The sequence below is a fragment of the Nicotiana tabacum genome, chromosome 8, assembly GCF_000715075.1.
Source record: "Nicotiana tabacum cultivar K326 chromosome 8, ASM71507v2, whole genome shotgun sequence".
Classification (NCBI taxonomy): Eukaryota; Viridiplantae; Streptophyta; class Magnoliopsida; order Solanales; family Solanaceae; genus Nicotiana; species Nicotiana tabacum.
Window position 1 is genome coordinate 95,565,005 of NC_134087.1, and position 72,089 is coordinate 95,637,093.

A 72,089-nucleotide genomic window follows, 5' to 3' on the forward strand; every position below is an offset into this window, starting at 1 on the left:
TCTTTGATGATTACCATAACACAATATATAATTTTTGATGGAATAATTAGAAATCACAATAGGGACTGGATTATACGGTTTCAGGAAACATACCTCGTCAATCTATTATTACAACATAATTATATGCTTTACTACAGGTCCTTATACTGGCTAAACTTCATAACCTACTACCGATCCAAGTGGAAATTGACGCCAAAGAGGTAATTACATTACTGCACGTCAATAATTTAAACTTTCCTAATCTATTAACATATTGCAGGCACCTGCTCTGGATGCTCCATGATCTAATAATTAGCCATGCGTACAAAAAACAAAATAGAATAGCAGATCAGCTAGCGAAATCGGAATGTTTTTTGGAAGGGACCTATACAATGCATGTTTTGGATCAGCCATTACTTTTTGTTGAGAAAATTTGCGAAGATGATAAGCAGGTTCTGTCAGCCACACGTTCCATACCACTACCAGTAGCTGACTTGCGTAATGAAGAACTCGCAATGAATGAAGTGACCAACTACAACATCATCCCAAATTTTGATTGCTTTTGTACTAATAGATCCACTAGGGATGCTACAACCAATATAGCTACTACTAGTAATATGTTAGTTTGTAATATGGTAACTACTACTACTAATGCTTTAGCATGTAATATGGTGCAACTCGGGCACCAACATATCTGTATGCATAAGTTTAATTAATAATATTTATCTTTCGTACCAAAAAAAATTACTTTATTCAGAGTGGTCTAGTAATAATTAACCTCTAGACTTTGAATTTTTTTTATTCCTTTTCTTAGTATTATGTACAAGTGAATTATATATACTTGTGTGCTAATTCTATTTTGTATATGGCATTGATCAAGAAACTTACTCCTTAGTAGGTGTTTCGACTTGATTATGTAATATGATATTTAGACTTGATTGCTTCGACTTGGTTCATTTTAGACTTGGATTATGTGTTTTAGACTTGAATATCATTTGGTTGAAATTTTTAGATTTTAATATGGTTTAATAGATGCGTACATTTGTTTGAAGGTGTTTTAATGTTTAATAGTTTGATATTTGATATTTTGTATTTAATTGCTCAATTTTAATTTGGCAGGTGGTGTAGCTTAAAATACAATAGAATTTTACTGAAAGTTTTTAGATTTTACAATTGATTTCTGACCTTTTTGGCCGGAAAATATAACTAGGTAATTCCCAAATTTCCAATCGAAGTGGTCGGCAAATTTAATTATTTATCAATTTAATATTAATTTTTCTGACCGATTTGGTCTGAAATGATGAATTGTGTAACGACCCGACCGATCTTTTTGAGTAATTGCACTTTGCTCGCCAGTTCTCAAGAATGATTAACCCCGTATGAAGTATTATGACTTATGTAAAGCATCGGTTTGGTTTTCAGGATAACTGGAATAGATTTGGAAGAACAATTCTCAGCTTGAAGCTTTAATGTGAAAGGTTTGACCAAGTTTTGACTTTTTAGTATATGATCTCGGATTTGGATTTTATGACTTAGTTAGCTCCGTTAGGTGATTTGGGACTTAGGAGCGTGATCAGAATATATTTTGGAGGTCCGTGAAAGATTTAGGCTTGAATTGGCGAAATTAGAAATTTGGCATTTTTCGGTCGGCACTGGAAATTTTGATATCGGGGTCGGAATGGAATTCCGGAAGTTAAAGAAGGTCCATTATATCATTTGGGACGTGTGTGCAAAATTTCAGGTCATTCGGACGAAGTTGGCTAGACTTTTTGATCGAATTCGGAATTTAGATGTTTTGAAATTCTTAGGCTTGAATCCGGGGGTGATTTGATGGTTTGATGTTGTTTTGAGCATTCTGAAGATTGGAACAAGTTTGAATGATGTTATGGGATATGATGACATGTTTGGTTGAGGTCTCGAGGGCCTCGGGTGAGTTTCGGGTGGTTAACGGATCAATTATTGGTTTTGAAAGGGTTGTTGAGTGAGGCTGTAGGTTTTTTCTTTGCGTTCGCGATGAAGGTCCCGTATTCACGAAGGTTCAGGAGATCAAGCTACACGTTCGCGACCAGGAGATCATGTTCGTGTAGGGTTGAGCTGTGTGGTCTTCGCGTTCGCGGGTGGGCCCTCGCATTCGCGAAGAAGAGAATTTTGGTCAGAGAAGCTTTGTGCTTCGTGAACGAGAGGGTACTGTCGTGTTCGCGAAGAAGAAAAATATCTGGGTAGAATATTATGTTCTAAAAACGAGGTTTTTGTTCCATAATTTCAAATTTCATTAGAGAGTTGTATGCGGCAAAATCAGAAGACTTGGTTTCTCGCTGTCGGGACATTTCAGAAGCATGCCTCAGGACCCCGAGTGCGGGAGGCCGCGACCAAGTTCCCGACCTCGGGGCTCGTCGGATCCCAACTCGAAGGAAACAGAGACCGAAGCCAGGATGGAGAGGGAAGCCTCCAGGGCACATGGCTACGTCTAACAGGCCCAGCCTACCAGTGCCTATGCTGAGGCATCGCGTCAAACCATCCCATCTCTGTACTTTGTGTTTAATCTCCACATATTTGCGCCATACCGTGTTCCCTCGCCTATATAAGGAGAACCCATACCACTTTGTAAAAGGCTGAGGTTGCTCCATTTCTCCACAAGTGCAATAATATCTCTCTCTTTTCTTCTAAGTGGTTCATTCTCATTGGTCCGAGATCGCTTTGGAATTTATCATTCTCTTATCTGTTCTTCATTCTATAGCTTAATATTGGCTGAAAGAGCCCTATCTAATTATACCTTTAACTGTTATCCCATTCCCGGCTGTCCCTAATAGTTCGAGATCGATACTAACGCCGACCCCAAGGACTCGTCGACCATCTCTGCTATTACACCCCATATTTTTGTACATGAAAATATGCCATAAATTAATAAATTAATGAGATCCCGGAAGTGAGATGTCACGTCCCGCAGTATTACATTATGGTGATGTCACATTTTGCAATATTAAGTTACAACGATGTTGCACCGTGAAGTATTGTACGTTAAAATTTCGTTTTCAGTTAACCAATGTAAGACTCGAGGATGAGATCATCTTGACGTTATCATACTTACGCTATTTATAGCAAGCAATAAATAAGTGTTATGAAGAATAAGAGGGTACACAGATTAAAGAAAACGAATTTCGTTGAAAGTAGTCAATTTGGAATAAAATACGGGTCGAGCGATAATACCCGATATTTATGGACTAGTGTCATACAAGGTACTATATGGACATGATAGTAAGGTGTATAAGGTATGTGAAAAGTGAGTAATATTTCAAGTAAGTGGGAATAATTCTTAATTTTTCGGATAATTGATTAATTACCGGGTAATGGGACATTACCTAATTAATTAGGGATATATTTGGATAATATCAACCTCCCCACGTGGCAGCCCCTCCATTTAAAATGGGTGACTAAGGATCTTACTTGATTAGGTGGCTTGTAGACTAAGGATCTAAATGTCTTTCAATATCAAAGACTTGGAAAATGTATAATGAAGGTGAAAAACGTTAGTACCATTTCAAACTTTCAGTAAACTTTTCATTTCAAATTCATTTTAAACCTTTCAAGTAAACCTTTCTTTTCAAAACCTTTCAAGCAAATCCATTTTAAACCTTTCAGTAGGTTTAATTCAAATGCTACAATCAGAAATAAAACGTAGCAGTATTCATCTTGCGAGAAGTTCCTACAGAAGAAAATCCAACAAGAATTTTTAGGATCGTAGCAACGTAAAAATTTTGCAGTTTTAAAGGAGTACTATGCAATCTCTTCCAAGAATATCATACGAATTTCTTTTCCTACCCCAGGTATGTTAACGCTAAGCTCTTCTTTCATTTGTCATGATCTCGTCATTACATTCATATCCCGGAATTTATGTATATTTTGCTAGTTTTGCAAATTGCGTATATCTTTCTAGCATTGTAAGTTATAATATTCTCCTTATCGGGACTTCATATTCAGTTGAATATTTCCTTCTTCCAGTCAAGAGAGCAGAGAGTTTATATATACAGTATTAAAAGTATTTTCATTACCATCGAGCTATAATTGATGGGCAGGCCCCTATTGGGCAACCTCTGATCAGATGGTAAGTTATATGATGATCCTAATGTGGCCAAGCGCATATGAGCGAGCCCAGTTGGTCGAGATACAGAGCCTAGTATGGCCGAGCACTTATGAGCGAGCCTACTACGGCAGAGCAGATATATATGTATACCAAGCCTTATAGGGCCAAACAACAATTTTACTTACTATATTGAGAGAATTGAGTCAGTATCAGCAGGTAAGCATATCTTCAGATTATCTTTGACTTCCAGCTACTTGCAGTTATTATATTATCAGTTCAGTTTCAGCTTTTAGTATATTGCCTTACATACTCAGTACATTATTTCGTACTGACGTCCCTTTTCTGGGGGCGCTGCATTTCATGCGTGCAGGTCGGACAGGCAGACGAGTAGGCCTCTTCAATAAGTGTTGCCCGAGTTCAGCTTGATCGGTAAGCTCCATGCCTTTAGGAGTTTTCGGGTCTAGAACCTTATGTATATCTTGTATATATATGTATATATGTCATGAATAGGTCGGAGAGCCATTCCAATCACAATATATCCATTAGTAGAGGCTTGTAGACATATCTTGTCAGTTAATGCAGTATGTTGGGCTTTCAGGCCTTGTATATATATTTGGTTGGTTTGTCAGTTGTAATAAATATGACGACCTTGTCGACCAAGCTTTATATTGATATTTAGTCAGCATTCGTTGTAGGCTACGATGATCGGCCCATGGCCAAAAGTATGACATCATATGTTCAGAGTCCCTTATTTGCAAGTTGGTACGCAAGGATAGGTGAGGCACTGGGTGCCGGTCTCGCCCCCAAGTTCGGGGCATGACAAAAGTGGTATCAGAGCAGTTCTATCCTAGGGAGTCTACAAGCCGTGTCTAGTAGAGTCTTGTTTATGAGTGTGTCGTGCACCACACTTATAAGCAGGAGGCTACAGAGCATTTAGGACTGTCACTCTTTCTTCTTACTCTAGATCGTGTGCTAGAACTCACTTATATGAATTCAATTTCTGAACTTCTATTCATAATAATACGATACCCATATCCAGAAAGAAGGTTGCAAAGAGAGATTGTTGTGTAAGTGTTGAATTAGAGGAACTTGACTTTGTATCATGCTTTTGATAAGTAAATATGAGATCTTTAGCAGATCATGGGTATATTGAATGGTGTAAGCTTCCTGATAAGAAGCCATAAGACAAGAATACCTATCCATCTTTATGGTGAAAGACAACGATAGATTAAGAAGATAAATACAAGTTTTAACAAGTAAAAGAAGCAAGATGAAGAAGGGTACGAGGCGCCCAGTTAATGAAGGTTAACAACGTTTATAATGAGGCAGAGGAACATAAGATTTTCTAATTATATTCAACAGTAACAAAGGTATATATAATTGGTCGCACCCATTCCCGATATGCCCTATGGGGATTAACAGAAGTACTATAAGAAGATGTGATGGATGAATTGTCTGTGTTAGTTGACATTTCCGAAGGATATTGCAAATATGCTAATAGATCTCCTTATGAGACACCAGATGGTGCACTCTAAAATAGTGCATCCAGATATGAGTACTTCAAAGACATGCACTATAAGCCTTGAGGGGATAAATATTACCTTAGTGTGCCTCGCATCTCTAGTAAAGCGAGAACGTTAAGCAACTTGAAGAGCCATTGTATAGAGCAAAGGGAAGCTAAGAGCAAAAGAATGTCTTGTTCAAGTTTTCAGAATAAAGTGATAAGCATAAATGTTAGCGGGAAATAAGAAAAGAGTTAATGAAACATTATGAGTAAGATGTGATACATGGATGATGACGGTAGATCAAAAGATGGCAGTATTACAAAATCTATAGTCAAGTGAAGGATGAAACGAGAAGTGACAGGCCTTAGGACAACAAAAAAATAGGCCATACAATCATGTCCTCATTTGAGAAATAAGTTCGCAACTCTAGCGTGGTTACCAAGAGGAAAAGTTAGACCCCAGAGTAATAGAACCAGTATGGATTGGTGAACAAGATAAACTAAGCATGAATTAGGGACTGAGTGACTGATGATAGTCGTCATCACAAGAATTTCAAATTTTGTTCAGCCAATAATAGAATGGATGACAAAAGAAGATTCATGAGAGATTCAGAGAATGGTCATTCAGAAAGATACTTCCTTAAAGCAAGCAAGGGGAGCAAAGTTAAGCTTAAGGGAATGTATGTGCCAGTTACAGTAAGTGTCACCATTGTGAGCAGGGAATTTTGTTATCCTTGGTACATAAGGATTACCGTAAGGCGATTAAGGGTCATCGATGATGTGGAAGGATGCCAAAAATGAAGAGTTAAAATATCTATAGGTAGATCCTTGTGGCTTCAGCTCTTAGTACACCCCTAAAGGGGGGAATACAGAGTAATATGACATTGAGTCAGAATTAAATGGTTCTAGTGACTATGGAATAGTAAAGGAAGAATGCGATAAATGAAAGAGGAATGAGATGGCACTTATTCAAATCTTATATATACGCTACGATTCAAGAATATTGTGCAAGCACGACGTCAAGGAGAAGGAGTAAAGGTTCCTGCCCGAGCTATTATTAATAAATAAGGAGCCAGTGCGAGATGTAAGTTAAGACAAAGTAAATAACCCAAGAAAGATTACGAGGAATATTGATGTGAGAATGGGCCAATGAGTAGTTAGTAATTGGTCAGGAAGATCCCAGTTATGGCTGAACAGGAGGTTACAGACGAGTCATTAGATCGTGTAAGATAAACATAGTAAAACCCAACATGGAGAATTCAACCTCGGAGAATATCATTATAATATTTGAGATATATTCAAACAAGAGCCGGGGTAGTTAAAGGTAGCGTATGAGTGTTACGGGGATAAGAAAAAGTAACACTGGGAAGGCAGTCAAAATATCAGTTCAGAAGCAACCATACAAGCACAAGGACATGGAAGTAAGCAACTACAGATGATTATAGGCAAGTAAGGACATCAAAAAGGTCCGTAATAAGCTTAGAGCTTACGAGAGTCAAGGGTTCTCCCTAAGTACTACAACAAAAGACTAGCTGAGGAGATAAGAAAGAAGGCTTCAACCTAAGCATAACGACCTAAAGAGGAAATGGTCGTGTAACAACAGTCTCACAACAACATTGTAAGTACTCCGAAGGAAGGTGGCACCTACCGTGGCTAATGAACGGGAAATAAAATTAAAAGTAGTATTCAAAATCATATGAGTTGCATGAAACCTATAGCATGCGTGGGAACTAAGACAAGATAAGTATGAACGCAACAAAGGGGGTAGAAAGACCAGGAAAAGTAATAGCTTACGTTAAAGAAAGCTGAGAAGGAACGAAAGGAATTATTCAATCAATGATCTTGAGTTGGTGACATTATGAACACAATTAAGAGTTTGGAGTTTTATATCTGTGGCATATACAGTCGTAGAAGATTCTAGTATATGTTAAAAGAAAGAATTGAGCCCAGGTCATAGATGAATGATTGAATTATTAAAGGATTATATCACGAATATTCCCCAGCGCCTAGGAAAGGCTAAAGTAATAACTAATACCAGGAGCTACAAATCGGAAGATAGCTTAAGCATAAAGGCCGATCAAAAGGAGAAGGAAAATAAAGAGTTACATCAATAAAGTAAATCAGGAATTTGATTATTGAACCCAGAAAATTATGGCCATAGTGATCGAGAACATTGTAGGATCACTCTAGTATCAAAGGTACAATTCAGATAGTACAACAACCACATTCTATAATGGATCCATGATAAAGCCAGTTAGAAGAGTACCGACCTTATAGAAAGTCAGTATGAAGCTCCCACCAGATTGTGTATGCACCAAAGGTGCAAGCGTTATAATAAGAGCTTCAAGTTGTGGATGTAAATTGTACCTATGTGGAAGGAAGGTCATGAAAGAAATAGAATATATGATGCGAGATTTTAAGGCAAAGGCAAACAATGTACAATATACTCAAATGCAGAAGGCTGTGAGTAGTCCATACTTCGGATAGAAGGCTATCAGCACGGGGATCCAGTAACCGGGAATGATAATGGCATTGTTAGCGGCATGTCTTCCAACCAATGGTTTCTAAGTACTGAGAGATCTAGTTAAGAGAATAAAGAAGAGTTGGAGACGGTGTGATGTATCGCTTGACATTCCAGAATAATATAAGGAAATATATGGTGTAAGCAAGTTGAAGGAAAGTTGCGAGTATTATAAATGGATATTTATAGCTCGCAAGCTAAAGTATGGTAGAGCGACAAAGTTTTGAGAAAACATGAGTAAGAATGAGGAAAGGCAAGTGAAAAAGTGACGAGAATGGATAAGTCCTCAAGATTAAGTCCATGAAAACAAGAGAGCTAATGGTTTCTCTAAATTATAGAAAGTTCAGTATAGCCTGAATAAGCTTAAAGGAGTCTAAGACTCGTGGCAATTAGAAGAGATGGAATGTTGCCCTGGTAATAGAATGAAGGTATAATTTGGGCCATCGATTGAGTAATGATCTGACGAAGAAAAGAAAAGGATCTCATGAATTGGACAAGATTAAAATACCCATGCAAGGTGAATCACATTGGGATGTTGTGAGATACAGTTATGAAAGCATGGTATCCCCCAGGGGGATCAATTTAATCATTTCAGATATTCCCCGATGAAACGTGAATCCTAGCACAGTATTACATAAAAGGTTATGTTATTAGGGGTAGATTATAGATCAATATTGAGGTGAATCAACAATGGATGGATAAAAGTTATAAAGCTTGAGATGATAAGTAGGCCGTCATTCTTAAGATGAACAGTAATGTAGAAGCATTAAAGGACATAAATTTATACGTATTGGATAAGTAATGAAAGTAACATGGAATTTGATAGCAGACCTCAGTAACGAGAAATCAAGGTAAGAGTTATTGTATAATATGACCTATGTTGATGTAGTAAAGTCATACGGATGGATAAATGGATTTATGAAAAAAAGGTATAGCAATATTCGTAAGTTCAACAAAGTACCGAGTGAAAGACTTCAACACACCTATAGATGCTCAGAGGGGCATCCTTTTAAGCCTTATATATATTTACAAAGTAACGCCTAGAGATTGGCTAAAAGACGGAGGAAAAATGAGAGAAGAGTCGCATAGGACACTTACAAGGTCAGTATCATAGAAGCTTCATGATGAAAGGTAGCAAGAATTTTGAGATTGGAAGGATTCCGACTACAAGTTGGGGTGTGAGAAGGAGGCCTAAGGGAGGAATGCCCCGGTCTTTGGAATTATTCACAGAACAGTTGCCTAGATGGCAAGAGGACTACTAAAGTATTCGCAAGATCTATGGGATATGATAACGATAATCGCATCAGTCAACATTCGAGGACGAATGTTCCAAAGGGGGGAATGATGTTACACCCCATATTTTCGTACATGAAAATACGCCATAAATGGATAAATTAATGAGAGCCCGGAAGTGAGATGTCACGTCTCATAGTATTACATTATGGTGATGTCATGTTTCGCAATATTAAGTTACAACGATGTTGCACCGTGAAGTATTGTACGTTAAAATTTCGTTTTCAGTTAACCGATGTAACACTCGAGGATGAGATCATCTTGACGTTATCATACTTACGCTACTTATAGCAAGCAATAAATAAGTGTTATGAAGAATAAGAGGGTACACAGATTAAACAAAACGAGTTTCTTTGAAAGTAGTCAATTTGGAATAAAATACGGGTCGAGCGATAATACCCGATATTTATGGACTAGTGCGATACAAGGTACTACATGGCAATGATAGTAAGGTGTATAAGGTATGTGAAAAGTGAGTAATATTTCAAGTAAGTGGGAATAATTCTTAATTTTTCGGGTAATTAATTAATTATCGTTTAACAGGACATTACCTAATTAATTAGGGATATATTTGGATAATATCAACCTCCCCACGTGGCAGCCCCTCCATTTAAAATGGGTGACTAAGGATCTTACTTGATTAGGTGGCTTGTAGACTAAGGATCTAAATGTCTTTCAATATCAAAGACTTGGCAAATGTATAATGAAGGTGAAAAACGTTAGTACCATTTAAAACTTTCAGCAAACCTTTCATTTCAAATTCATTTCAAACCTTTCAAGTAAACCTTTCATTTCAAAACCTTTCAAGCAAATCCATTTTAAACCTTTCAGCATGTTCAATTCAAACGCTACAATCAGAAATAAAACATAGCATTATTCATCTTGCGAGAAGTTCCTACAGAAGAAAATCCAACAAGAATTTTTAGGATCGTAGCAACATAAAATTTTTGCAGTTTTAAAGGAGTACTATGAAATCTCTTCCAAGAATATCATACGAATTTTTTTTCTTACCCCAGGTATGTTAATGCTAAGCTCTTCTTTCATTTGGCATGATCTCGTCATTACATTCATATCCCGAAATTTACGTATATTTTGCTAGTTTCGCAAATACGTATATCTTTCTAGCATTGTAAGTTATAATATTCTCCTTATCGGGACTTCATATTCAATTGAATATTTCCTTCTTCCGGTCAAGAGAGCAGAGAGTTTATATATACAGTATTAAAAGTATTTTCATTACCATCTAGCTATAATCGATGGGCAGGCCCCTATTGGGCAACCTCTGATCAGATGGTAAGTTATATGACGATCCTACTGTGGCCGAGCGCATATGAGCGAGCCTAGTATGGCCGAGCGCTTATGAGCGAGCCTACTATAGCAGAGCAGATATATATGTATACCGAGACTTATAGGGCCAGACAACTATTTTACTTACTATATTGAGAGAATTGAGTCAGTATCAGCAGGTAAGCATATCTTTAGATTATCTTTGACTTCCATCTACTTGCAGTTATTATATTGTCAGTTCAGTTTCAGCTTTCAGTATATTGCCTTACATACTCAGTACATTATTTTGTACTAACGTGCCTTTTCTGGGGGTACTACATTTCATGCGTCCAGGTCGGACAAACAGACGAGTAGGCCTCTTCAATAAGTGTTGCCCGAGTTCAGCTTGATCGGTAAGCTCCATGCCTTTCGGAGTTTTCGGGTCTAGAGCCTTATGTATATCTTGTATATATGTCATAAGTAGGTCGGAGAGTCGTTCCGATCACAGTATATCCTTTAGTAGAGGCTTGTAGACATATCTTGCTAGTTAGTGCAGTATGTTGGGCTTTCAGGCCTTGTATATATATTTGGTTGGTTTGTCAGCTGTAACAAATATGACGACCTTATCAGCCAAGCTTTATATTGATATTTAGTCAACATTCGTTATCATCTTGCAATGTGGCACATGGCCAAAAGTATGACATCATATGTTCAGAGTCCCTTATTTGCAAGTTGGTACGCAAGGATAGGTGAGGCACTGGGTGCCGGTCTCGCCCCCAAGTTCGGGGCATGACAAAAGTGGTACCAAAGCAGTTCTATCTGATTACTGCCCTGTCTGAGCTTGAATTTTATCATTATACCTCAGGTTCTTAGCATTAACTGCTTTAACAACTAGCTCGGGAATAGATCACGTACTTTTAGAATTCCATTTACAAATTTAATTATTTTTACCATTTTCACAGTAAACAGTTTGGCACCTACCGTGAGGCTAAAAATAATTGTGATTATTTTCTTGCTGGTTTCGTCACACAAACGCACATTATCTTTTACATTTTTTCTTGTCCAAGATCCTTTGATTTCAGGCCAGAATGTCCAGCTCGGTAAACTGAGTTGAGAACAACAACCTCGAAAATCACGGGGAAAATGGCGTGGCTATCCCGGCTGCTGGAGCACCTCTGTGGAGTCCTGATATCGCTCCCGGACCGATCCTAAAAGACGCAGATTCACAGGATGCACAACAAGTCGACGAAACTTCTCATACCGATAGGAGCGTACGACATAGTGACCAACAACAAGCACAAAAAACCCTGGCCCAAGTAGAACAAGAAGTTAGTCTTCATGTTATTTTTGAAATGTTGCAGCATTACAGTTGGCTATCGCTCGGCTGCCAATCTGCCCGGGGACCCCCAACGCAGTAGCGCCAGAGACGTCTCCTTATGATGAGCTAATACCCAAGGGATCAAGTAACAACGTGTCGGTAACCGATCTCGCCGCACTGAGGATGCTTGGGAATCTCTTCGAAAGGATCGAATCGGGTTCGTGGAAGCTCCTACAACAACTGTCTCCTAAGGAAATAGTCCTGGAACTTGCTTCGCAGAAACTCGAAATGCCGAAACTCCCTAGGTGCGACAGGACCTCGGATCCCTACGGGCTCACCACCGCTTGCGCGTGCTCATTCAGAGGCAGCGACCCGAGATGATGAGTTCGAGCCTGTCTCGTTGAGGAAGTTCGAAGAAACTCTTTCGAGAGAAACTGTGATGCAGTGCCATTGCCTGGCACCTGACCTCACAGGCTCGCTTACCGTACCAGCGTGGTCCTCCATGGAAGCACGTGCCAGTGCCATCAAAGCAGTACCAAGAGGGACCAATACACCTGAGTCCGAACGAAGAAGAAATGAAATACCACGGGAAGCCGCACCCCATTTCCTGATAGGACAAATGAGATCGCTCCCGGTTTCGGATGATCGGCCAACACAGGCCTTCGCCCGAAGCCTAAGCGAAGCATGCCCAACGACTCCAGGGCATTTCGAGCGAAGCCTGATCAGGTACCCAGCTGAGGTCCGGTTGGATGCCCACACCCGGCACCAGCCCCGAATCGAGGCCAAGGACAACCCTCTAGGAACCTCCTCGGGTCGATATATCCAAGCAGACTCTCGACAAAGAAGATGATACAAAGCAGATGGAGGTATCATCCTTGCACGGCAAATGGAAGGAACGACTTGAGATGCAACCTACCTCGCAACAATAGGGATATGGTCCGTGGAAAGCACCCTCGAGGAACCTCCAATGGAACAAGATTCAACAAGGAATAGCTGGTAAGGAAACCCCGCCCAGCCGAGTGCGATTTCAGCATTGCCATACTGAACATCGTGATCATCATAAGCGAAGCCGGGAATGCCCGACGCAGAAACCATTGGGCGCTCGGGGTCACCGGCTCAAAAGAACGACAACTATGTTATTCAATAGAGGTCGCCACCAAGTATCATCGAGCGGTCAGGCTCGAATCCAGCTCCAAGGGAGGAAGGATATCGGGAAAAACAAAGCTGATAAGCCACAATGTATTGCCACGATAGTAAAAGGGCGGCGAAACCCTTCAAAGATCCATAAAATGCAGAGAGAAAGTGCTCATCGCTGGGAAAAAATAGGTCCGGGGAATATACCCAAAGGACACCCTTGCATCCAAGGAAGGGGACACCGAGACTTTGCCTCGGCCTCATATTCACGCGTTGGTAACCCCCTCCCTCATTTAACCTATTTCAAATAAAGCATGTGCTCATGAGTGCAGGTGGTTCGACCAACAATACCGACGGCGTCAGGCCAAAGCCAATAGGGCAGTTCGGACTAACGAACCAAATCACTCCCATACCTCGAATCTTTGGTGGATTCCAGATGTTGATTGCCACAACAATCAGGAAGGCTGCTCCCTCTATACAGCTCGCTTGAGCTCGGACTAGAATGCCGAGCCCATAAAGTGTGGACGTTTTATTTGGATGATGATGGGCATACCGCCCAAAGGCGATTTCGACCCCACTCCGCCAAAGGGATGAAACTCCCCGTCAAAGGTGGGACTAAGAACAAAAAGCTACACGCGACGAGAGGAAATCCCTCACCATATGACCCACCGCCGGCATCAATGCCTCCGCCATCGAAAGGATCAAAGGGTAAGTAGAACCACATCTTCGGCTAAGCCTGGTTGAACGCGGTGGAAGGATGCATTAGGGCTCGCGTCCCGAAACGTTAGGAATATACTAGACCTCGAAAACGTCGCCTACATACCCCCAGCAGGGAAGGACTACTCCGCTCTGTTGATTGTTTCTTTCCTTTTACTAACCGACATGCAGGAAGTCAGCTAAGGCATTCAGAAATTCTAAACCCCACTCGGAGATCCGAGGCCTCCGAGAGACCCGCCGAGCTCTCTTTACTCAACCGGGTTTCTAACCTAAGGGTCTCTCCAGCAAGATTATTAGCGGAGCAACGTACCCCCAAGAAAGGGATCCGACAAGATCGCAGTCCTTTCTTCTACAGTCGGACGACGTGCGATGACCTCCTCTTAAAGGCACCATCCCCTCGGAAGGGCCAATAAATTGCAGTCTAAGTTCCAAAATGAAATCATGTAAACACATCAGATAATCAGAGGAGCCGCACCCGTGCGGGCTGAGGTCAAAGCAACAGGACATTATGTATTTACAGCATGTATTTATGCCAAGCAATAAAGAATACCTTTTCGGCATTTCATATTTCGGGAAAGGTGATTTCGACATACTCGTGGAAAATTTTCTCCATCAAATGAGTCCTGATATACTCGGAGACTTAGCGTTAGCGATTCAACAACTTGCATGACCCCAGGGTCAGAACTCCGGGCTCATCAAGCCCCTGGAAGGCAACTCCGAGCTCACGAGAAGTTGTCTTCAAGATTAAACAAACTCGATGACTCAGAGACTGCTATTAATCACCATACAACTGGAAAACTCGAAACAATAAGACCCCTAGCAGGCAGCCTCGGCATAACCAGATCTATTCTACAAACTGTAAGACCTCAATAGGCATGATAAACTGTAAGACCTCAATAGGCATGATAAATTGTAAGGTCTCAATAGGCATGACAAATTGTAAGACCTCAATAGCCATAATAAACTGTAAGACCTGAATAGGCATGATAAATTGTAAGACCTCAATAGGCATGACAAATTGTAAGACCTCAATAGGCACGATAAACTGTAAGACCTCAACAGGCATGACAAACTGTAAGACCTCAACATGCATGCAAATCCTGAAGTTTAGGCTATACATCGCATTTGTAAGAATCCCTAAAGGGCATACCCTTGATGTAGACGCCTAAACTATCACTAGGGATCAAAAATGGCTACGGCCAAACGCATATGACTACGATTAAAATGGTTGATACAGCCAAAATAACGCGACTCGAGGATGCCCAACTATTGCTAAAAAATAACAGGCCACTACTCCGAATATACTTCGGAAAGAACCAGTTAAAACAGGTTTCCCTCAACAGGCAAAAACAAGCTCCGACCATGTCGGCTGCAAATCGCAAGAGCGTCGATCTACTCAACCTACGAGCTATGAACCTTACGAGGTGCTCGAAACATCGCTGACAACGACTTGAAATCGAGGTTCCTCTGGAACCAACGACGGGTCAGGCAAAAATACTATAAAAGACCTTAATGAGCGGAAACAAAGCCTACAAAAAGCCCACGAGAAAAAATAGCGTAAGAGCCATTGTTGCCAGCTAAGCAAGCCTACGGGCCTCATATTGAAAGGTCTCTACAACCAAACAACGTATGAGCCATTGTCACCAGCTAAAATAATCTTGACAACTTGAGGATTAAAATAAGCTTGAATCATTACCCGATTCGAAGACCGGATTCAAAATAGTTAACTATGCAAAGCCTCTGAACCACATACTGAAAGGTCTCAATGACCAAACGGCATAAGTGCCGCTATCACCAGCCAGAGAATCATGGAAATTTGTGGGTCGATCATAGCTCAAATCGCAACGTGACTCAAAGACTGGCCCCAAAAACTGCAATATGCCCAAGGGCACGGTATAAATGCCACTATCTTCGGCCAAAGAATCATGGAAATTTATGGGTCGATTACGGAATCGCAACGTGACTCGAAGACTGGACCCAAAAGCTGCAACATGCCTAAGGGCACGGCATGAATGTCACTGTGACCAGCCGAGTAAACCTTCGGCCCAAGCGCCCATAAGGTCACCTCGACCCAAAGCACAAAAGTCATCATCATCCGCCCGCGCAGGAAATAGCCTGAGGGTCAATTGAAGCACGAGTCACAATGCGACTCAGAGACTAAGCATAAACGGCCAGGCCCGACACAGTGGCCCCAGCACCTGCTCGTGTTAAGGAGCGCACTTAAGAGCCCCCGAATCTGTCTGATCCATTCCGAACCTATGAGGACCTCGCCTAACACAAAAACCGGCCTGACCGGTCGAAAACAAAAAAAAAAGAGGTAAAGAAGAAATAAAGCTTCAAATTCTTTCTTATATATTACACGAGCGGAAAGGGCGCATCCTCCATCTACGGGCATGTCCTACGTATATCAGAGACAAAGCGACATAACGACAAAATCTACACTCTGCATTAGAGGGCTACAACTTGTCAAATTTTCCCTCCGCAATGTCAACAAGAAGTGACCGAGCGGCACGCTCGTCCGCCGTTGCTCGAGCTAATTCCTTCGAGAGAACGAAGCCCCTTACACTGACCTCCTCTAGTACCTTTCTCTGGGATTTACAATGAATATATTCCTCGATCCACTTCTCCCGGTCAAGGGCTCGCTTCAGTTCATCTTGGGCATCTCAGCAACTTTCATATGAATCGGCATCTCACGATCAGCCTTGGTTCGGCTTAATGCCACTTCTGCCCGGGCATCGATTATCTCGGCTTTGACCTTCGAGAGATCAGATTCAAGTTTCCCAATCATATCCGCTTGAACTTTGGCATTGTCATAAGTCAAGCTGAGTTGGGCCTCGAAGGCAGGGACCTTAGCCGAGATGCTCATCTCCTCTAAAGCTCGAGCCTGCACCTGAGCCCTTAGATCCTCGCAAGCAACTCTGACGCGATTTAAGTCGTCCTTGAGGTACTCCAAGGCCTCCACCTTTTTCTGCAACTGATACGACAAAATGGAATTAGCCTTGAGGTTAAAAAGGAGCGAAGCACGCACTACAGGAAGTTACCTACTCTACCAAATAGCTCTCAAAGTTTGAGCTATGGTATGCCTCATATCGCCAATACTGTAGCTCTGGCATACATAAAACTCACCACAAAGTAAAGCCGACGGACTTCCTCGAAGTCAGAACACACTCCTATTGATCCAGCCCCTAAGGCCCCAGAAGAACCGACCCCGAGAACAACATATTCGCTCAAAGGAACTGCCAGCCGGGAATCAGGCACTCCGGGAGCAGCAGACTCGGGCGACGCCCTTTCCTCGAAAATGTGAGCCCGACCAGTACCACTTAAGGCTCCGTCACAATGCGGGTGCCGATCTCTCTTACCGCCATTTCCCCTCGGCCCGACAGCCAACGACTTTTTCCCCTCTTTGGAAAAACATTTCCCCATCCTAGGGAACCGCCCGATATCTGTAAACGGCACAAATGGAAGGGGAAAGGGTTACCTCGGGTATACCAAGGCAAGGCAAAGGCAGCATACGCGCATACCTTGGTATTGTGCTCCCCATCCGGTATGGAGTACAGCTCGCCATCTGCGCTCGTCGCAGGATGAATGGGTCACCAACCTCCGGACCCAGCCAGGCAGGTCATGGACCTCACCCGGTATCCACAAAGTTGTTGCAATAAGGGAAACAACATTATTACTCAGCTGATTTTCGCTACATGCGGAATCTGAAAAAGCACCAAATGCCTTACTCACGTGCATAATTTCACCCTTCGGGAAATGGCAAAAACTCCGCAGTGATAATATCGATCGTTCGGACCCGGATAAAGCAACTGGCCAACTCTTGATCCCCTCTGTCCTCGTCATCAACAATGAAGGGCGTGAACGAACGACACCTCAGAGTTAGCAGGCCTCGATGATGAAAGGGCCGATATAGCATGACAAGGTGGTCAAGCGTGAATTCAAGCCCAACCTTCTCCACGAGGAATCTCATTGTCAGTGCTATTCGCCAAAATGACGGATGAATCTGTGCTAGGGTAACTCGATACTTAAAGCAAAAATCAGGCACAACCGATCAGGGGGGCCAAATGTAAAAATGTATAGGTACACGCTCAAGAACCCATCAGTGGAGTCCGCAATGCCCTCATCTGGGGAAAGCACCTACAGTGACCCCCTCGCTCCAGCCGTAGTACCTCTTCGCCATCTCCAGGTGCTCCTCTCTTATCAAGGACGCCATCTCCAGAGTGAAATCCCTCGGTTCCTGAGCACAAGGAGCATGCCCCCAGTCGCATGCCAGATCGGCCCCAAAGCGGTTCCCATGACTATGGTGAAACTAACAGGTCAAGGCAAGGGCGCGCACCAACACTTTTTGCGCCTAAAGATATGAAGTACCCCATGCCGAAGTAGAAAGGCAGCTATCTAAAAGTGGTGAAGTCTTGCCAAGGAGCCGAAGCCGCCCCACATATATGCGAGAAGCAGCGACGATTCGCCTGCCCGAGGCAAGCCCCGGGAAGCCAACAGCCTCAATACATATCGACGGGTCATTACCCGATCCAGAAAACATCCACCAATGAGGAGCCAAGACTCAAGGGGCCGTTCGTATATTCTCCATGCTCGGGGTAGCACTCAATGTCAAGAACCCCCGGCCCAAAGAAGTCGGACCTTGATGAGCTTTGAATGACGACACTTGACGCAAGGCAAACACCTAGTATGGAAGGACGTACATGTGATGAAACCCGTCACCCAGGCCGCCCTTGAGAGTCCATCTCGAGGTATCAGCATCCTCGGGTGCCGCACCCTCGAGCACATATCCTCGAGGATGACTCTTTCGATCTCCACCTCCCATAGGTTCCTACCTCAATCCCCCGAGGGATCCCCTCCGGAGAAGATGAAGAAGAGGAAAAGGAGGGGACACATAGGAGGCAGAGAAAAGAGACATGGCCCGCCGAAGCCAAAGGTTGAAGATTCGGTAGGCCCCAGCCTCAGCGTCCGGTAGTGCCATTTTATCCTTTAGGAAAGAAAAAGACCTAGGGATGAAGTGCCAAATCAGGCCCGGGTAGTAGAGTGAGTAGCGGTGCATAATCCGAATAGCTATCTACATAAGGGAGAAACTGACTCCTCGTCCATCATCACCTCGGCCTAGCAGCAGCAGCAAGAGATAACATATCGACAACTGCAACAACAGTGGAACGACAGGTTTATGTTCGTTGAAGCGAAGTCCCGATAGAAGGACACAACACAATCTACGGAAACTCCTCCAAACGGCCTTAAGGTCAAGAGCCCCTAGCATGATGTTCAGGGGTGAAAGAAGATGATAAGAAGGGAAAGGCAAGTGAGCCAACGAAAGCACTGGGATAGGTAAAGCAAAGCCATGGCACCCCCGTTTATAGGAGATTACGACACGATCATCTAGGCTTTGGAAGGCTAACCGACGGACGCAGTTAATGCATCCATGGAAAATCGAGCCGATGGCGGTACCTTCACCTTGAAAAACAAGAATCAGGAGTGCAATGAATGAAGTTGAAAAGCACGAGCCTGTGGATGTCCAATCACCGCGAAGCTCAGGCCAGGAGTCGCATCATCGGTACGTCGTCGAAAGAAGCTCAAGGAGTCAAGTGTAAGAATCATTTCCCATCCCTTCATTATAGGAAACGTGGATACTATCTGTATGCGGCAAAATCAAAAGACTTGATTTCTCACTATCGGGACATTTCGGAAGCATTCCTTGGAACCCCAAGGGCGGGAGGCCGCGACCAAGTTCACAACCTCGGGGCTCGTCAGATCCCGACACGGAGGAAATGAAGACCGAAGCCAGGATGGAGGGGTAAGCCCCCAAGGCACATGGCTACGTCTGACAGGCCCGGCCTATCCAGAGCCTATGCTGAGGCATCACGTCAAACCATCCCATCTCCATACTTTGTGTTTAATCTCTACATATTTGTACCGTACCGTGTTCCCTCGCCTATATAAAGGGAACCCATAACACTTTGTAAAAGGCTGAGGTTGCTCCATTTCTCCACAAGTGCAATAATATATCTCTCTCTCTCTTTTCTTCTAAGTGGTTCATTCTCACTAGTCCGAGATCGCTTTGGCATTTATCATTCTCTTATCTGTTCTTCATTCTATAGCTTAATGTTGGATGAAAGAGCCCTATCTAATTATACCTTTAACTGTTATCCCATCCCCGGTTGTCCCCGATAGTTCGAGATCGATACCAACGCCGACCCCGAGGTCTCGTCGACCATCTCTGCACCCGAGAAACAGGCCCCTTTGGTTTGATTACTGCCACATCTTAGCTCGCATTTTATCATTATACCTCACGTTCTAAGCATTAACTACTTTGACAACTAGCTCGGGAATAGGTCACGTATTTAGAAATCCATTTACAAATTTAATTGTTGTTACCATTTTCACGGTAAACAAGAGCTCGGGAGAAGACAATTTTGGAGGGGATTTTCAGAGGATTGATTGGGATTCGAGGTGATTTGTGTCCGAGTCGAGCGGTGAGGGCATTGCGGAGTTGATTTTCATCCGATTCGAGGTAAGTAATGATTGTAAATGTTGTCCTAAGGGTATGAAACCCTGGATTTCACATCATTGTGCTACTTTGAGGTAGCACACACACTAGATGACGAGCGTGGGGTCGTTCACCATTAGGGATTGTGACTTGGTCCGTCCCGTACGAGTGTTAAGTTGCATATTTAATTGGAAACTGTTTGATATTATTGTGTTTTAGAAAGTATTGCTATGTTTTGGGTGGAATGCCATATTTGGGCCTCGTGCCAACTATTTTGGACCCTTATGGGGCTTTTTACTACTATTCCTCACTATTTTGACTTAATAATTGTGCTCAATCATGTTGTGTTTTACTGATTTCATAACCCAGCCTTATTTACTCAATTTTGGTACTATAAATGATATTTTGGGCTGAACGCCCTGTTTTACTGATAGTTCGAGTGGCTCGTGAGGTTGATGACTGAGAGAGGCCGAGGGCCTAATTGTAATGTTGATGACTGAGAGAGGCCGATGGCCTGGTTGTGAGGATTATATATTTATGGTTCGGGTTGCACGTCGTAGCTATATATACATATACATACATACATACATATATACATACATACATATATATATATATGTGTGTGTGTACATGGATCGGGCTGCACGCTACAGCGATGTATGGATCGGGCTACACGTAGCAGCAATATGTTGGGTCGGGCTGCACGTCGCAGTGATATAGCGCTTAGGCTGTAAGAGCCCCTCGGGAGTCTGCACACCCCCAGTGAGCACAATCGACTATATATATGGATCGGGTTGCACGCCGCAGTGATATATGGATCGGGCTGCACGCCGCAGTGATATATGGATCGGGCTGCACGCCGCAGCGGTTATGATATGGTACCTATTGAGCGTGAGTGCTGAGCATGAGCGTTGATTGATGAGAGTTGAGTCATGAGTGACTGAGAGGCTGCCCGTGGGGCTATATATATACACATATACGAGTGATGCTTTGCCTGAGGGGCTTATTTATGAAATTACTGTTTTTCACTCCTCCTTAAAGTAAGTCTCTACTGAATATGTTGATTAAATTACTGATTTCAATCATCTTTATATTGAGCCTCTATTGAAAATATTAAATAAATGTTTTAAACAACTTTCATTTAAACTGGAGTTTTTATGAGGTGTTCGGAATTTAATCACTGATTTGGCTTTGTTACTTCCACTAAGATTTTTTAAGTTATGAGATGTTTATGAATTTCTGTTTGCCCGAGAAACTGTATACGAACTATGTTTTGCCTGAGGGGCTGACTATAATATTCATCACTTTCACTATAAATTACATTGAACCTCTACTGAAATTGTTAGAAACACTTTTTTTCAAAGGATTTTACTTAAATTGGAGTTTAAGGAGATGATTCGAATTGTATCCTGTTTTGGAAACATACTATACCCACTATGGTGCTATGGCGTGGTTTATGTGATTTCTTACTACTCAGTCTTTATTTACTTTTATTACTTACTGAGTTGACGTACTCACATTACTCCCTACACCTTGTGTGCAGATTTAGGTATTTCTAAGCACGTTGGCAGGTTCATCGGAGTTACCAAGGTATCTGCTTGGTGATCGCAACCCTGTTTTTCTCCCTCCTTATTCTCCCTTAGTGTATTCTTATGATTTTCCCGGCCATATTGGTCTTGATGTTGTTATACAGTTGTAGTATATGCTCATGACTAGTGACACCCCGATGTCAGGCTTTCTTTTTGCACTATTGTTTGTTTTTTAAACACTATATAAATGTTTATTGCTAAATAGATTCGATCCTAAGAATGAAAACTATTGATTGGTTTTGGGTTTGTATCGGATGGACTAGTTCCATGATAGGCGTCATAACGACCGGGTTGGTTTTGGAGTCGTGACAACTTGGTATCAAAACCTAGGTTACATAGGTCTCATGAATCATGAGTAGGTTTAGTAGAGTCTCGCGGATCGGTACGGAGACGTTTGTACTTATCCTCGGGAGAATGCAAAACCTTTAGGAAAACTTCACATTCTTGAATTCTTATCGTGCGACATTGATTCATCTTGAAATGTAACCCTTGAAATTCCTTCCACACGTTTGTATGCGTGCATGAGCGACCGGCATCAGCTATGCATCGACAACTTGTGATTCCCCAAATCGAGGGGTGAGATGTGATTTCTATGTGTTGATGTTTGGCCAGTCTGGAGGACTTGAGGTCGGGCTTTTCTTGTAGCTTGAGCACTGATTTGTTGATTATGTGAGCACGTGCTTATGGATTTATATGTTCGGTGGTGTCCCTATTAGGGAAAGTGATGACTGGATAGCTACGCGATGAGTATGATGTGACTGCGAGATGTGTTCATATGATTTAGATGTGATAAGAAGAGTCAACTTGAGGGTAGGAAGAATGATTTCATGCTTGATTTCCATCTTAGTTTGATGTGTAGCTTCGAGTTATGGGTGTGTTAAAGGATCTTTTCATGTTGTCTAGTTGAGGAACGAAGTAAATTTCATGTCGTGATATGAGTTTAGACTCAGGAAGATCAAGTGACTGCGTGGTATATATGAAGGTGGAAGGGTATAAAGAGATGCTAGTTTGAGGTGAAGCAGGTGGGTTACCTCCTGGGGAGTGTTCTGAAGTTTGTGTGATCCTTATGTTGTTTGTTGGAAGGACTCTTTTACCAGTGAAATATACGTGTTGCAATTTGAATTTGGGTCACTTAAGAGAGTGGGCTTGGCTGTTACGAGGGTGAATGCGAGATTTGCAGAAGATTTGAAGTACTAGGTGGTCTATGTTACACAAGCTTATGAGGGATTGAGTTTAATCTAACTATGGTATTATGGTAGTAGTAGAGTATAAACATTATGAGTTATTGTTTGTTCTGATCTATGGCTTTGAGGCAAGTGAGAGAGTCTGCTATTAATTAGTTGATTGCACTGTTATGTGTTGTATTAATTGGTCTTCATGTTGTTATACAGTTGTAGTAGATGCTCATGACAAGTGACACCCCGATGTTGGGCTTTCTTTCCGTACTATTGTTTGTTTTAAACACTATATAAATGTTTATTGCTAAATAGATTCGATTTTATCCCAAGAATGGAAAATATTGATTGGTTTTGGGTTTGTATTGGCTAGCCTAGTTCCATGATAGGCGCCATCACGACCGGGTTGGTTTTGCGGTCGTGACAAGTTGATATCAGAGCCTAGGTTACATAGGTCTCACGAGTCATGAGCAGGTTTAGTAGAGTCTCGCGGATCGGTTGGAGACGTCTGTACTTATCCCCGGGAGGTTGCAGAACCTTTAGGAAAACTTCACATTCTTGAATTCTTATCGTGCGACATTGATTCAGTTTAAAATATAACCCTTGAAATTCCTTCCACGCATTCGTATGCGTGCATGAGCGCCCGAAATCAGCCGTGCATCAAAGGCTTGTGATTCCCCAAATCAAGGGGCGAGATGTGATTTCTGTGTGTTGAAATTTGAATTTGGGTCACTTAAGAGATTGGGCTTGGCTGTTACGAGGGTGAATGCGAGATTTGCAGAAGATTTGAAGTACTAGGTGGTCTGTGTTGCACGAACTTATGAGGGATTGAGTTTAATCTAACTATGGTATTATGGTAGTAGTAGAGTATAGACATTATGAGTTATTGTTTGTTCTGATCTATGGCTTTGAGGCAAGTGAGGGAGTCTGCTATTAATTAGTTGATTTCACGGTTATGTATTGTATTAATTGGTCTTCATGTTGTTATACAGTTATAGTAGATGCTCATGACAAGTGACACCCCGATGTTGGGCTTTCTTTCCGCACTATTGTTTGTTTTTAAACACTATATAAATGTTTATTGCTAAATAGATTCGATTTTATCCCAAGAATGGAAAATATTGATTGGTTTTGGGTTTGTATTGGCTAGCCTAGTTCCATGATAGGTGCCATCACGACCGGGTTGGTTTTGCGGTCATGACAAGTTGGTATAAGAGCCTAGGTTACATAGTTCTCATGAGTCATGAGCAGGTTTAGTAGAGTCTCGCGGATCGGTTGGAGACGTCTGTACTTATCCCCGGGAGGTTGCAGAACCTTTAGGAAAACATCACATTCTTGAATTCTTATCGTGCGACATTGATTCAGTTTAAAATGTAACCCTTGAAATTCCTTCCACGCGTTCGTATGCGTGCATGAGCGCCCGACATCAGCTGTGCATCGACGGCTTGTGATTCCCCAAATCGAGGGGTGAGATGTGACTTCTGTGAGTTGATGTTGGCTAGTCTAGAGGACTTGAGGCCGGGCTTTGCTTGTAGCTTGAGCACTGAGGTGTTGATTGTGTGAGCACGTGCTTATGGATTTATATTTTTTGTAGTGTCCCTATTAGGGGAAGTGATAACTGTATAGCTACGTAATAAGTATGATGTGACTGCGAGATGTGTTCATATGATTTAGATGTGATAAGAAGAGTCAACTTGAGGGTAGGAAGAATGATTTCATGCTTGATTTCCATCTTAGTTTGATGTGTAGCTTCGAGTTATGGGTGTGTTGAAGGATCTTTTCATGTTGTCTAGTTGAGGAACGAAGTAAATTTCATGTCGTGATATGAGTTTAGACTCAGGAAGATCAAGTGACTGCGTGGTATATATGAAGGTGGAAGGGTATAAAGAGATGCTAGTTTGAGGTGAAGCAGGTGGGTTACCTCCTGGGGAGTGTTCTGAAGTTTGTGTGATCCTTATGTTGTTTGTTGGAAGGACTCTTTTACCAGTGAAATATACGTGTTGCAATTTGAATTTGGGTCACTTAAGAGAGTGGGTTTGGCTGTTACGAGGGTGAATGCGAGATTTGCAGAAGATTTGAAGTACTAGGTGGTCTGTGTTGCACGAACTTATAAGGGATTGAGTTTAATCTAACTATGGTATTATGGTAGTAGTAGAGTATAGACATTATGAGTTATTATGTGTTCTGATCTATGGCTTTGAGGCAAGTGAGGGAGTCTGCTATTAATTAGTTGATTGCACGGTTATGTGTTGTATTAATTGGTCTTCATGTTGTTATACAGTTGTAGTAGATGCTCATGACAAGTGACACCCCGATGTTGGGCTTTCTTTCCGCACTATTGTTTGTTTTTAAACACTATATAAATGTTTATTGCTAAATAGATTCGATTTTATCCCAAGAATGGAAAATATTGATTGGTTTTGGGTTTGTATTGGCTAGCCTAGTTCCATGATAGGCGCCATCACGACCGGGTTGGTTTTGCGGTCATGACAAGTTGGTATCAGAGCCTAGGTTACATAGTTCTCACGAGTCATGAGCAGGTTTAGTAGAGTCTCGCGGATCGGTTGGAGACGTCTGTACTTATCCCCGGGAGGTTGCAGAACCTTTTGGAAAACTTCACATTCTTGAATTCTTATCATGCGACATTGATTCAGTTTAAAATGTAACCCTTGAAATTCCTTCCACGCGTTCGTATGCGTGCACGAGCGCCTGACATCAGTTGTGTATCGACGGCTTGTGATTCCCCAAATCGAGGGGTGAGATGTGACTTCTGTGAGTTGATATTTGGCTAGTCTAGAGGACTTGAGGCCGGGCTTTGCTTGTAGCTTAAGCACTGAGGTGTTGATTGTGTGAGCACGTGCTTATGGATTTATATTTTTTGTAGTGTCCCTATTAGGGGAAGTGATGACTGGATAGCTACGTAATGAGTATGATGTGACTGCGAGATGTGTTCAAATGATTTAGATATGATGAGAAGAGTATACTTGAGGGTAGGAAGAACGATTTGGTGCTTGATTTCCATCTAGGTTTGATGTGTAGCCCCGAGTTATGGGTGTGTTGAAGGATCTTTTCATGTTGTCTAGTTGTGGAACAAAGTAAATTTCATGTTGTGATTTGAGTTTAGACTCAAGAAGATCAAGTGACTGCGTGATGTTTATGACGGTGGAAGGGTATAAAGAGATGTTAGTTTGAGGCAAAGCAGGTAGGTTACCTCCTGCGGAGTGTTCTGAAGTTTGTGTGATCTTTATGTTGTTTGTTGGAAGGACTCTTTTACTAGTGAAATATACCTGTTGCAATTTGAATTTGGGTCACTTAAGTGAGTGGTCTTGGCTATTATGAGGGTGAACGCGAGATTTGCAGAAGATTTGAAGTACTAGGTGGTCTGTGTGGCACGAGCTTATGAGGGATTGAGTTTAATCTCACTATGATATTAAGGCAGTAGTAGAGTATATGCATTATGAGTTATTATGTGTTATGATCAATGGCTTGGAGGTAAGTGGGGGAGTCTGGTATTAATTAGTTGATTGCACGGTTATGTGTTGTATTAATTGGTCTTGAATTAGTTGATTGCACGGTTATGGGTTTTTGACCAGCTTCAGGGCACACGAGTGTTTTCTAAATTGACTTGCGCTCAAGCTACCATCAGTTGAAAATTTGGGAGACAGATATCTCGAAGACTGCTTTTAGGACTCGGTATGGTCATTACGAGTTCCTTGTTATGTCATTTGGGCTGACCAATGCCCTAGCCGCCTTTATGCATTTGATGCACAGTGTGTTCTGGCCATATCTTGACTCGTTCGTCATTGTTTTTATTGATGATATTCTAGTGTATTCCCGGAGTCAGGAAGATCATGAGCAGCACCTGAGGACTGTGCTTCAGACTTTGAGGGAAAAGAAGTTATATGCAAAGTTCTCAAAATGTGAGTTTTGGTTGGATTCCGTGCCATTCTTAGGCCACGTGGTATCGAGTGAATGTATTCAGGTGGATCCTAAGAAAGTGGAGGCAGTGCAGAGTTGGCCCAGACCATCCTTAGCTACAGAGATCCGTAGTTTTCTTGGCTTGGGGAGTTACTACCGTCATTTTGTTGCGGGGTTTTCCTAGATTGCAGCCCCTATGACTAGGCTGACCCAGAAGTGTGCTCCGTTATAGTAGACAGAAGAGTGTGAGGCGAGCTTTCAGAAGCTCTAGACAGCTTTGACTACAGCCCCAGTTTTGATATTGCCTACAGGTTCGGGGTTTTATACTGTCTATTGTGATGCCTCAAGGATTGGCCTTGGAGCGGTATTGATGCAGGATGATAGGGTGATTGCCTACGCGTCCAGACAATTGAAGGTACATGAGAAGAACTATCCTATCTATGATCTCGAGTTAGCTGCTATTGTTCACGCCTTGAAGATCTGGCGACATTATTTGTACGGTGTGCCTTGTGAGATTTATACTGATCACCGGAGTTTGCAACATCTGTTCAAGAAGAAGGATCTTAATTTCCGCCAGAGGAGGTGGTTAGAGCTGCTGAAGGACTATGATATCAGTATTTTATATCACCCGGGCAAGACCAATGTGGTAGCCGATGCTTTGAGTCGCCGGGCAGAGAGTTTTTGGTGAGTTTGTCTTATTTACTAGCAGCGGAAAGGTCTATGGTGATAGATGTTCAGGCCTTAGCCAGCCAGTTTGTGAGATTGGATCTTTCGGAGCCCAGTCGGGTTCTAGCTTGCGTGGTTTCTCGGTCTTCCTTATTTGATCTTATCAGGGAGCGTCAGTTTGATGAACCTCATTTCCTTGTACTCAAGGACAAGGTGTTGCACGGTGAAGCCACAGATGTGACTATTGGTGATGATGGGGTATTGAGGATGCAGGGTCGGATTTGTGTATTCAATGTTGATGGGCTTCAGGAGTCTATTCTAGAGAGGCCCATAGTTCGCGGTATTCCATTCATCCGGGTGCCGTGAAGATGTACCAGGATTTGAGGCAGCACTATTAGTGGAGGCGGATGAAGAAAGATGTAGTTGGATTTGTAGCTCGGTGCCTCAATTTTCAGTAGGTGAAGTATGAGCACCAGAGACCGGGTGGGTTGCTTCAGCAGATAGAGATTCCGGAGTGGAAATGGGAGCGGATCACCATGGACTTTGTAGTTAGGATCCCACGGACTTTGAGGAAGTTCGATGCCATTTTGGTGATTATGGACCGACTGATCAAGTCCGCGCATTTCATTCCTGTGTGTACTACCTATTCTTCAGAGTGTCTGGTGGAGATTTATATTCGGGATATTGTTTGTCTGCATGGTATTCTAGTTTCCATCATTTCAAATAGAGGTACTCAGTTTACATCACGATTCTGGAGGGCCGTACAACATGAGTTGGGTACTCGGGTGGAGTTGAGTACAACATTTCACCCTCAGACGGACGGACAGTCCGAGCGCACTATTCAGATTTTTGAGGATATTCTCCGTGCATGTGTGATTGAGTTTGGAGGTTCTTAGGATCAGTTCTTGCCATTGGCAGAGTTTGCCTACAATAACAACTATTAGTCTAGCATTTAGATGGCACTGTATGAGGCTTTATATAGTAGGAAGTGTAGATCCCCGGTGGGTTGGTGATGTTCAGGAAGAAAGGGAAGTTGAGTGCGAGGTTTATTGGTCCTTTTGAGATATTGTGGCGTGTTGGGGAGGTTGCTTATGAGCTTGCCTTACATCCCAGTTTGGCAGGAGTTCATCTGGTATTTCATGTTTCAATGCTCCGTAGGTATCACGGTGATCTGTCACACGTGTTGGATTTCAGTTCAGTCCAGTTAGACAAGGATCTATCTTATGTTAAGGAGCTAGTGGCAATAATGGACAGGCAGGTTAGAAAGCTAAGGTCAAAGAACATTGCATCAGTAAAGATTCAGTGGCGGGGTCAGCCAGTCGAGGAGGCAACCTAAGAGTCCGAGTAGGATATATGCGGCCATTACCCTTATCTTTTCACTACTTCAGGTATGTCTCTATGCTCGTTCGAGGACGAACGAATATTTAAGTGTAGGAGGATGTAACGACCCAGCCGGTTGTATTAAGAATTTACACCCCGATCCCCTATTAACTACATTCCCCATGTTTGTTTCTGCTATTGTGAGTTGCCGGGAGGATTTATTTGGAGTTTCGGAGAGTTTTGGGACACTTAGTCCCTAAATGAGAGTTTAAGTTGTAGAATTTGGGCCGTAGTTGGAGCAGTGTGAAGAAGGCATCGGAATGGAAATCCGATGGTTCCGTTAGCTCCGTTGGGTAATTTCGGGCTTATGGCATGTGTCTGATTGTGTTTTGGAGGTCCGTAGCTAATTTAGGCTTGAAATGCCGAAAGCTGAATATTTGAAGTTTCTGGTTCGATAGTGAGATTTTGATATCGGGGTTGGAATGGAATTCCGGAAGCTGGAGTAGCTCCGTCGTGTTGAATGTGATGTGCTTGCAAAATTTCAGGTCATTCGGACGAGGTTTGATAGAATTTTTGATCGAAAGCGTAAATTGAGAGTTTTTGGAGTTCTTAGGCTTGAATCCGATGTTAAATTGGTGTTTTGATGTTGTTTTGAGCGTTCCGAAAATTGGAACAAGTTTGAATGATGTTTTAGGATTGGTTGGCATGTTTGGTTGAGGTCCCAGGGGCCTCGAGTGTGTTTCGGATGCTCAACAGATCATTTTTGAAACTTAGCGAATTGTAGAAAAAGTTGCAATAGTCAGTTCTTGTTTCCTTCTTCGCGTTCGCGAATGGGGTCTCGCGTTCGCGAAGAGGAGCTGGGGTTGGTGAAGGGTTAATGCTTCGCGTTCACGAGGATGTGGGATTTTATACCTACGCTTTCGCAAAGGTAGTCCCGCGTTCGCATAGGAGGAGGAGTTTGGTCATCGCGTTCGCGACTTGGGCATCGCGTTCGCAAAAGAGGAAAGCTGGACCAAGTGGAGTTGTGCTTCGCGAATGCGAGGGTCCTTCCGTATTTGCGAAGAAGGAATTAGCTGGGCAGAATATAAAATTTCAAAGTCGAGGGTTTAGCCATTTTTGTGAAAACTAGAGCTTGGGAGCTCGATTTGAGCGAGGTTTTGAGGAATTTTTAGAGATATCGATTGGGTAATGATTCTTATCTCTTTTTTTCTTATAACCTATTAATCTAAACACGAAATTAATCATTTAATTTCGGAATTGGGATGAAAATTGGGGGAAAGTTCTTAGACCTAAATTTCGAGTTTTGATTAGGGATTTGGCATTGGATTTGGATAATTTTGGTATGGTTAGACTCGTGAGAGTATGGAGATTCTTAAAATATAAATTTTACCCGATTCCGAGATGTGGTCCTGGGAGGCATTTTGGTTATTTTACCTAATTTCGCGTATTAGCTTAGAATTTATTTGTGGAATCAATTACTTGAAGTGATATTTACATTATGCAATTGAATTAAATAGATTTGCGCCATTTGGAGTCGGGTACTCATGGCAAGAATATGGTTTCGGGTTGATTTTGAGCCGGTTCGAGGTAAGTGGCTTGCCTAACCTTGTGTGGGGGAAACTTCCCCTACAAATTGGTATTATTGATATTTAAAATGCCTTGTACGTGAGGTGACAAGTGCGTACTTGTGCTAATTATTGGAAAATCCAGTTTTCATTAAGTAATTATAATTGCGTTTCTTTTCCTGTTTATATTACTTGCAATTTAAGCATGTTGTTAGCTTAGGGAAGCATGCCTAATTGACTTAATTGCTTACTTGCTCAAACTACCTTATTTGGATTATGTGCAACATACTAGGCTAGAAATACCTGTTTTACCTTGGTATGGAATTTGAATTGAATTGTCTATTCTTCATGTTGTTGTTGTGTGTTTACTTTGGGATTACGGGACGGTATCCCGGGAGATCCCCCTGCGTGTGTACTTTGGGACTACGGATTGGTATTCCGGTAGATCCCCCTGTACATTTACATTGTAACTACGGGACTGCACCCGGTAGATTCCCCCTGTATTGGATATTTACACTGGGACTACAGATCGGATTTTTGGTAGATCCCCGTGCATTATGAGTTAGACTATGGGACTGCACCCGGGAGATCCACTGGATATTTATATTTTGGGACTACAGGACTGTATCCTGGGAGATCCCCGGTTGTTATCTATGTGTTGAGCTGTACTTCTTTCTATGATTATTTTGTCTCTGTTATAGTTGTTGTTGTTCTTTCTATTTTGTGTTATTTCTTACTGTTGCACTTAGTTGTACTTTTTCATTCTATACTGTTATACCTTATATTTCATTTAATCTCAGTAGGGCCATGACTTCCTCGTCACTACCCGACCGAGGTTAGGCTTGGCACTTACTAAGTACCGTTGTGGTGTACTCATGCCCTTTTTACGCATGTTTTTCATGTGCAGATCCAGGTACTTCCACTCAGTCTTATCACACTTGAGGCGAGGCGCTTTCGTAGAGACTAAGGTATATCTGACGCATCCGCAGACCGAAGAGTCCCTTTCTATTCTCAGTACTAGTATAGCCCTTGTGTCTTTCCTTGTTGATAGATATTTCTGGAGTTCGAGTTTTTTATGTAAACTCTTAGCTTGTAATTCATGGGGTTCCAGATTTTGGGAGTGTTAGGTTGAGATTTTTGTACTGTTATATGTCAGGCGGCATCTTAAACACTGTTTCATTTTGTTATATCGACTTTTAATTATTTTCTTTCCGAAATTGTTCTTTTTCCGCATTTGTTAGGCTTACCTAGTCATAGAAACTAGGTGTCGTCACGATAGTTCACGGAGGGCGAACTGGGGTCGTGAAACTTCATGTTCTCGTGTTGGTGGTCGCGTTCACGAGGGGTAAGCGCCTTAAGCTTCGCGTTCGCGACCCGTTCCCCGTGTTCACATAGGGCTAAACCACACAAGCCCCAAGTTCCCTTTCGCAATCGCGAAGCATAAAGCACCAAGTATCAACAACAGTGAAAAACCTACAATGGCCTAAGTCCAAAAATCACCCGTAGCCTATCTGAAACTCACCCGAGCCCCTCGGTCTCCAAACTAAACATGCACATAAGTGTAATAACATCATACAAACTTTCTCTCGCGATCAAAACATCAAAATAATACCTAGAACTACGAATCAGACACCAAAACGAATGAAGTTTTCAAAGAAACTTAAGAACTTCCAATTTAATAACCGGACGTCCGAGTCACGTCAAACCAACTCCGTTTTGCACCAAAATTTGCAGACAAGTCATAAATACTGAAATGAACCTATACCAAGTTCCAGAACCGAAATCCGATTCCGGTAGCAACAAAGTCAGCCTATGGTCAAACTTAGGAATTCTTTAATGCTTTAAATTGTTAGTTTACAATAAATTACTTCAAATCAAGTTAGGGACTTTTGAATTTAATTTCGAGCATACGCGCAATTCCCAAATCACAATACGGACCCACCGGGACCATCAAAATACTGATCCGGGTCCGTTTACACAAAACATTGACCTTAGTCAATTCAAGTGAGTTTTTAAGGCTAAATTTCACTTTTTCATAGATTTTTCACATAACAATTTCTAGAAAAAGATATGTCCTGCACATACAAATCGCGGAAGGCTAAACCGAGCTATTCAAGGTCTCAAAACACAAAAATAAAGGGTAAAACTATAAATGACCTATAGGGTCATCACAATACTTTACATGCTAGTCCAAATAAAAATTATGGGCCAATATGATTAGATTAATTATATTAGTCTGATATATGTGGATTAAATAAACAAATCTGAATTTATTGGGCTAACCCATTTACTTGGGGCATAAGTGATGGGGCCACTTCATTAGGCCCAAGATGTCATCTTCTTAGAGGTCCATTTTGGTGCCATATGTCAAATGACGTGACACGCCATGTCAGACAGAAAATCCAACATGATCGTGCCACGTGTCAAAATGACAAGGCATGTCAAGTCAAATTAAAAGGCCAATGAAACTATGCCAAATGTACAAGTGACATGTTATGACCAATCAAATGCGGCCTTATCACTTTTCAATCTTATTGGTCGTAAAGAGTTTGTTCTCATTACAATTTTTCCCTTCCACAACTATAAATATGGATCTTCATAATCTAGAAAAGAGATCAGAAGCTATAACAAGAAGACACAAGGGAGCTCGTGGATCAAAGGCCACAATTCTTTGCAAACTGCAAATGTTCAAGCATTCAAGCACTTCAACACAAATCTCAAATATTCAAGATCAAGACGAAGTCAAATCAAATACAAGGCATTCAAGATCATGGCTACTTGTTCGTGATAAAATTTGTGGCAACTATCAAAGCATCCGTGGAGGATAAATTAAATTCAAATTCATGTCACGACCCGGAATTCTCACCCTCGGGACTGTGATGACGCCTAATATTTCATTTGCTAGGCAAGCCAATGTTAGATATAGTTATTATCTATTTTTAACAATTCAAATTAAATGAAAACCAATAAACTGTATAAACTAAAATAACGGCGACATCCAGATACAATCCCAGGACTGGTGTCACAAGTACATGAGCGATTAGAGTACTATAAATAATAGTCTGAATGAAAGCATAACTGTCTAAAATGAAATAGACAGCTAGAGTAATGTAGAAGGGGACTTCAGGGCTGCGAACGTCGTACAGTTGTACCTCAAGTTTCCAAGCACCTGAGCAATCTACTGATCGCCGCTAGGATCAACTCCAAAATCTGCATAAGAAGTGCAGCGTGTAGTATGAGTACAACCGACCCCGTGTACTCTGTAAGTGTCGATCCTAACCTCAACAAAGTAGTGACGAGGCTAAGGTAATTAGTTAAACAAAATTCTTTTTTTATAGCATAATAATAATAATAATAATAATAATAATAATAATAATAATAATAATAATAATAATAATAATAATAATAATAATAATAATAATAATAATAGGAAAGGAAAACAAGAAAAAGTAAGGGAGTTAACTTAAGAAAAAGAACTCAATTCTTTTAATCAGAGAACTCGAAATAACCGATCTCACAATTTGATGTAACAACACTGGAAATCAACACAATAACAACAATGAATACAGAACACACAATCCATGCGACGCGCAACCCGTTCCCAGCATACACACACAATCCTCCCTTATTTTACCATATCAATATCAAAATCACATATAAAATTTGTTGCGGCGCGCAACACGATCCCACCGTATCAATATCAAAATTCTCCCTTATTCTGCCATATCAATATCATAATCATATATAAAATCTATTGCGGTGCGCATCCCGATCCCACCATATCAATATTAAAATCCTCCCTTATTCTACCATATCACAACGGTTGCAGCATGCAACCTAATCCATAAACAAATTCAATAATAATAATCAATCCAACAACTCAATTCATAAGAATTTCTACGATTAAAGAATATGAAAGCAAAACAATAAAGGAACCACGTACCAAATCAAGGGATACTACAATTAATACAAAAGCAACAAGACAAGAAAAATATATGACAGTTAAAGTGTACAAGTAAGACAATCAAGACAAGTAACAATTAATCATGGAAGGAACGAACATTTCAATACAAGAATAATTAATGACAAGTTATAAGTTACGGCATAGAAAGCAATTAATGCTTGTAATAATTAAGACATGGAATAAGATAATTCATGAAATTCAAGAAAAGCATGGAAACAATTATTGTGACGGCGTATATACACTCGTCACCTCGCGTTTACGCCGTTACACACACACAATTTACATAACATATAGTTCAAGGGTTCCTAATTCTCTCAAGTCAAGGTTAGACACAACTCTTACCTCGCTCTGCAACCAACTCAAAGCTCAACCAGGTCCTTTCCTCTAAAATCTGTCTCCAAACCAATCGAATCTAACCGAAATCCACTTAATATCATCAAACAATACTAAGGAAATCAATTACAATACATAAAGCTAAGATCTTTACACTTTTCCAAAAAAAGTCAACCCCGAGCTTGCTTGGTTAAAACCCGAGATTCGGACCAAAACCTAATTACCCATTTATCCCCCAGCTCGATTATGTGATTAGTTTCCAGATTCGACCTCGATTTGAGGTCTAAATCTCAATTTTATAAAAAAAACCCCAATTCTACAAAAAAATCCTAATTTTCTACCATGAAAGAGCATAAATTAAGGTTAGAAACCAGTCGGCGTTGATGGAAATGGAAGAAAATGAGTTAAAGTATACTAACCTATGAAGTGGGGATGAAATTTCTCTTCATAATCGCCTCTAGGCCGAGCTCTAATGTGAAGATACTGAAAAAAGAAGAAAATCTCGATTTTTAGAAGTATAAAAGACTGGGCATCAGGTGTTCATCGCGTTCGCGAGACACCTGACGTAATCGCGAAGAAGCAGCACCAAAGGCCTTCGCATTTGCGAGCTACTCTTCGTGTTCGTGAAGGCTTACACCCACCTGCCCTCGCGTTCGAGGTCCTTATGCCGCGTTCGCAAAGAGTAACGGCTAGCTCCCCTCCTAGTCCCCATAACCCTACTTGTTTCCGAGAGGCCAGTCGCTTTCGCTAAGGGCATACCCCTCAGTGGTTCGTGTTCGTGACCAAGACATTGCGTTCGTGATGACGAATTCCTCCCCGGTCCCAGTTACCCTTCGCGATCACGGGAGTATCTTCGCGATCATGAAGAAGGATACACCAGACATCAGCGGTCTCAGAAACTAGCAGTAGCCTACATCCAAAAATCACTTTGTAGCCTATCCGAACCAAACATGCACACAAGTGTAATAACATCATACGAACTCGCTTGTGCAATCAAAATACCAAGATAATACCTAGAACTACTAATCGGACACCGAAATGAATGAAATTTCCAAAGAAACTTATGAACTTTCAATTTAACAACCGGACGTCCGAATCACGTCAAATCAACTCCGTTTTGCACCAAATTTTGCAAAAAAGTAATAAGTAGAGAAATGAATTTATACCAAGTTCCGGAACTTAAATCCGAACCTGCAACAAAGTCAACCTATGGTCAAACATAGGAATTTTTAAACCTTCAAATTACTAGTTTTTAACAAATCGCGTTAAATCAAGTTATGGACTTCTGAATTCGATTTCGGGCATACACCCAAGTTCCAAATCACGATACAGACCTACTGGGATTGTCAAAATACTGATCCGGGTCTATTTACACAAAATTTTGACTGTAGTCAATTCAAATACATTTTAAGGCAAAATATTACATTTTCTTTAGTTTTTCACATAAAACTTTTTCGAAAAAAGACACGAATTGTGCATGCAAGAAGGCTAAACGGAGCTATTCGAGGTCTGGGAATACAGAAATGAAGGCTAAAGATCTAAATGACCTATCGAGTCAGCATATTCTCTACCTCTAAAACAAACGTTCGTCCTCGAACGGACATAGAATGGTACCTTGACTGTTGAAAAGGTGTGGATATCTACTCCGCATGTCCGACTCGGACTCCCATGTAGCTGCCTCGATCGGCTAACCTCTCAACTACACTTGAATTGAAGGATAACTTTTAGACCTCAATTTGTGGACCTGCCGGGCTAACATGGCCACCAGCTCCTCCTCATAAGTCAAATCTTGTCCAATTAGATTGAGCTAAAATATAACACATGGTATGGATTGCCGTGACACTTCCGGATCTTGGACACATGGAACACCGAATGGATTGCTGATAAACTAGGTGGAAATTCCAGTCTATAGGCTACCTCACCCACTCTCTCAAGAATCTCAAAGGGTCTGATATATCTAGGGCTTAACTTTCCCTTCTTTTCGAACCTCATCATACCCTTCATGGGTGAAACCCAAAGCAATACCCTCTCTTCAACCATGAATGCAACATCACAAGCTCTACGATCGGCATAACTCGTCTGCCTAGACTAAGCTGTTCGAAGCCAATCCTGAATAATATTGATGTTTTCCAAGGCATCTTGAACCAAATCGGTACCCAACAATCGAGCCTCTCCCGGCTTAAACCAACCAACTGACGAACGATATTGCCTCCCGTACAATGCCTCACAGGGAGCCATCTGAATACTCGATTGGTAGTTGTTTTTTTAGGAAAACTCCGCAAGTGGCAAGAACTGATCCCAAGAACCCCCAAAATCCATAACGCAAGTGCAAAGCATATTATCCAATATCTGAATAGTGTGCTTGGATTGTCCATCCGTTTGGGGTGAACTGTTGTACTCATATAAACTCGTGTGCCTAACTCACATTGTACGACCCTCCAGAAGTGTGAGGTTAACTGCGTACCTCGATTAGAAATGATGGATACAGGCACACCGTGAAGACGAACGATATCGCGGATATAGATCTCAGCCAACCGCTCTAAAAAAATAGGTAACTGCCACTGGAATTAAATGTGTCGACTTGGTCAACCTGTCCATAATGACCCATACTGTGTTGAACTTCTTCTAAGTCTGTGGGTGCCCAACAACAAAATCCATGGTAATACGATCTCACTTCCACTCAGGAATCTCCAGCCTCTGAAGCAAACCACTAGGCCTCTGATGCTTGTACTTTACTTGCTGACAATTCAGGCACCGAGCTACATATGCAACTATGTCATTCTTCATTCTCCTCAACCAATAATGCTGCTGCAAGTCCTGATACATCTTGGTGACACCCGAATGAATGGAATACTGGGAAATGTTGGCCTCCTCAAGAATAAACTTACGAAGCTCATCCACATTGGGCAAACAAATCCAACCCTGCATCCACAAAACCTCATCACCTCCAATAGTAACCTGCTTGGCACCACCGTGCCATATTATGTGCTTAAGGACAAGCAAATGGGGATCATCATACTGACTCTCTCTTATGCGCTCATACAAAGAAGACCGAGAGACTATGCAAGCTAGAACACGACTGGGCTCCGAAACATATAACCTCACGAACTGATTGGCCAAAGCGTGAACATCTTATGCAAGCGACCTCTCCCCAACTAGAATATACGAAAGGCTACCCATACTGAAACCATTTCTACTCAAGGCATCAGCCACTACATTGGCCTTCCCCTGATGATATAAAATGGTGATATCATAGTCTTTCAACAGCTCCAACCACCTCCTCTGCCTCAAGTTGAGATCCTTCTGCTTGAACAAATACTGTAGACTCATGATGATTCGTGAATACCTCACACGACACATTGTAAAGATAGTTCCTCCAAATCTTCAGCGCATGAACAATGGCTGCCAACTTTAAGTCATGAACATGGTAATTCTTTTCATGTACCTTCAGTTGCCGTGACGCATAGGTAATCACCCTGTCATCCTGCATCAATACTGCACCGAGCCCAAGGGACCCAAATCAACCCGAAAGCTTCTCGAAATGAAACTAACCAATCATATAAGTCATAAAATCATAAACACACATGTGTGAATCATAAAAAGGGGTAACATGGCTAAATTATACAAAACGGCCGGTCGAGTCATTACAAAGATATCGATAATCATACATTTTAAAGAGGGAATGTTTATTACCAGTTAACAAATGAGTGATTTTATAGGATAGAAAGTAACATATATAGATTGTATAATTTTCAAGAATGATAATTAAAATTTTGTGAAATTTGATATATTTAGTTTCCAAATATATATATATATATATATATATATATATATATATATATATATATATATGTTATTTATTAAAAAAGGTGATATTGAATTAAATCCAACCAATTAGCTATCTTGAAACAAAATAAAACGAAAATTTCCTTTTCATAATGTTTCAAGTAAAACAACAAACATGAATTTGGATATTAAATGGAGGCAAAATAGTTGCTTTAGCATCTTAAGTTGTTTTTTTTTTTTAAAATTATGAGTTTTGTTGTCTCTTCTTAAAATAGCTTATTTATATTATAATAAATATACATGACGCACATTATAGTAGAATTAGTAATTTACGGTCCAACTCTTCATTAACCTCGCACTTTTGCCAACTTAGATCATGTAATGACCCGATCGGTCGTTTTAATCTCTAGTGCATCGTTCGGCAGTTTGAGGCCATGAGCAGCTTCACTTCAGGTATCATGACTTGTACACATGATTGGAATTGAATTTCGGGAAGCTCGGAGTTAATTTGGAAAGAAAATTCTCATTTTAAAAGCTTTAAGTTGAAAGAATTGGCTAAGATCGGATTTTTGAGTGACGACCTCGGAATCGAGATTTGAAGATTCCAGCAGGTTCGTATGATGGTTTTGGACTTGGGCGTATGTCTGGATTGGGTTTTGGATTACCCGGGAGCATTTCAGCGCTTGCTGTGGAAGTTAGCATTTTTGGAAGAATTTTATAAATTTGGGTTGAAGCTAATTTCAGTGTTATCGATGTCCGTTTGGGATTCTAAGTCTGAGAATAACTCTGTACGGTGATTCTGGTATTAGGAGCATGATCGGGTGTGGATTTGGAGGTCCGTGGGTCATTTTGGAGTAATTTGGTAAAAGTTAGAAATTTGAAGGTTTTTGAGAAGTGTAACCGGAGGTGGACTTTTTGATATCGAGGTCAGATTCCGATTCTGTAAGTTGGAGTAGGTCCGTAATGTCAAATATGACTTGTGTGCAAAATTTGAGGTCAATCGGACGTGATTTGATAGGTTTCGACATTGATTATAGAAGTTTGAAATTCTAAAGTTCATTAAGCTTGAATTGGAGGGCGATTCACGGTTATAGTATTGTTTGATGTGATTTGAGGCCTCGAGCAGGTCCGCATTATGTTTATGGGACTGGTTGGTGTGATTGGACGAGGTCCCGGGGGCCTTGACTAGATTTCAGATGGTTAGCAGATCACATTGGAGTTGGGAGAAGGAGCTGAAGCCTGCTGTCATCTGGTGTAACCGCACCTGCGAGGTCCTGGCCGCAGGTGTAGAGCCGCAGAAGCGGCCAAAGGAGCGCAGATGCGATTGAGAAGGGAAATGTTGGGACGATCATCTTGCCGCATAAGCGGGACCGCACCTGTGGAAGAGGAAGCGCAGAAGCGGAGTGAGGGGCCTGGTGAAAGACCACAGAAGCGGTAGTGGGGCCGCACCTGCGGAACCGCAAAAGTGGTCAAGTGACCAGAGGTGCGAAAATCGGGCAGGGCAGTGTGTTCTTTTAAAGCAAGGCTTTGGCTCCTTTTCACCATATTCCCTCCATGAGAGCCGATTTTGGAGCAACTTTGGAGTGCCATTTTCATCACCAAACATGAGATAAGTGGTTTATACTAGTTTTGAGTTAAATATATGATTATATATAGATTTGAACATGAAATATTGTATAGATTGTCGGGTTTTTGGTAGAAGACCTAGAATTTGGTATTTTTGATTTTGACCACGAATTTGGGCATGAAATTGGAAACAAAATATATATTTGAGTTCGTAAAGTTATGGTAATCATTATCTTCGAAAAGTTTTGGAATTCGGGCACATGGGTCGGAGGGCAATTTGGTCAACTTTTCGAGCGGACTTGGGAATTGATATAAATTGTATTGTTATGAGTATTTGAGTATATATTTATGGGTTTGCTCAATTACTGACTAGTTTTGGAGCGTTGGGTATCGGGTTGAGTTGTCGGAAGGGCTTGGGAGCTGGTTTTGGAACTTCGGAGCGAGGTAAGTGTCTTTTCTAACCTTGTAAGAGATAATTGTCCCCATAGGTGAATTAATTGGATATGTGCTTCTATTTGTGGGGGCTACGTATGCACGAGGTGACGAGAGTCCGTGCGTAGCTATTATTATGCTTAAGTCCGGGTAGTCTAGGACCCAAAAGCATGCTTACTTGATATTATTGTAACCTTATTAACAGTTTAAATTGCTTAAATCATATCAAAGTGGTAAATGATTTTCTAAAAGAGTTAAACTTCGTTTTCTTGACTTGTAAAAGAGAAATTGATACCTCCTTGAATAATTGTTTCCCTGATGAAGTCTTGATTGACTGTTTGAATGTGTGTTTCTATGTGTACATGCGTCACATGTATGATTCACAAGCGGGGTGATTCTTTATTTATATTTGACCGCATCGCATGTATGATTCGCGAGCGGGGTAATAGATGAATCTATGGTTCGCGCCATTTGACCATCTGGCAGTGCACTTTTTATTATTATGTTGGATCGAGTCGTACGACCTCGGCATGATTTGCACATGCTTGTAATGCTTGATTGAGATTTACAAAATTGATATTTCCTCCCTGGTCTGAGATAAATTGATAAAACAATGAAATATAAATCTTTTGATATCTATTGTTATTAAAGGAATTGTTTACTTGCTCCAAGACTTATGAGTTTACATTTGCCTTATAAAATCCATGATTTTTCACATTATTAATATATTACTATTAGACCACTAGTAAGTGTCAAAGTCGACATCTTGTCACTACCTCTTTGAGGTTAGATGGGATACTTACTAGGTACACGTTATTTTTGTACTCATACTACACTTGTTGTGCATTTTTGTTGCACATGCACATATATGACTAGTGGCCTAGTTAGGCGCAGCGGCATGGTTGATACAGAGACTTAGGTGAGCTGCCCTCTTGAGATGGACCGCAGCCTGCAGAGTCTCCTTCAGAGTATTGTATTGTATTTTTTTTCTTTGTTATCCAATTTTGTATTCCGGACAGTTATTATATTACATCTATTTCCTAAAAGTTGCTCATGCACTTGTGACACCGGATTCTAGGATGACTATGAGATTTTTCAAATTTAGATTGTAAACTTTTTTAATTATTCTGTACAGATTACCTTTTTTGTCAAATTGACAGAAAATTATAGTTTTCAAAAATTCTAAAACAAGGACTAAGTTAAGCATTTATGGTTGGCTTGCCTGACAGTGGTGTCCGGCGCCCTCACGACCCTTAGTAGATTTTGGATCGTGACAATATGGTATCAGAGCACAAGGTTCCCTTAGGTCTCACGAGTCATGAGCGAGCCTAGTAGAATCTTGTGGATCGGTACGGAGACGTCTGTACTTATCTTCGAAAGGCTACAGGGCTGTTAGGAGCACTTTTCTTCTTGATTTCTCATCGTGCAATTTGATTCCTTTGAGGCTTATGCCCTTGTTTCCTTCCTACTCGATCTTATGCGGCATGAAGCACTTATTATAAATCGGGAATTGAGGAATTTTAATGGTACTACATAGGTGGTGCGGGATGTTTCTCCAAGCATAGTTGGTTGGGCTATTGTCGTCGGCTTGCGGAAGGATATTATGTCATTTCATCTCGGTAGCTACACTTCTGAGAGCTTTGAGGGCTATGCACAGGTTGCTATGACGCTCATAATTTGGTTATCGCATTGCATCGGTATGATGGTAGGAGGAGTGCCCATGCATCGGGGCAATGAACGACTTGAAGGGAGGTCTACTCAGAGCATAATTCAGATATTCGGTATTTTATTTCTAGCGGAGGAAAGGCAATCAGACTATAATCGTTCACGTTTGGGTTGACGGAGTAACGAGACTTGGTATTTTCGAGCATGGTAAAACTTTCATCTACGATGTGGTGTCATTGTCCTTGATTGAATGTGTCACGACCCAAATCGATGGGCCACGATGAGCACCTGATGCCATACTCAGCCCGAGTGTACCACTCTGTAACTGTGAACTCTGGAGGGGTAATCCTTAACTTAGGCCGATGGGGCCATACTCTAAATCATCTAAAAATATCATATCTCTCATCTGAGGGATAAACATACCCAAAAGCTCATATATATATATATATAACTGTGCAGGCTGATGAGGCCGCCATAAACGTCTACTGATAGACCAAAATATACAGGACTCGTCTACAAGTCTCTAGAGATAACTGAATTGTATCATGATCGTGAACCTGTATATATAAAATAGTCTCCAAGCTATAGACCTGGTAACTCCAAGAAAGTGGAGCGTACCAACCATGCTGATGTTTGACTCTATTTACTAGGAAGATTTATCCAGTTGTCTATCAGGACCTGCAGGCATGAAATGCAGTGTCTCCGGCAAAAGGGACATCAGTACGAAATAATGTATCGAGTATGTAAGGTAATAAAATAACTGAAAGCTGAAATTGAACTGATAATATAATAATTGAAAGTAACTGAGAGTCAAAGATAATTTGAAGCTATGCTTAACTATTGATACTGATTCAAATCTCTCAATATAGTAAGTAAAATAGTTGTCCGGTCCTATAATGCTCGGTATGTGTAACTTCTCTGCCGTAGTAGGCTTGCTCATAGGTGCTCGACCATACTAAGCTCTATATCTCGGCCATTCTAGGCTCGCTCATAGGCGCTCGACCATAGTGGGCTCAGGTATATAACTTACCATCTGATCAGAGGCTGCCCAATAGGGGCCTGCCCATTGATTATAGCTCGATAGTAATGAAAATACTGTAATACTGTATACATAGACTCTCTTCTCTCTTGACTGAAAGAAGACAATACTCAATTGAATATGATAAGGGAGAATACTATAGCTTATGAGACTAGAAAAATGTACATAAATTCAGGAATATGAATTTCTCTTTATGCCTCGTTATCAAATTTGTGTAATTATGAGATCATACCAAATTGAAGGAAGGGCTTAACCTTAACATACCTGTATGATCTCCACCGTATTACTCAACAAAGCTCAAAATAACTTCTCGCATCTACAACAAGTGAAATGATATTGCCGTTAACATATAATGTCGTACCATCGTATTTGGCTAGTCACATGACTTAAGGAAAATCGGGCACCAACTCTCCTATTTTTATTACATCCCAAAGACCACTAAGGGTCATCAATAACCCAACAATAACAACCACAACCAACACCAGCAACAACAATAATATAATCCAATATGAGTTTCTCCGATTATCTTAACAACCATATTGAGCAGCAAGCTCATTTTTTTACTCATAACAATATATAAATTGAATCCAACTCCTATTCCATAAATTAGTTTACAAACTTCATAGCATCATACTTATATGTACCATATTATTTCTAGTTTAAGACCTCCGCAAAATGCCTTCTAAAACAGCCTCATACGTCTAGCACCTTAATTTTTATCGTCAATCACTTGTTTTTCATCTTTTCTTCTTCAATCAACTTAATTAACACCTAGGAAATCTTAACAACAGCAGCCACAATATTATCAAATTATTTTTCATAATTTTCAGCCACCACAAATCATATTTTTAACCACAAAACAGTCCAACCAAAAAGACAACCGTATCCCATGTTCCTTCAAGTGCATCTTATGGTTTTCACTCAAACAACACAACCAAAACAAGATTAACCTTAGGAACAATCAAGAAGATGTTATACATACTTCCACACATGTAACAAAGATCACATTTTCTTGGTCTGTTAGAACTGTTCCTTTTTAGCATTTCTCCATTTCCTCTAACCATCTTCTGAAATCTTTTGATTAGGTAAGCCATGTCACTGTCTTCCTCACCTGAATCATTGTAATCAGCTTGAAGTACCAGGTTCTTTTCCTTCTTTGGTTCTCTTCTTTCACTGTTTATCTTTCTCTTCAACTCATAGGTCTTCAAGTTTCCGATCAGCTCTTCTATTGTCAGCTCTTGTAAGTCCTTTGATTCAGTAATAGCATTCACTTTGCTTTCCCAAGAGCTAGGCAAAAAACTGAGGATTTTCCTTACTAGCTTGTTTCTGGGAATCGTTTCACCAAGTAAGTGTAACTCATTTATGATGGAAGTGAATCTTGTGTGCATATCTTGAATGGATTCACCGTCCCTCATTTTGAATAGTTCATACTCGGTAGTGAGCATATCAATCTTAGACTATTTTACTTGTGTAGTTCCCTCATGAGCTATTTGCAAAGCTTCCTATATCTCCTTGGCAGTGTAGTAGGTGGAGATTCTATTATACTCTTCAAGTCCTATTCCACATACTAGAATTTTCTTGGCACAAAAATTCTTCTCCACAGCCTTCTTGTCTGCTTCAGTGTACTCTTTGCTAGTTTTTTCTATTGAAAATGGAAGTTCCTCTAGTACCTTGGTTGGAACATAAGGACCATCGCATATGATATCCCATAACTTGCAATTCTCAGCAATGATAAAATCGTGCATTCTTGTTTTCCACCACCCATAGTATTGTCCATTGAACTTGGGTGGTCGGTATGTAGATTGACCTTCTTCCAAATTTGGTGGAGCAGCCATGAGGATCCTTCCTAGGTGTTAGCCTGATAGGAGGAACCTGCTCTAATACCAATTGTTAGTTTGTATGAGTCCACCAAACAGAAAAGTACCTGGTCCTCTAAAAGATTCTGCTGAGAACGCTAATAAAATAGTATGTAAATAAAGAAGAGGATTTTTACGTGGAAAAATCCCACACAAGGGGATCAAAAAACCATGACCTACACCTGTAGGCTTTTAACTTCACTAACTTGTAAAGAACCTATTACAAGCCACTTTGCAATGACTCCATTACAAAGGATTTACTCAACTAACTTGTGGTACTCTTACCACAAGCCACTTTGTGACTTCCTAGTTACAAAGGCTTATACTAACTTGTGATGCTCTCACCACAAGCCACTTTGTAACTCTACATTTACAAAGACTTTTGCTTATGACTAAATCTAGTCACAACATAAACTCAAGGAGTTTAAGGATTTACAAGAGGATTCCTAATCAAACGCTTCTAGTTAAGCAGTTTAGGAGATACATTAAGTACAATCACAAAGTTACAAATCAACTAGGACAACAACAAGCTATCTTTTAGGATCTGGTCCGTAGTTTCGTTCAACTCTACTCTTCAAGCTTGTGAGGATTGATTTCTCTATTTTGGCAAGATGCTTGAATGAGAAACTGAAACCTTCAAGTGATGTTTTGTATAAACTCATTGTAGGTACACCTTGATCATATCACTTGAAATAATGTGAGCACTTTATTTGGTTAGAGAATGAGTGGGCGCTGGAGACAGTGCAGTACGCCAGAAACAATGCAGTCAGTCACTTCATATCTGGCTGGGACCAATTGACTTGTACTGTGATGAGGAAACCACAAGGGTATCATATCCTTATTTGGGTTCCTAGCTCCTAAAGCTAAAGCAGTTCACCTTTAGCTGGAATTCGTTAAGCTTGCAGTATAGTCCGAGTTGGTCAGGTTCTCTATCTGGTTCTTAATAGTAAGTTTGTTAAATCATCAAAAAATAAGGCAAAAACATTTCAAACCTATCAATTTCCCCCTTTTGATGATGACAAACTTAACATTATAGAGTGAATTCAAAGTAGTAAGAACCAGATTAAGTAATAGGGAACACATGAAGTGATAGGGAACACAGGTTCCCCCTGACTCTATACCCTGACTCATGTATTCCCCCTGAGTTAATGGCCATAATTTCATAGTTTTCCCCTTTTGGAATCATTAAAAAAATAAACAGAATAACAGCACAAAGAAGTCCAGCTAAACTAACTCATGCCACATATGTGCACACAATCATGATAGAGAACAGAAACACAGAAGGAGAGTACTGGCATAATAAAACAAAGATTGATATTAATAAAACTTTAATAAGCCTTTGCTTTGAAAAAGTGAAACGCAACATTGGACTTGTGAAAACGGGAGAAGTAGTGTTTCATCCCAACCACATAAAAAAAGAAAACAAAAACATCCGCCAAAACATCAAAGAAAACTTAGCAAACCTTTACAGAAAACTGGTCACTGAAGGGGTACTTAGGGGGCACTAGGAGTAAAAGGCTTGGAAGCTGCAGCAAGTGTTTGGAGAACGAGATCTATTCGGGCATTTCCTGACTTTTGCTCATTGAGCAGTTTTGCTTTCATGTTCTCTACTTGCGCCCTGAGATCAACATTCTCCTTTGTCAAATGAGCCACTTCATCATTTGACACCGAAACCCCTTGGGCTTGCTGACCTTCCAAGATAGCATTCCTGGCCTTCAACCGACTAATTTCCTTAGCTGCACTGTTCTGAGCATTAATAAGCTATGAGACAGTTGATGTACTTCCTCCCCCCCCCCCACCCCCCATTCTTTTCCATGCACTCGCACTCTTCCAAAGTTGTTTGTGAGAAAGTCTGTTTCCTAGTTCCCACCTTGCCTGTCCCTAGTGGGATTTCAAAGAATTTGAACACTTGTGTAAGCAGGAACCCATAGGGAAGGCCATCATTACCATATTTGAAGGTGGAAACCTTTTGCATGTGCTCAATCATAATAGCAGGCAGACTCACATGAGTAAAACTATCCAGTTGCTCCATCAAGAATAGGTCAGACTTAGAAGTCACTGACCTCTTCTCAACTCGAGGCAATAGAACTTTGTTAACCAATTCGAACAACAGCTAATAGACAGGGAATAGCACTTTCTTATGGATCTGGTCCCCCTTCTGGTTTGCATTGGTTTTTACCACGACATTTCTGAAGTTAAACTGACACACATCTTTTACACTTGACACACCCGATGTAGGAACTTTTAGGATCTCTCCAAGAAACTTTACATCGAACACGATGTCCACCCCATTGACCAAGGCACAAATGTGATCAGTCTCAACTGGAAAGAATCTAGCAAAGAAGCTTTGTACCTCATCCTCATATACCTTGGGTGCATCAATTTGAAATAGATGCGCCCAGCATTGAAACTTAACCATTTCCAGAATTTGGCACATTCCATCCATCTCAGAGATTTCTAGGTTAAACGTACGACCCAGCAGAACCTTTTGATGCCTTAGGAGTTCATAGCCAAGGCTGACTTCACTTCTCATTCTCTTCACAGAACCGGGTTTTTCAAAGGTTTCAGACTTGAATTTGCCGGACTTCCTCCACTGAATTTTCCTTTTCCCTTGGATTTGACTAGCACCTCCTCATCAGACATCGAAAACTCACTTACCACCTCCTTCATCTTGGACCTAGATGTTGACACCTTCTCTACTGAAGCAGACTTCGTCTTTTTCGAAGATCATCTAACAATTGAACCAGGTTTATCTAGGGTTTCCTCTTCCACCTCGACTACAGGGATCGCCTTATCACTGACAGGTACACCGTCTTTCACCAACTTTCTCCTTGCTACCGAGGCCCTCTGAGTTGTTTGGAGATCATGTGTCGAATTCTGGGGCTTTCGGGAATGTTACCTTGGATGAAGGTCATCTTCGGGTACCCGGGGGTCCCTATTGATCTTGACGTAGATAACCTTTTTAGAATGAATAGGATTGACTTCCACTGGGGAGTTTTCTCGTATTTGGGTGCTTTCTCGAACCTTCGTGGAGCTTTCGCAATTAGAGCTTCCTATGTTTATTCCTCTTTTCTGGAAGAGGGGATCACGAGACTAGGTGTTTGCCTTGCATCGAGTGTCAGCGTTCAGAGCTCATCGAGGTCCAACTTCTTTGGGCCGAGGGTTCTTGACGTAGAGTGCTGCCCCAAGCATGGAGATAATATGAACGGCCCCTTGAGTCTTGGCTCCTCGTTGGAGGATGTTTTCTGGATCGGGTATCGACCCGTCAATCTGTATCGAGGTTGTTGGCTTCCCGGGGCTTGCCTCGGGCAGGCAAATCATCGCTGCTTCTCGCATATATGTGGGGCGGCTTCAGCTCCTTAGCAAGACTTCATCACTTTTAGATATCTGCCTTTTTGCTTTGGCACTGGTAGGGGTGTTCATGGTTCGGTTTAGATCGGTTTCTCCCTAAAAAGAAACCAAACCAAGTAAGTCGGTTTTTTAAATATTAGAACCATACCAAACCAATTAAGTCGGTTTTTTCTCGATTCGTTTTATGTCAGTTTTTTCGATTTCTTCGGTTATTTGTCGATTTTTTCTTAAATATAAGACATACACTACCAAACATACATTTCGGCGACCACACTTTCAACGTAACACTATCAAATCAATTGCTCTTTGAGAAATCTATTATTTACCAAGATATATTGATGATAATTGAATCAAATAGTGATGAATAATTTAAGGACTCAATTAAAAATATATATTTAACATGAAATAGATTCTTACACTTAACAAAAGAAAACTACTCATTAAACTAGAATGTAAAGGTAAAGAACTGTACTAAAAGTGCAAACGATTAATATTTAGTATAAAAATTTTTAAAACTTTGTATAAAACTATACATATAAATAGGTATAATAATAAATTTAAAAATAGCTACTCCTATATTCGGTTTGGTTCGTTTTTTTTAATTAAGACCAAAACCAAACCAAATTTGATCGGTTTTTAAATTTCAAAACCAAAACCAAACCAAACCAAAAAGTATTGGTTTTTTTGGTCGGTTTGGTTCGGGTTTTTGGATTTTTATGAACACCCCTAGGCACGAGGCACTTCATCTCTTTAGGCGCAAAAAGTGTTGGTGTGCGCCCTTTCCTTAACCTGTTAGTTTCACCATAGTCATGGGAATCACTTCGGGGCCGATCCAGCAGGCGATGGGGGGCGCTACTCTTGGTGCTCAGGAACCGAGGGATTTCGCTCTGGAGACAGCGTTTTTATAAGAGAGGAACACCTGGAGATGGCGAGGAGGTACTGCGGCTGGAGCAAGGGGGTAACACTGTAGGTGCTTTCCCCAGATGAGGGCATTGTGGACTCCACTGATGGGTTCTTGAGCGTGTACATATACCCTTTCACATTTGGCCCCCCCTGATAGGGTTGTGCTTGATTTTTTCTTGAAGTATCGGGTTACCCTGGCATAGATTCATCCATCGTTTTGGAGAACGGTGCTGATGATGAGATTCTTCGAGGAGAAGGTCGGGCTTAAATTCACGTTTGACTACCTTGTCAGGCTATATCGGTCATTTCATCATCGAGGCCTGCTAACTCTGAGGTGTCGTTCATCCACGCCCTTCATTGTTGATGACGAGGATGGCAGGGATCGAGAGTGGGCCAGTTGGTTTATCCAGGTCCGGACGAGCCGATATTATCCCTGTAGAGTTTTTGTCATTTCCTGAAGGGTGGAATTATGCATGTGGGTGAGGTGTTTGGCGCTTTTCAGACTCCGCATATAGCAAAAATCAGCTGAGTAATAATGTTGTTTCCCTTGTTGTAGCAACTTCGTGGATGCCGGGTGAGGTCCATGACCTGCCCGGCTAGGTCTGGAGGCTGGTGACCCATTCATCCTACGACGAGCATAGATGGCGAGTTGTACTCCATACCAGATGGGGAGCGCAATACCAAGGTATGTGTGTATGATGCCTTTGCCTTGCCTTTGTATACCCGAGGTAACCCTTTCCCTTCCATTTGTGCCGTTTAAAGATATCGGGCGGTTCTCTGGGATGGAGCAGTGTTCTTCCGAAGAGGGGAAGGAGTCATTGGCTTTCGGGCCGAGGGGCGATGGCGATAAGAGAGATCGGCACCCGCGGTGTGACGGAGCCTTAAGTGGCACTGGTCGGGCTCACATTTCCGGGGAAAGGGCGTCACCCGAGTCTGCTGCTCCTAGAGTGCCTGATTCTCGGCCGGCGGTTCCTTTGAGTGAATATGTTGTGCTCGGGGTTGGTTCTTCTAGTGCCTCAGATGCAGGATCAACAAGAGTGTGTTCCGACTTCGAGGAAGTCCGTCGGCTTCACTTTGTGGTGAGTTTTATGTACAGTTTCCCTGTATCCCGTGTTCTTCTCAATCTATTAAATCTTCCTCGTGCAGGCATGTGATGGGCTTAGGTCTGAGTTGTTTCGTCAAGGGGTCAAGCTTCAAAAATCCTGTGTGAGGGCGAATCTCTTAGGCTCCTTAGCGAGGAGAAGGAAGTTGAGCTGCAGCAATGGCGATATGAGGCGTACTGGAGCTCAAACTATGAGAGTTATTTGATGGAGCAGGTAACTTCCTGTAGTGCGTGACTCACTCATTTCTAACCTTAAGGCTAATTCCCTTTTGCCGTATCAGTTGCAGAAAAAGGCGGAGGCCTTGAAGTACCTCAAGGGAGGCATTAATCGCGTCAGAGTTGCTTGCGAGGAGCTAAGGGCTCAGGTGCAGGATCGAGCTTTAGAGGAGATGAGCATCTCGGCTAAGGTCCCTGCTTTCGAGGCCCAACTCAGCTTGACTCATAACAATGCCAAAGTTCAAGCGGATATGATTGGGAAACTTGAATCTGATCTCTCGAAGGTTAGAGCCGAGATAATCGATGCCCTGGCAGAAGCGGCATTAAGCCGAACCAAGGCTAATTGTGAGATGGAGATTGTATGAAAGATGTTGCTAATGCCCAAGCTGATCTAAAGCGAGCCCTCGACCGGGAGAAGAGGATCGAGGAATATATTTGCTATAGATCCCGGAGAAAGGTACTTGAGGAGGTCGGTGCAAGGGGCTTCGCTCTCTCAGAGGAATTAGCTCGAGCTAGGGCGGACGAGCGTGGCACTTGGTCACTTTTTATTGACGTAGCGGAGGGCGAATTTGACAAGTTGTAGCCCTTTAACGCAGAGTGTAGATTTTGTTGTTTTGTCGCTTTGTCTTTGATATGCGTTGGACATGCCCGTAGATAGAGAATGCCCTCTTTTCGCGCGTGTAATATATAAGAAAGAATTTGAATCTTTATTTCTTCTGTACCTCTTCTTTTTTTGTTGTTACTTTCTACCGGTTAGGCCGGTTTTTGTGTTTGATGAGGTCCTCATAGGCCCGGAATGGATCGAACAGATCCGGATGCTCTTAAGTGTGATCCTTGACGCGAGCAGGTGCTGGGGTGGATGATGATGGCTTTTGTGCTTTGGGTCGAAGTGACCTTATGGGCGCTTGGTCCGGAGGTTTACTCGGTTGGTGACAGTGACATTCATGTTGCGCCCTTAGGCATGTTGCAGCTTTTGGGTCCAGTCTCTGAGTCACGTTTGTGATTCGTGCTGTAATCGACCCATAATTTTCCATGATTCTCTGGCCGACGATAGTGGCATCTATGCCGTGCCCTTGGGCATATTGCAGTTTTTGGGGCCAGTCTCCGAGTCGCATTACGATTTGAGCTGTGATCGACCCATAAATTTCCATGATTCTCTGGCCGGCGATAGCGGCATTTATGTCGCGCCTTTAGGCATATTGCAATTTTTGGGTCCAGTTTTTGAGTCGTATTTCGATTCGAGCTGTAATCGACCCTTAAATTTCCTTGAGTTTCTGGTCGGCGACAGTGGCATTTATGTCGTTTGGTCGTTGAGACCTTTTAGTATGTGGCCCGTAGGCTTGCATAGTTAACTATTTTTGATCCGGTCTCCGAATCGGGTTACGATTCGAGCTCATATTAATCCTCAAGCTGTCAAGATTTTTTAGCTGGCGATAATGGCTCTTATGCTATTTGGTCGTAGAGACCTTTCAGTATGAGTCCTGTAGGCTTGCTTAGCTGGAGACAATGGCTCTTATGCTGTTTTTGCCCGTGGGCATTTTGTAGGCTTTGTTTCCGCTCGTTAAGGTCTTTTTATAGTATTTTTGCTTGACCCATCGTCGGTTCCAGAGGAACCTCGATTTCAAGTCGTTGTCGGCGATATTTCGAGCACCTCGTAAGGTTCATAGCTCGTAGGTCGAGTAGATCGACACTCTTGCAATTTGGAGCCGACATGGTCGGAGCTCATTTTTGCCTGTTGAGAAAAGCCTGTTTTAACCGGTTCCTTCCGAAGTATATTCGGAGTAGTGGCCTGCGATTGTTTAGCGACAATCGGGCATCCCCGAGTCACGTTATTTTGGCTGTATCAGCCATTTTGACCGTAGTCATATGCGTTTGGCCGTAGCCATTTTTGATCCCTAGTGATAGTTTAGGCATCTACATCGAGGGTATGCCCTTTAGGGATTCTTACAAATGCGATGTATAGCCTAAACTTCGGGATTTTCATGCCTGTTGAGGTCTTACAGTTTGTCATGCCTATTGAGGTCTTACAGTTTGTCATGCCTATTGAGGTCTTACAGTTTGTAGAATAGATCTGGTTACGCCGAGGCTGCCCGCTAGGGGTCTTACAGTTTCGGGTTTTCTAGTTATATGGCAATTAACAACAGTCTCTGAGTCATCGAGTTTGTTAAAGCTTGAAGACAGCTTCTCGTGAGCTCGGAGTTGCCTTCTAGGGGCTTGATGAGCTCGGAGTTCCGACCCTGGGGCCATGCAAGTTGTCCAATCGCTAAGGCTAAGTCTCCGAGTATATCGGGACTCATTTGATGGAGAAATATTTGCCGCGAGTATGTCGAAATCACCTTTCCCGAAATACGAAATGCCGAAAAGGTATTCTTTCTTGCTTGGCATAAATATATGTTGTAAATACATATTGTCCCGTTGTTGTGAGCTTGGCCCGCATGGGTGCGGATCCTCTGATTATCTGATCCATTTCCATGATTACGTTTTGGAACTTAGCCTGTCATTTATTGGCCCTTCCGAGGGGATGGTGCCCTCAAGAGGAGGTCAACGCACGTCGTCCGACTGTAAAAGAAAGGACTGCGATCTTGTCAGATCCCTTTCTTGGGGGTACGTTGCTCCGCTAATAATCTTGCTGGCGGGACCCTTAGGTCAGAAACCTGGTCGAGGAAAGAGAGCTCGGCGGGTCTTGTGGAGGCCTCGAATCTCTGAGTGGAGTTTAGAATTTCTGAACGCCTCGGCTGACTGCTTGCATGTAGGTTAGTAAAAGGAAAGAAACAATTAAAGGGCGGAGTAGTCATTCCCGGCTGCAGGGTTTGTAGATGACGTTTTCAAGGTCTAGTATGTTCCTGCCATTTCAGGGCACGAGCCCTAATGCAGCCTTCCGCCACGTTCAACCAGGCTTGGCCGAAGATGTGATTCTGCTTACCCTTTGATCCCTTCGAGGGCGGAGGCATTGATGCCGGCAGTGGGTCATATGGTGAGGGATTGCTTCTCGTCGCCTGTAGCTTTTTGTCGAATGCCTTAGTCCCACCTTTGTTGGGGAGTTTCATCCCTTTGGCAGAATGGGGTAGAAATCGCCTCTGGGCGGTGTGCCCGTTGTCATCCGAATAAAACATTTGCGCTTCGTGGGCTCGATGTTCCAGTCCGAGCTCAAGTGAGCTGTATAGAGGGAGCGACCTTCCTGATTGTTGTGGCGATCGGCGTCTGGAATCCACCAAAGATTTGTGGTGTGGGAGTGATTTGGTTCGTTAGTACGAACTGCCCTATTGGCTTTGGCCTGACGTCGTCGGTATAGTTGGTCGAGCCACATGCACTCATGAACACATGCTTTATTTGGAATAGGTTAAATGAGGGAGGGGATTACTAGCACATGAATACTAGGCCGAGGCGAAGTCTTGGCATCCCTTTCCTTGGATGCAAGGTGTCCTTTGGTTATATTCCCTGGACCCGTCTTTTCCCAGCGATGAGTGCTTTCTCTCTACATTTTATGGAACTTTGAAGGGTGTCGCCGCCCTTTTACTGTCGTGGCAATACGTTGTGGCTTGTCAGCTTTGTTTTTCCCAATATCCTTCCTCCCTTGGAGCTGGATTCGAGCCTGACCGCTCGATGATACTTGGTGGCGACCTCTATTGAATAACATGGTTGTCATTCTTTTGAGTCGGTGACCTCGCGCGCCCCGTGGTTCCTACGCCGGGCCATAGTTCTTTTGAAGAGGTCTTGGTCGAATAGGTCTGAGTCGCCTGGCATTCCCGGCTTCGCTTATGATGATCATGATGTTTGGTATGGCAATGCTAAAATCGCACTCGGCTGGGCGGGGTTTCCCTACCAACTGTGCCTTGTTGAATCTGGTTCCATTAGAGATTCCTCGAGGGTGCTGTCCTCGGGCCATCTCCCTATTATTGCGAGGTAGGTTACATCTCAAGTCGTTCCTTCCATTCGCCGCGCATGGATGATACCTCCATCTGCTTTGTATCAGCTTCTTTGTCGGGAGTCTACTTGGATACACCAAACCCGAGGAGGTTCCTGGAGGGTTGTCCATGGCTCCGATTCGGGGCTGGTGCCAGGTGTGGGCATCCAACCAGACCTCGGCTGGGTACCTAATCAGGCTTCGCTCTAAATTCCCTGGAGTCGTTGGGCATGCTTCGCTTAGGCTTCAGGCGAAGGCCTATGTTGGCCGATCATCCGAAACCGGGAGTGATCTCATTTGTCCTATCAGGGAATGGGGTGCGGTTTCCCGCAGTATTTCATTTCTTCTTCGTTCGGCCTCAGGTGTATCGGGCCCTCTCGGTACTACTTTGATGGCACTGGCGCACGCTTCTGCGGAGGACCACGCTGGTACGGTAAGCGAGTCTGTGAGGTCAGGTGCCAGGCAATGGTGCTGCGTCACGATTTCTCTCGAAAACGTTTCTTCGAACTTCCTCAACGAGATGGGCTCGAACTCATCATCTCATGTGGTGCTGCCTCTGAATGAGCATGCGCAAGCGGTGGTGCGCCCATAAGGATCCGAGGTCCCGTCGTACCTAGGGAGTTCCGGCATTCTAGGTTTCTGCGAAGCGAGTTTCGGGACCATTTCCTCGGGAGACGATTGTTGTAGGAGCTTCCACGAACCCGATCCGATCCTTTCGAAGAGATTCCCAAGCGTCCTCACTGCGGCGGAATTGGTTACCGACCCGTCGTTACTTGATCTCTCGTGTACTAGCTCATAGTACGGAGATGTCTCCTTCGCTACTACGTTGGGGGTCCCCAGGCGACTTTGCAGCCGAGCGATAGCCAACTGTCGTGCCTGCGACATTTCAAAAATAACATGAAGACTAACTTCTTGTTCTACCCGAGCCGGGGTTTTTTGTGATTTCTGTTGGTCGCTGTGCCATACGCTCCTATCGGTGTGAGAAGTTTCGTCAACTTGTTGTGCGTCCTGTGAATCTGCGTCTGCTAGAATCAGTCCGGGAGTGATATCAGGATTCCACGGAGGTGCTCCAGCGGTCGGGATAGCCACACCATTTTCCCTGTGATTTTTGAGGTTGTCGTTCTCAACTCCGTTTACCGAGCTGGACATTTTGGCCTGAAATCAAAGGATCTTGGACAAGAAAAAGTGTAAAAGATAATGTGCATTTGTGTGACGAAACCAGCAAGAAAATTATCACTATTATTTTTAGCCCCACAGTGGGCACCAAACTGTTTACCGTGAAAATGGTAACAACAATTAAATTTATAAATGGGATTCTAAAAATATGTGATCTATTCCGAGCTAGTTGTTAAAGCAGTTAATGCTAGGAACGTGAAGTATAATGATAAAATGCGAGCTAGGACGGGGAAGTAATCAAACCAAAGGGGCTTGTTGCCCGGGTGCAGAGATGGTCGATGAAGACCTCAGGGCCAAGGTTCGAGCCAAGCTCAAGCTACCGAGGGCAGTCGGGAATGGGATAACAGTTAAAAATATAATTAAATAGGGCTCTTTCGGCCAATATTAAGCTACAGAATGAAGAACAAGTTAAGAAGCAATGAATACAGGGGCGGCCTCATGCCAGTACCAAGTGGTAAGGAGAATGACCGAAGATAAATGACTTTCAACCAAGGGGAAAAAGCAAATTAGAGAAGAGAGAGAGAAGATATTATTGCACTTATGGAGAAAATGGAGCAACATCAGCCCCTTACACGGTGGGGCGAGTCCCCTTTATATAGGAGGGGAGACTCGGCTACAAGTATATGGGAACTAATTACAAAGTACGGTGATGGGATGTCTTGACATGATTCTTAAACATAGGCTCTGGATAGGCCGGGCCTGTCAGACGTAGCCATGTGCCTAGAGGGCTTCCCCCTTTGTCCTGGCTTCGCTCTTCGTTTTCTCCGAGACGGGCTTTGACGAGTCCTGAGGTCGAGAATTCGATCGTGACCTCCTGTCCTCAGGGTCCCGGGGCATGCTCTCAAAATGTCTCGACAACGAGAAATCAATTCTTCTGATTTCGCCGTGTACAAACTTTGTTCTTCAAGCTTGTGAGGATTGATTTCTTTGTTTTGGCAAGAAGCTTGAATGAGAAACTAAAACCTTCAAGTGATGTTTTGTATAAACTCATTGTAGGTGCACCTTGATCACATCACTTGAAATGATGTGAGAACTTTATTTGGTTAGAGAATGAGTGGGCGCTGGAGACAGTGCAGTGTGACAGAAATAGTGCAGTCAGTCACTTCATATCCAGCTGTGACCAATTAACTTGTATTGTGATGAGGAAACCAAAAGGGTATTAGATCCTTGTTTGGGTTCCTAGCTCCTGAAGCCGAAGCAGTTCACCTTTAGCTAGAATTCATTAAGCTTGCAGTATAGTCTGAGTAGGTCAAGTTCCCTATCTGGTTCTTAACAGTAAGTTTGTTAAATCCTCAAAATATAAGGCAAGAACATTTAAAACCTATCAGGTTTGCAGCATTGAAAACTAGACACATAAGGCTTTAATTCCATATAAAGATATCCATGTAACTCTCAATATATTGGGAGAAATTTGCATCGCAACTTTGCCTATAAACATGCCAGTTTCTCCAAAGTGCGGCAACGTAACTTGGTGACCCTAGTTTAAAAATCCATATTTCTCTACCCCTATGTCGTATGAATAAATGGTTTGGACCATTGGAAACTAGGTTCAAAGACCTTCATTTTGGCATGATATATGTCCCAAAATGACACCATAAAGCATAGGAATTTAATTTCTCAAAACGGCTCGTTACAAGGCAAATCTTAACTCGATTTTTTCGTTAGTTATCCAATTTTTTCCAAACTTTATATTTTATGTATAAACATCATATATAGTCATATTATGACTTTAAACTCATTAAATCATGATTAACAAGTCTTATATTCATTATATGTCACCTTAGGACGCACAGGGTGTAACACCAAACTTGTCGACTTTCGACAAAACTTATCTTCTTCAATTCGTTTAGCTTCTAAGCCTTCTAACCATCTTGGTACTTGTTATTCATGATCTTAGATATTACTAACTTCCACGGTAAAATGATTAACTTACTTTATATGATTTCATTTACTCTAAAGTATGAAAACATAGGGTGTAACATCATTCCCCCATTTGGAACATTCGGCGCTTATCAGTCTCATATCCCATAGCTCGTACGAATATTTAAATATTGTACTTTCCATCTAGACAACTACTTTGTGAACCAATCTAAAGGCCAAGGCATTATTCCTATAGGTCTCTTTCTCACACCACGACTTGTTGTCGGAATCCTTCATCATGCAGCATGTACCACCTTTTTCCTTGTATGTGCGCCTATACGACTCTTCCCTCCAGCTTTTTACTCAAGTTTTTCCCAATCTCCAGGCCTCACCTTGTAAACATATACAGAGCTTGACAAGATGTCCCTCTGGGCATCTATAGGTATACTGAAGTTCTTCGCTCGGTACTTTGATGAACTTACGAATATTGCTATACCTTACTTCATGGACCCGGTTATCCATCCATATGTCTTTACCACATCTAGGTAGGTCATATTGTAATTACTAAGGCCTGCCAACAAACTCCAGGTTATTCTTGTTGCTTATCTTATATGCATAAATCTAAGTCCTTTAATGCTTCCTCCTTACTGTTCATCTTAAGAACGACAGCCTAATCTCATCTTATACTTTGTGACTTTTTTCCATTCATTGTTGATTCACCTCAATATTGATCTACAATTTACCACTTATAACTTATAACTTGTTACGTAATCACTATGGCCCATGTTGCATCGAGGAACATCTGGAGTAATTTCCATAACCGTTTTTCATTGTATCCCAATGTGATTCACCTTATATGGGTGTGTCAATCCCGAACAATTCATGAAATCTCCCTTTATTTCAAATAATTACTCAATCAAAGGCCCAAACGTCATCCCTTATTTATCACAACTACATCCTCATTCTATTACCAGGGCAGCATTCCATCTCTTTTAAATGCTACTAGTCTCAGACTCCTTTGAGTTCTTTCAAGCTATACTGAGCTTTCTATAACTTACAGAAACCATCAGCTCTTTTGTTTTCCTGGGCTTAATTCCGAGGACTTATCCATTTCTCGTCACCTTCTTACTCGCCCTTTCTTGTCCTTACTAATGTCTTCCTAAAACCTGTCGCTTCACCATACTTTAGCTTGCGACCTATACATCTCTATTTATACTACTCGCAACCTTCCTTCAACTTGCTTGTACCATAAATTTGCTTGTGTTATTTTGGATCATTAAGCGAGACATCACATCATATCTAACTCTTTTTTACTCTCTTAATCAGGCTTCCCGACACCTAGAACCCATAGGTTGGAAGGCATGTCACTGCTATCTTTCTTGGATACTGAATCCCAACGCTTTTAGCCTTCTATCCGAAGTAAGGACTATTCACAGCCTTCTTCACTTGAGTGTCTCGTATGTTGTTCACCTTTACCTTACTTGCTTTAAAATTTCGCATCACGTCTTCTATCTCTTTCATAACTTACCTTATACATAGGTATGATTTACATCCACAACTTGAAGCTCTATTGTAATACTTACACCTCTAGTGCATACACAATCCAGTGGGAGCTTCATACTAACTTCTTATGAGGTTGGTACTCTTCTAACTGACTTTCTCGTAGAGTCGTTATATAATATGATTGTCATACTATCTCTCTTGTACCTCTGATATTAAGGGTGATCCTATAATGTTCTCAATCGCGATTTCTATAATTTTCTAGGTCCAATAATTAGACTCCTGATTTACTTGGTTGATGTAACTCTTTAGTTTCCTCTTCCTTCTAATCGGCCTTTATGTAGGCTTAAGCCATCTTCCGGTCTGCGGCACATGGTATTAGTTATTACTTTCGCCTTTCATGGACGTTATAGAATACCCGTGACACCATCATATAACAATTCAATCCTTTGTCTATGATCTGGAATCAATTCTTTTCTTTTCTTTTAACTTATACATGAGTCTTCTAGGCTGTATGATTGTCAACATATATGCTGCATGGATAACACTCTGAAATCTTAAGTGCGTTCATAACGTATCTAATTATAGATCATTGTTCGAATAGTTCCTTTCAGTTCTTCTCATCTTTCCTTAAACGTAGGCTATTACTTTTCCTAGTCTTTCTGCCCCCTTGTAGCTTCCATACTTAGCTTTTCTTAGTTCCCACGCATGACGGAATTTCCATGCAACTCACATGATATCAAATATTACTTTCTTATAGAGTGCATACAATGTTGTAGTGAGGCTGTTGTTAAAAGACCATTTCCTCTTTAGGTCACTATGCTTAGGTTGAAGCCTTCTTCCTTATTTCCTTAGCTAGTATTTTATTATAGTACTTAGTGAGGACCCTCTAATTCTTGCAAGGATGCGAGCTTATTACATCATTTACCCGGCGGAATTTTTGATGTTCTTTCTTACTTTAATTATCCTTACTTACTGTTATTTTTTATGGGTCCACCAAATAGTAGAGTATCTGGTCCACTACAAGATTCTGCTGAGAGTACTTAATAAAGCAGTAAGTAAATGAGGCAGAGGATTCTTTTTCATGGAAAAATCCCACACAAGGGGATCAAAAAATCACGACCTACACCTGTAGGCTTTTAACTTCACTAACTTGTAATCTTACCTATTACAAGCCACATTACAATAATTCCTATTGCAAAGGATTTACTCTACTAACTTGTGGTACCTTTACCACAAGCCACTTTGTGACAATCCTAGCTACAAAGGCTTTTTCTAACTTGTGATACTATCACCACAAGCCACTTTGTAATTCTACGATTACAAAGACTTTTCCTTATCTAGTCACAACATAAACTCAACGAGTTTACGGATTTACAAGAGGATTCCTAATCAGAATGCTTCTAGGTAAGCGGTTTAGGAGATACAGTAAGTACAATAACAAGGTTACAACTTAAATAGGACAGCGACAATCTATCTTTTAGGAAATGGTCTGTAGTGGCATTCAACCTTGTTCTTCAAGCTTGTGAGGATGATTTCTCTATTTTTTGCAAGAGGCTTGAATAAGAAACAAAACCCTTCTAGTGATGTCTTTTGTATAAAGCTCATGGGGTACATCTTGATCACATCACTTGAAATGATGTGAGTACTTTGTTTAGTTAGAGAAGGAGTGGGCTGACTGCGTAATGCAGTGCGGCAGAAACAATGCCATCAGTCACTTCACTTCTAGCTGTGTCCAAATGACTTTGTACTGCTATGAAACCACAAGAGCATCAGATCCTTGTTTTGGTTCCTAGCTCCTAAAACTGTAGCAGTTCACCTTTAGCTGGAATCCATTTAAAGTGATGCAGCAATCCAAGTAGATCAGGTTCCCTATCTGGTTCTTAATAGAGTATCCTCTACTGAACCACCCCTCATAAACCCCTACTCAGCTTTTGCCAAAAAATCGGTTGCACCTTGGACCCAAATTCGTTCCTTAGTCCAACACAGACCAAAAGGAGTTAAAGTATATGTTGGTGCCTCAAAACTTGACCAGCATCCTATTCTTGCCATTCGAGAGGAACAATTTATCACCCTTCAAATCCTAGATGATTTTCCCAGGCAATGGAGAGATCATGGTTTTACCCATATCCATTTTGGTGCTATCTGAATCGCTTTAACATATCACGGAAGAAAAGCTCAACCTGTTGTAGCTCGACTTTCTCTTCTAGATACAAGATATTTGGAGTACCAACATGCAAGTATGGGTACTGCATCCCAGATCATCACCTCCAATGGAAAGTCATGCCCTTCGAGTTAAAAACTACACCCTCCTTGTTCCAAAAAGCCATGATAAAAATCTTCCAACCCATCCTCCATACCTCCTTAGTTTACATTGATGACATCCTATTATTTAGTGATACATTGGAAGAACATGTCAATTTGCTTCGTCAATTTGAGGCATTGGTAACATAGTACGGGATCATGCTTTCAAATATAGCAGGAACAAGTTCATTAAAGCTAACAAATCATCCACCGGAGTTGTTCAACCTCATGGATATTTTGTCTGTAAATGTCGAATCCAACAATAAGGAATAAATTTGGGTCCAAGGTGCAAACGATTGTTTTGGCAAAAGCTTAGTAGGGGTTTATAAGGGATAGTTCAGTAGAGGATACTTTTAGTTCATCGGGCAGGATATCTACTTCATAGAGGTAATCATATTTTTTGGACAAGATTTATATAGAGTAGGAGACATATTCATTTTTGCTAGGGACGAGGATGATGGAATTGACTCAGACATATTTAGTAAATTGTTCCTCCCTCCAAAAGGATGGGCTGGCTCTGACACCACAGTATAAAGAACAAAGTAAGAGACTCCAAGAAAGCAAACTAAATTATAGATATGAAAGTTTTCCCACAAAGGGGCTGGCTTCAACAACCCATAAGGGACGGCTTGCCAAGCTACACAAACAGTTAATTTGTTTATAGTCGCAAAAGTTTTCCTACAAAGGAGCTGGCTTCAACAACCCATAAGGGACGGTTTGCCAAGCTACACAACTCAGAAAACTTTTGTACTATAACTAATGTTAGCTGTTTATAACTCAGAAAACTTTCGTACTACAATAAGCTAACTTTTAAAGAGTATTCTTACTTTATTTTCATACTGGACCGGCCTTTCCATCCATTCAAAAGAAAGAACAAGAGGGAAATTCAGAAAGCACTCATATGTAATATATCACAAAAGATCTACAAAGGTTACCAGATGATTTTCCAACTACTACAAGGCCTCCTTTATATAGGACTAGGAGGTTATTACAAGATAAACTTACATGATAAAATAAGCCTATCTTACATGGAAAACTTATCTACATGTGAGTCCTTCTTGGCATGTGAAGGACTTTAGGTAAAACAACTAAAAAGCTCATGAAAACATGTGAAAGGGGCGAAATATACATGGTGTATCATGTGAAAGTATGAGGGAGCATGTGACTACATGTGAAAGCAGGGTGTTGCATGTGATGAAGCATGTGGAAGCATGTGAAAACAAGTGGAAGTGGGGCCCGAATAGTATGGAAAGATGTGAAAATTTGTCTTGGCATGGGTAGATGATTTTGAAGGATTTTTTGATGGGTAATGTAGGATTATGGTGGGATTAGTAGGGATTTAGATAATTATCCTTCATTGATTATAGAGTTGTTTTCTAGGCATCTTTTCAAAAACTTTGTTAGTAATGCCTAGAACTTGACGGTCCTTTTCTGCTGTGTCCTTTCCTTTCAGGTGCTTGACTTGAAATTTGTATGGAGTGAACTATTGAGCCCATCTGAGAAGCTGAGGATTGGGAATAATTTTTGCATTTATCTGGATCATCTTTGGGAAGGCCTTCATATCCATCTATATTAGAAATTTTGTATGAATAAGGAAGAAGTTGAATTTCTTGATTCCATTCTTTACAGCAAGAATCTTCTTGAAAGTGGAGTGATAATGTTGCTCGGCATCTTTGAACTTTCCACTGGCGTATCCGCATATTTTCCTCGGGCCACCTTTTTCTTCAAATAGAATAGCACTTCAATATTCATTGTTGGCGTCAGTTTGCAGTATCTTCTTTTCATCTGAAGGGATGTAGAGGGACTTGACATTATTAGATATTTCCTTTATTTTTCTAACTACTTCATCCTGTTTCTCACCCCATGATGGAGCATTTTTCTTGAGCATTTCTGTAAGTGGTGAAATGTATGTAGAGATATTTGGGATGAAATCTCTTACACAATTTATTACACCCAAGAACGGTTGGATCTACTTTGTTGTGAGGTTGGTATCTGGAAATTTGAGTAATTCCTGACATATATGTGGTCTTGGAAAGTATTCACCTTGGACAAAATGCATTCCGAGAAAATCGATCTCCTTTTGAGCAAGAACCATCTTTTTTGCTGACATGATCCCGTACTGTGTTACCAATGCCTCAAATTGACGAAGCAAATTGACATGTTCTTCTAATGTATCACTAAATAACAGGATATCATCAATGTAAACTAAGGAGGTATGGAGGATGGGTTGGAAGATTTTTATCATGGCTTTTTGGAACAAGGATGGTGCTGTTTTCAACCTGAAGGGCATGACATTTCATTGGAAGTGATGATCGAGGATGCGAAATCCCGTTTTGGGTCGTTCTTCAAGGTGGATTCCCAATTGCCAAAATCTAGATTTTAAATCAAACTTAGAAAAATATTTGGCCTTGGCTAAGTGGGAGAAAATAGTGAGTTTATTTGGGATGGGGGAATTTATCATCTTGGAGAAAATGGTTAAGTGGCTGGTAATTAATAACTAACCTGAGTTTTCCTCTTGTCTGCTCAGCTCTTTTGTTGACATAAATGCTTCGCATGCCCATTGTGAATCTGACGGCTTTATCAGATCAAATTCCAAAAGTTCTTCGCATTCTTTTTTTGCAAGCTGAAGATGATCTGGATTCATGCCTAAATGACTGGCCTTTGTCGGATTGATGTTTTCATTTTTCTTGAAAGGGAGCTTGATAAAAAACTCTTGGTTTTTCCATAACGGGCTTTTCCCTTTCTTCATAAAATCCTTGTGCGATCAACACATGAATGTTCAATGAGATTTTGCTCAATCTCTTTAATTTGTTCGTCATTGGTGATTTGGAATAGTCTTGGAATCTCAGAATAAAGTTTGAACTGCTTTTTAAAAGCTATCCCGCTAGCCTTGATCTGGAGTTGATCCTAAGTTGTTTGTAAATGTAAAATCCAACAATAAGATCTTTTCCTGGTATATCAGACCCTATCGGCTTGGTTATGTACTTCAATCCTAGAAAGAACTCAATCATGACTGAATGCTTTGTGATGACGGTGGTAGTCAGGATTCCATTTGATGCAGTGTTAAAATTCTTAAAGTGCGGCACTCATTGATCTTTAGGGAGAACAGTAAGATTTATGAGTGAGGAAGCAGCTCCGGTGTTGATGAAAGCAATAAGTCGAGTTGGTTTATCCCATTTGGATGAATAGACCTTGAGTTATACTTGAGGAACGACTACGAGAGCGTTGATCTCCTCTCGGGCTTCGATCACTGGTTCTGAAATTTGGTAGTGATCATTGCCTTGATCTTCATAGACATCAAGAGCGAATAAAGTTTCTTCATTAGGTTCATCATCCATAGAGAATATGGATTCAAGGTCCTCCTCTTTTTTGAGATGTATTCCAGTGTAATCTTCAGTCTCTTCAAGGAGTTTGACATATCTTCTCGATTGGGGACAGTTTTTAGCGAAATGTCCAATCTTGTGGCAAATTAAACATCTATTTTTCTTGTAAAAATTTCCTGGCCTTCTACGTCTGAAATATTTTGTACGTCTCTTGGACCTTGATTTCTCATCTGAAATTCTTAGACATTTGAACCTCCTAAATTCTCTCTGTTGCCTAGATGTGTGGCAGGAACATCCTGACCTGGTGATTAGGTCAGATTTGCGGCATGCTTTGTCAAGCACTAGATTGTGTTGGATAATTTGTTTTAGGGCAGAGCGCTTCGTACAAATGTGATCTAATGCGACGAACATAGCTTGCCTGATATAACCAATTTGAGGGATTGTTATAGACTGAAATGTTTCTTCAATGATGGTCATGGTTCGGCTTGCCAACAACTTTAGAAGGAAAGAGACAAAGTCTTGCTTTAGATTGATGTCTCCACCGATCCTGAAGTATATCTTCGCCATTTTTTGAAAATGCCTGTCAATGTCATTTTTGTCGAATGATACACACTTCATCTTGAAGAGATGTCTGCACATTTTCTCCTATCTTTGGTCAGTATATCCACAAAAAGCTTCATATAGGATTCTGATGTTGAAGGAAAAATCTTGGGAAGTAATAAAAGTATTTTTGTCTTGAATTCCAAGTGAGTTCTACCAATCTCTAAGTATTCTTGAGAACCGTGAAGTGAGTTCTGACAGGATGATATACTTTTCTTGTTCCACCAAATTTTTGGTCACCATCCAAGTATAGAAGTCTTAGATCCTTTGAGGCCATCTTGAAACCTTGACATCATCTAAGGTGAAAGTGTGGAAGCCAGTTCAAACTGGTTTTGACGCAATGGACTCATATCTACTTTCTGGGATTGGTTCATCTATCATGCCTTTTTGTTCCTCATCTACTTCAAATACTTCTGGATCTCTTGGCTAATTTACAAATATTGGGGGATTGTCATCTTCGGAAGAGTTTGTTGTGGATTCATTGCTTGATTGAGAGATATCTTCCATTATTTCATCGTCTGATGAATTCAAAGATTCCGACCGTGAAGTATCTTCTTCTGATATGTATCTTGGCTGGGAGACATAGAGGTCTGGAGCCTTCTGGTAAAAAATCATTAGATTTTTGAGGTTCAATCCTTTTGAACTTTCTCCTTGGTCTCGCCTTTTCTTTGTTTGTTTTTGCACCGCAAGAGTGTCCTTCCTTTCCCAAACCATTTTTGCAATATCAAAATCATGTTCTTCTTTTAAGGGTTGGGTGAAAGTGATTGGATTTTGTGAGGTAGATGGAAAAGTAGAAAAGGTGTAGTCTAATTTATGTGGGGAATATGCTTGTGGAGACATAGGGAAGAAGGTAGGTTTTGAGGGGAAAACTGGGCCTTTTGTGGCTCAAAGTGGTCATTTCTCAAAAGTTGAATTTGTTCTCTGATGGAAATCGTCTCCTTTTGTTGTTGTTGGAAAAAATGGAAAAGTGAAGTTCCTGGAGGACAAATCTCGTATTGTAAATTTGCCAGCCTCAGTTCCAAGGCTTTGATTAGTCCGGCATGGTGAGACGATGTTTGCTCCATCATTTTCTCAATTGTTTCCACTTTGCTCATCATTTTGTTTTGTGTATGGGCCACGTTCTTTATGGTATTGCCAATGTTGTTCAATACTTTGTTTTGGCAGATGGAGTTTTCTGATTGCCAGTTCATTGTTGCTTCGATGTCACTTGTTGGGAGTTTTTCTCCAGAAGGTAGCACTATATTTTTCTTGGGAATTTTTGGAGCATGGCTTATACCCTCCTTTTCAAAAGGTTGGAGTGAAGGAAAATCTAGGGTATGATTGGAGCTTGAAGGACTTAGCATAAATATCTGTGGTTGTGTGGGATTTGTGGTTTTTTGAGTTGGTCAGTTTCAGGTTCAGGTGGCTTTTTGGATTCTGGGCTTTGAGCTGATGCTGATTTGGGTTTGGGTGTGGTTTCACTATCCTCCCAGCTTGGAATGAATTTTCTTGTAATTTTGGCCATTCCTGGGGTTTGTAACTGACAAGAAATTCATATTTACCTGGACGGCTTAATGAGCCAATTGAAGGATCTTTATTTTCATATTTGTCTCGAAATTGTTTTTCAGTGGTCTTCTCCTTTTTCTTGGATTTTGGTTTGGTTTTGTTGAGGCCGAACCTTTCCCAATGACGTTGGTGGTGTTCATCATATTCTCCAAATGGATCTTCCAAATAGTCTTGGCAGTCGCAATAAAGATCCCAAGGGTAGTGTCCCGTAAAGGGGCATTTGAACCACCAAGCCCTTTTTCCTTTTCTGTCAAAATTTTGACACCAGTCATATTCTTCCATGATGCTTTGTATATTCCGAAAGAACTCTCTATCAGGTTCAGGGTATGTATCTGTTGTATCTTTGGGTTGAATCATTTGGCAAGAAAAGATGGTTTTATTGGATTTTTTTAGATGGGAATGGTCAAAGCTTATGCAGACAATTTTGCCATTTCTTTTGGTAAAAGTTGGTTCACCAAATTGCAGAGATTCCTCCGGTTCTCTTAACTTTTCATAATTTGTGATCCAGGAATTAGGAAATTTTTTGACAAGTTCATCTCTGGAAATTTGTCTGGGTATTTGGGTGCTTTTTTTACATGGTGTTTCCTTTGGTAGCATCACTATTTAAGAGTAAAGTATTTTCTCCTTCGGGAAGGCAAAGATCCATGGCATGATTTTGGATTCACCACGCCATTTGGTGATGAAGAGTGGCTTGGATGGAATCATTGTCTTGAGGGGCTCCTTGGATTTGGACTTGGATTTTTAGTGCTTCGGTTAAGTATGGATTATAAAGGGACATGTTGAAATTTGGAAAGATGGTTATGAAGATAGTCCCAACATTCAGGGTAACTTCTGCAGTACCCAAATTTGCATGTTGGTACTCCAAGTATCTTGTATCTAGAAGAGAAAGTCGAGCTACAACAGGTTGACCTTTTCTTCCGTGATATGTTAAAGCGATTTGGATAGTACCAAAATGGATATGGGTAAAACTAGGATCTCTCCATTGTTTGGGAAAATCATCTGGGATTTGAAGGGTGATAAATTGTTCCTCTCGAGTGACAAGAATAGGATGTTGGTCAAGTTTTGAGGTAGCAACATATTCTTTAACTCCTTTTGGTCTGTGTTGTACTAAGGAACGAATTTGAGTCAAATGTGCAAACAATTTTTTGGCTAAAGCTGAGTAGGGGTTTATGAGGAGTAGTTCAGTGGAGGATACTTTTTGTTCATCGGGCAGGATATCTACTTCATAGAGGTAATTATATTTTTTGGACAAGGTTTTATATAGAGTAGGAGACATATTCATTTTTGCTAGGGAAGAGGATGATGCAAATGACTCAGACATATTTAGTAAATTGTTCCTCCCTTCGAAAGGATGGGCTGGCTCTGATACCACAGTATAAGGAACAAAGTAAGAGACTCTAAGAAAGCAAACTAATTTATAGATACGAAAGTTTCCCTACGAAGGGGCTGGCTTCAACAACCCATAAGGGATGAATTGCCAAGCTACACAACTCAGAAAACTTTTGTACTATAACCAACATTAGCTGTTTATAACTCAGAAAACTTTCGTAGTACAATAACCTAACTTTCAAAGAGTATTCTTACTCTATTTTCATACATGGACCGGCCTTTCCATCCATTCGAATGAAAGAACAAGAGGGAAATTTAGAAAGCACTCATATATAATATATCACAAAAGATTAACAAAGGTTACAAGATGATCTTCCAACTACTACAAGGCCTCCTTTATATAGGACTAGGAGATTATTACAAGACAAACATACATGATAAAATAAACCTATCTTACATGGCAAACTTATCTATATGTGGGTTCTTCTTGGCATGTGAAGGACTTTAGGCGAAACAACTAAAATGCTCCTGAAAACATGTGAAAGGGGCGAAATATACATGGTGTAGCATGTGAAAGTATGAGGGAGCATGTGACTACATGTGAAAGTAGGGTGTTGCATGTGACGAAGCATGTGGAAGCATGTGAAAACAAGTGGAAGTGGGGCCCGGATAGTATGGAAAGATGTGGAAATTTGTCTTGGCATGGGTAGATGATTTTGAAGGGTTTTTTGGTGGGTAATGTAGGATTATGGTGGGATTAGTAGGGATTTAGATAATTATCCTTCATTAATTCTAGGGTTGTCTTCTAGGCATCTTTTCAAAGACCTTGTGTAGTAATGCCTGGAACTTGACGGTCCTTCTCCGTTGTGTTCTTTCTCCTTTGGATTGAGAGATGTAATCCGCAACCTTAATCTGAAAATGTCGTGAGTGATTTTTTCTCTGATGACTTCATATGGGGTTTGATACTCTTTTACTGCTTCTCGGACTCTTTCCCAGTGTGATGAGTGTTGGTATAATTCCAGCTTGCCTAATCTTTTGGCCATATCTCTCTAGGGATGCACCTGTTTTGCTGGAAAAGGATTCTTTGTGCCTCGCTATATTCTTCCTCCATTGATAAAATGGACACGGGAAGTTTCCACCAGAATGATGCCTCTGCTTGCGCCTGGACTTTTCCATTAATAATCTTCACTGGCCTGTGGAACATGAATACCTTTGCTATGTAGGAATCGTTGAAATATTTTATCCAATATCTTTTAGGTTTGAACCATAGCAAAAATACTTTAAGGCTGGTGCAATGTTATCAAAATCCTTGAAGACATTGCATTTGAATTCTATGAAGATATGATACTGATGGCATAGGTACCAGAAAAACCATAATAGTTCTTGTGGAAACTCTTTGGCTTGAGCAATAAATATATGGCAGAACGGATATTCTGGATTGACCCTATATGGCTTGAGAATGGATCCTTCATGTTGGCAGAAAACTTGGAGCTCATAATAAGTTCTTTTTTCCATAATAATTGACGGATCAAAGGGATCTATGAGGTTGAACAACTCCAGTGGATGATCTGTTGGCTTTAATGAACTTGTTCCTGGTATATTTGAAAGCATGAAGATGTGGCTAATTAGCTTTTGCTTTGACTTCAGTTTTACTAGGGAAAATCTTTTTGAGAATTCTTCTGGTCGAGACAGAAAATCCGCAAGAATATTATCCTTTCCTTTCAGGTTCTTGACTTGAAATTTGTATGGAGAGAACTATTGAGCCCATCTGAGAAGCTGAGGATTGGGAATAATATTTTCATTCATCTTTGGGAAGGCCTTCATATCCATCTCTATTAGAAATTCTGTATGAATAAGGAAGAAATTGAATTTCTTGATTCCATTCTTTACTGCAAGAATTTCCTTGAAAGTGGAGTGATAATATTGCTCAGCATCTTTGAACTTTCCACTGGCGTATCCGCATATTTTCCTCTGGCCATCTTTTTCTTCAAATAGAACAGCACTCCAATATTCATTGTTGGCATCAATTTGCAGTATCTTCTTTCCATCTGAAGGGATGTAGAGGGACTTGACATTTTTAGATATCTCCTTTATTTTTCTGACTACTTCATCCTGTTTCTCTCCCCATGATGGAGCATTTCTGTAAGCGGTGAAATGTATGTAGAGATATTTGGGATGAAATCTCTTACACAATTTATTACACCCAAGAACGGTTGGATCTACTTTGTTGTGAGGTTGGTATCCGGAAATTTGAGTAATTCCTGACATATATGTGGTCCTGGACTATATTCACCTTGGACAAAATGCATTCCGAGAAAATCGATCTCCTTTTGAGCAAGAATCATCTTTTTTGCTGAAAGCATGATCCCATACTGTGTTACCAATGCCTCAAATTGACGAAGCAAATTGACATGTTCTTCCAATATATCACTTAATAACAGGATGTCATCAATGTAAACTAAGGAGTTGTGGAGGATGGGTTGGAAGATTTTTATCATGGCTTTTTGGAACAAGGAGGCTGCAGTTTTCAACCCGAAGGGCATGATTTTCCATTGGAAGTGATGATCGGGGATGCAAAATCCCGTTTTGGGTCGTTCTTTAGGGTGGATTCCCAATTGCCAAAATCCAGATTTTAAATCAAACTTGGAAAAATATTTGGCCTTGGCTATGTGGGAGAAAAGAGTGAGTTTATTTGGGATGGAAAATTTATCATCTTGGAGGAAATGGTTAAGTGGCTGGTAATTAATAACTAACCTGAGTTTTCCTCTTGTCTGCTCAGCTCTTTTGTTGACATAAAATGCTTCGCATGCCCATTGTGAATCCGACGACTCTATCAGATCAAATTCCAAAAGTTCTTTGCATTCTTTCTTTGCAAGCTAAAGATGATCTGGATTTATGCCTGAATGACTGGCCTTTGTCGGATTGATTTTTTCATTTTTCTTGAAAGGGAGCTTGATAAAAAACTCTTGGTTTTTCCATAACGGGCTTTTCCCTTTCTTCATGAAATCCTTGTGGGATTCAGCACATGAATGTTCAATGAGATTTCTCTCAATTTCTTTGATTTGTTTGTCATTGGTGATTTGGAATAGCCTTGGAATCTCAGAATAAAGTTTGAACTGCTTTTTAAAACTTATCCCGTTAGCCTTGATATGGAGTTGATCCCTAAGTTGTCTGTAAATGTCGAGTCCAACAATAAGATCTTTTCTTGGTATATCAGACCCTATCAGCTTGGTCCTGTACTTCAATACTGGAAAGAACTCAATTGTTATTGGATGCTTTGTAATGACGGTGGTAGTAAGGATTCCTTTTGATGCAGTGTTAAAATCCTTAAAGTGCGGCAACCATTGATCTTCAGGGAGAACAACAGAATTTATGAGTGAGGAAGCAGCTCTGGTGTCGATGAAAGCAATAACTCGAGTTGGTTTATCCCATTTGGATGAGTAGACCTTGAGTTCTACTTGAGGAACGACTATGAGAGCGTTGATCTCCTCTCAGGCTTCAATCACTTGTTCTGAAATTTGGTAGTGATCATTGCCTTGATCTTCATATACATCAAGAGAGAATAAAGTTTCTTCATTAGGTTCATCATCCACAGATAATATGGATTCAAGGTCCTCCTCTTTTCCGAGATGTATGCCAGTGTAATCTTCAATCTCTTCAAGGAGTTTGAAAAATCTTCTCGATCGGGGACAGTTTTTAGCGAAATGTCCAATCTTGTGGCAAATAAAACATTTGTTTTTCTTATGAAAATTTCCTGTCCTTCTGCGTCTGAAATATTTTGTGCTTCTCTTGGACC